General features: G+C 43.7%; 1 protein-coding gene across 1 annotated transcript; it reads right to left on the bottom strand.

The window, feature by feature from the left end:
- Nucleotides 1-44,322: 44,322 nt before the first annotated feature.
- LOC136626586 (fibroblast growth factor-binding protein 3-like) lies at nucleotides 44,323-54,907 on the bottom strand. The gene is given in 3 exon segments (XM_066601636.1): nucleotides 44,323-45,394; nucleotides 45,397-45,488; nucleotides 54,892-54,907. Coding segments are annotated over 3 exon segments (834 nt in total). The 3' UTR covers nucleotides 44,323-44,668.
- Between the last annotated feature and the right edge of the window lie 17,182 nt (nucleotides 54,908-72,089).

The following is a 72,089-nucleotide window of genomic DNA, read 5'->3' as shown; positions in this document are numbered from 1 at the left end:
ATGCAGAGCAGTAAATGGTGCCACAAGTAATAAATCTTGGTATAGCGCCAACTTATTCTGCAGCGCTTTCAGGTAATTATTACTTATTACCCCCCACCAAGCTGGGTTCTCATTTTACTGACCTTGGAAGGAAGGAAGGCTGAGTCAACCTTGAGCCGGCTACCTGAATCATGCAGGGATTGAATTTGCAACCTTCAGGTCGTAGGCGAGAGCTTACACTCTGCGCCAGACGAGGCTCATACTCAACAAATCACTGGGGAAACCCCTAAAACTTAACCTTTAATGATATAATGGGCTGATAAATCACTTATATTCTTATACACCAATACCTAACTACCCAAAAATATCCTGGATCCCTTACTCATCCAGGACCGTTCAGTTAACAAATTAAAGGAGATACTCGATGGTCGGGTAGACGTATCGGGTCAGTGGTTCAAAGATTAGGATTTAAAACCCTCATCCACATATGGATTTCCTACCATCACACCAAAGTAACCCCTCACGCCCCCAAAAAGGGCAATATGAATTAACCTTCAAAACTAATGTTTAGGGAAAAAAAATCTCCAAACCATACTGGATAGCATTTATACCAAGAGGTGCTTAATTAATAAACAGACAAGAACTATCTACACCCCACCCCCTAGTTAAAACAGAAGGTGGAGTTACAACTTACATCCTGTTCACCATTCAGGATGAGCAATAAAGACTCCGAATAAAGCCCCGATATGTAAATAAGGGTTTAAGAGACCCAGCGGAGCCTCTATCTGATTGACTTCCAACTGTCTAATAATTTTCGCCCAGATGACAAGGGTACAGTGGATGATAGTAAAAAGCTAAACCTAGCTATCTAGCACTCTTCCTAGCTAAAAGGATAATCAACGCGTTTCTCTACTCTGTAAACGGGCTAGATCATCAGGAACATATATCCTATCCATCTCCTCTACTATAAACCATATAAAAGCCCCTTCAAATGTATCTAGGACATAGGACAGAACGCCAAGTCCTGACGGTGGACTGGCAAGAGGTACAGAAGCTATGGAGAAAACAACAAACAGACCCATCCAGCCCTGATGGTGGACTGGCAGTAGGTAAGGGAGCAATAAGTGATCTGTTCAGACTGAAAGGTGTTTTCTGGGACCTTTCTATAGGCCATCAATGTCAGATCAGTGAAGGGTCTAGAACCCAGCACCTCCACTGATTAGCTGTTTGCCGAAACCGCTGTGCACCAGAACTGCATGCATTGTGCAGTGGCCTGGAGCTGCAATATGGCCATACAAATGGGGGTATTGTTAAGTAAAATAAATTCTGCATGTAGTTATGTATGGCAATAAAAGCTGAGATTAGTTTGTTTTTCAAATTCTGCATTTACGATTATAATTCAATGATGTTGTAGGATAATAACCAAAAGTTTTGTGTGCGATTTATGAAATTAATGACTGAAATTGAAGGGCCACTCTGGTGATTTTATTAATTCATTCATTATGTAGCTATCCCCGCAGTGATAAGTGACCTATTGTTCGCTTGCTTGGTTGGGCCATATTTACACGTCCAAGAATAACGCATTATTTTCAATGAGTTAATATACATGAGAGATTTTTTGCTCGCAGCATGTCCTATTTTTGTGCAGGTCTCAAGTGAGAATAGGACTTGCAATGTGTGGTCTCCTGCACATCGCACAGCACATGGACGTGTGCTGTGTGATACATGTTGTGCCTGGGAATCTTGGGTGCAACTCACTCTCGACCATGTCTGAAACTCCAGGTCTCTTTTTCCTCAGATGGTCATGTGTCTACTTGGGTTTATTCGTTCAGTTTCTAGTCATTTTCTCAGTCTGTGTAATGATATTACATAGATCCTACCACAGAAACTGCTTAGAGGGCAAAATAGGCACTCCTGTTACACTTACAGATGATGATTAGAGGGTCCTATCACACAGTTATAATAGAGGATTAAAACTAATTTGGATCGAACTGAAATTTTTGCAAAAGTTCAGCACACCGGCCAAACCGAACTTTTCAAAAGTTCACGTATCACTAATTGAAACATTAAAGTTTGCTACTTGAGCTCTCTATTCCTGACATATGGCTAACCTGACTTCTTCCAAAGGCGTACAATGTGTACTTTCTTATAATGCCATGTTTTTTCTGCTGGCTGGCTACAAGAGGCTGGTGGTACAGAGATGAAAGCTTACGCTCATTATGTGATCACAATGGCAGACTTTTTTTTCAGAGATCATAAAAGAAGTCCTCTTCTTGAGGTCCCTTGTAAATAGCATAGAGAGAACTCATCATTTTGCACCACTTTTATATTCTGTGAAACTTGTATCAAGTGATAGAAAATCTAAGGCCAGTTGTCTGTAGGCAAAGTCCTGTTTATTAGGGCATTTGTGAAATGTCCTAACAAATGCAAATTTGTGGGTTCCTCTGCACCCACCTAACAGGTGCAATGGTTACATGATAATTAAGAAGACTGGACCTCTTGGCCATTCTGAATATTCTAAAGGGCTCATGTAGGATTAACTTTTCCTACTTGCCACAATGTCATCCGATTAGTCAAGAGCACCCTTAATGCTTAACTGTTTTGTGCATTGTGTGTGCCCTCACCCACTAACAGTCTGGTCAGAACAGCCCAGGTGGCAGGAAATTTGTTGATACGACCATTTAGCTTTTCACCTCCCAATAATGTGCCCTTCTCATACTCTGTTAATTGGGTGAAATCTCTTCTCCGCATGGTAGAGCCGTCTAGTGGTCAACAAGCTCTACACAAGCGGTAAAAGAGGTCACTACACATAAGAGCCTTTTTATAGGCCAAGGGGGGTACCACTTTTAGGCCCTCAGGTGACAAGACCATTCATCTAATCACACCACAGCTCTAATCATTTACATATCTGCCTGGGATGTAACTGCATGCCGAGTTTTGCAGCAAAACGACAACTTCTTCCAGGTGCTTGAATTTTTTGACAATGAATGTATATCACTTGATGGAGCAAACCACCATCAAACTGCTAATGATCACTTGTCCGTGAGTATGTGTGTGGGTGCTTCTCATGCTCTGCCACTGATCACATAGCAGTGACATCATTGCAGTTTCTACAGCATATATAAAACACAGAGCCTGACCGACAGAAGAACTACACAGTTAGGGCTCTTGAAAGAGGAGGACAAATATAACAAAATGAGAACACATCTAAGCCATTATTATCTCAGACACAACTTAGCGGTCTTGACAGGAGACACTGACCTACCGCCACCACAGATATACAGCGGGCTGAGGGACCTGTGGTGATGTCACTTTCACATGACCAGTGCTGCTGTGGGAGGAGACATTCTGGAGTTTGGTAGAAAGTACTGTATACTGGATAAGTACCAAGCCAAAGAGCCGCCTACAGAGCCGGACAGCAGCTACCAGGACCTGTGATGATGTCCCCGTCATGTGATCAGCTGTGTGGGGGGAGTCAGGGATCACATGACCAGGGGCTGATCACTGTATCCAGGAGTCTGCTGGATGAGCTGAAGGGATCAGGATCAGGATGTAGCAGAGCTGTGTCTGTGATGTGTGGGAATCAGGATGGATGTGGATGTAGTACAGCTGTGTGTGTGATGTCTGTGAATCAGGATGAAAGTAGTAGAGCTGTGTATATGATGTGTGAGAATCAGGATGGCTGTAGTAAAGCTGTGTGTGTAATGTGTGGGAATCATGATGGATGTGGATGTAGTACAGCTGTGTGTGTGCTGTCTGGGAATCGGGATGGATGTAGTAGAGCTGTGTGTGGGATGTGTGGGAATCAGGATGGATGTGGATGTAGCACAGCTGTGTGTGTGATGTGTGGGAATCACGATGGATGTACTAGAGCTGTGTGTGTAATGTCTGGGCATCAGGATGGATGTAGCAGAGCTGTGTGTGTAATGTGTGGGAATCAGGATGGATGTAGTACAGCTATGTATGTGATGTCTGGAAATCGGGATGGATGTAGTACAGCTGTGTGTGTGATGTCTGGAAATCAGGATGGATGTAGTATGTAGCAGAGCTGGTGGTGCATTGCGCCACCAGAAACACTGGTACTATAATTTCCTAAAAATTACTAGTTTCTTTCTGTTGTTGTGGGGTACCTATGCATTTGAAATAGAAGATTTGTGACAGTTTTTTTACGAAACAAATCTGCAATATGGCCATGCAAATGAGGGATTCCCAAGTAAGATACATTCTACATGTGGTTGTAAAGAGTAGATGAGATCCATAGGTTAATAGAGTATGGTCACATTTCATTGCCATGTTCTGACATACTTTATTTTGTGTGCGCTTTGGTTTTCCAGGAGGAGTTTGTAGGAAAATGTTAACTTATGTATTTTCCCTGCCACTTAACAGGGACCCTGTTCTGTGGTAATATGATGTGTAGTGGCTCTCAAAGGTTAACTTAGACCATGCCCTAACCAATATGTAATTGCCCCACATGCCACAAGTTATAGGGAAACTGCTGGGGACTGACCATGACCATGTAGAACAAAAGGCTGTGAATGCACCACACTGCACACGTGGTGTGTGGCTAGGCTGTCAAGGGTGGTATATTGTGTAGGTTGCTGAAACGACTGTTTGAGAGACAGATATGAGGGTTCACTTTGCATAAGTGTGTGAATGAAGGCTCATGCTGTATGCAGAAGACAAGCGGGACTGCAATCTGGTATATAGCTGAGCGCCCTGAGCGTGGTATGCAGAACACAGCGCATGGAGTGCTGTCTTTTTCATACTCCTGCTGTGTTCACTGAGCACTGAGCTAGTATACAGCTGAGTGCTAAGAACGGGGTATGCAGAACACAGCTGCAGCACTGTCTTCTGCATACTTCTGCTGGTCCACGGAGCACTCAGCTGGTATACAGCTGAGCGCTCCGAGCGGGGTATGCAGAACACAGCTGGAGCACTGTCTTCTGCATACTCCTGCTGTGTTTTCCGAGCGGGATACCAGCTGAAACAATAGTATCAGCGGCATTCCACTGAGAACTCAGCGGCGGTCCTGATAGGACTCATCGCTGTCTTTCAGCTTGCTAAAAGACAATGATGAGTGAATCTTTAATGAAAACTGCATAATGTCCATGCGTTCAGAGCCAACAATTCATGCTCAAAAGACGGCTTTGAGCGAATTTTGAGCGAGAATCGTTGGGTCTAAATAGGCCTTACGTTGTTTTTATAGGTTCCGTCAGTAAAGTTGAAGGAAAGTTGTCTCCTGCCTCTCCACGACGGTCCTTGAGGGTGCCTACTCCGCCCATGGTTATGCATGCCAATAATTGGATTGATTTTCAAATTCTGCATTTAAATTTAGAATCCATTGACATTGTAGATAATGACAAAACATTTTGTGTGCAATTTGCGAAATTAATGACTAGAACTAAACACAGTTAATTGAACATTAAAGTTTGTTACTTGACATATGGTTAACCTGACATCTTCCACAGCGTACAATGTGTACTTTCTTATAATGCCATGTTTTCTGTGCTGGCTGGCTACAAGAGGCTGGTGGTACAGAGATGAAAGCTTACTCTCATTATGGGATCACAATTGCAGACTTCTTCACACAACATAAAAGAAGTCCTCCTCGTGAGGTCCCTTGGAAATAGCATAGAGAGAACTCATTTCATGCCACTTGTATATTGTGTAAAACTTGTATCAAGTAATAGAAGATCTAAGGGCACCTGTCTGTAGGCAGAGTCCTGTTTATTAGGGCACTTTTGAGATGGCCTAAACAAGTAAAAATTGTAGTTACATTATTTAAAGGGAGATTTTCTATCACATATCTTTCTATCTATCTATCTATCTCAGATCTATCTATCTCTTTTTATTTATTTATTTATTTATTTATCCATCTCATATCTATTTATCTATATCAGATCTCTCTATCTATTTATGTATCTCATATCTATCTATTTATCCATCTCATTTCTATCTATCTATCTATCTCACATCTATTTTTCTATCTCATATCTATCTATCTATATCTATCTCATATCTATTTATCCATCTTATATTTATCTGTCTATCTATCTCATATCTATCTATCTATCTATCTATCTATCTATCTATCTATCTATCTATCTATCATCTATCTATATATTTATCCATCTCATATCTATCTATATCTATCTCATATCTATTTCTCCTATCTATCTATCTATCTATCTATCTATCTATCTATCTATCTATCTATCTATCTATCTATCTATCTATCCATCTCATATCTATCTATCATCTATCTATCTATCTATCTATCTATCTATCTATCTATCTATCTATCTATCCATCTCATATCTATATATCTCATATCTATCTATCTATCTATCTATCTATCTATCTCATATCTATATATCTCATATCTATCTATCTATCTAATATCCATCTATCTATCTATCTATTTATCTATCTATCATCTATCTATCTATCCATCTCATATCTATCTATATCTATCTCATATCTATTTATCCATCTTATATCTATCTGTCTATCTATCTCATATCTATCTATCATCTATCTATCTATCCATCTCATATCTATATATCTCATATATATCTATCTCTCTATCTATCTCATACCTATATATCTCATATCTATCTATCTATCTATCTAATATCTATCTATCTATCTATCTATCTCCTATCTATTTATCTGTCTATCATCTATCTATCTATCCATCTCATATCTATCTATATCTATCTCATATCTATTTATCCATCTTATATCTATCTATATCTATCTCATATCTATTTCTCCTATCTATCTCATATCTATCGATCATCTATCTATCTATCCATCTCATATCTATATATCTCATATCTATCTATCTATCTATCTATCTATCTATCTATCTATCTATCTATCTCATATCTATATATCTCATATCTATCTATCTATCTATCTATCTAATATCCATCTATCTATCTCACATATCTATCTATTTATCTATCATCTATCTATCTATCCATCTCATATCTATCTATATCTATCTCATATCTATTTATCCATCTTATATCCATCTATCTATCTCACATATCTATCTATCTATTTATCTATCTATCATCTATCTATTTATCCATCTCATATCTATCTATATCCATCTCATATCTATTATCCATCTTATATCTATCTAGCTCTCTTTCTCATATCAATCTATATATCTATCTCATATCTATCTATCATGTATTTATCTCAAATCCATCTATCTCATATCCTGCTATCTATCGGATCTTTCTCTCTATATATTACCCTCCCACGTAATCTATTTTTTACCTCCAGATTTCTGCCGTTTCACAAACATTTGACTTGTAAAGAGCTGTGGAATATATTGAAGATATTTTACTAAAGATTATTGTTATTTCTTTAACTTGTCAGTGCACCGTGACATAACTGCACTCATGATTTTCACTTTCTTTGCACACCATGATGTATAGTCCTGTCATAGGACAGAGTGGCCGCTGGCATCCTATTCCTGACCATTCAGCCCCTTGGATGCTGCTATCTGTGGCAGCTGCAGCATATAAGAAGTTTAACAGAGGGGGAGGTCTCACTCTGTATATCATTGGTGCCAATGGCTTGTCATGGCAGCTGGGGGCCTAACAAGGGTCCTTCTGTCTTCCATGTGTACTTACCCATTAGACCATGCCTGTACCCAACACGGTCCCATTTCAAAATATAGGGTTATTACAAATGATCTTCCCAATGTGAACCCCCTCATAACTCACATATAATGAATGATACAGAAATCTGATATAAATGGAAACAGAAACTGCAAAATTTTCAGCAAAACTGTCATTTTTAAGATGGACTGTGTTGTCCCTAGTAACCAATCACAGCAAAGCTTTCATTTCTCAAGCTCTTGAGGTAAGATGAAAGCTGTGCAGGGATGGGTTATTATGGGCAACATAGACTGTCTTAATTTGCTAAGGTTAAGGCCCCAAATGCTTTCTATTGTTCCCTAGTTATCGTTAGGGGAATTTGAGACAAAATGGCTGCCAACAAAGACAGAAGAGTGTTTTGTGTCCTTGTTTTTCACGTCTACCTGTCTGTTATTAGTCTGCAATGTCATTGTCGAACAAATTTGGTGAATATCTATCCAGCAGGCTTACAAATCGTAAGCGGTACTCCAATTTTAAGGCAAAAAGTAAGCGAAAATCATCCAGCCGCCCACCAGTAAGCGTGGAAATAGTAGAACGTGTCTGTTCAAGTTTCACACAAAGTCTTCAGAAATCCACCGTCAGAGAATTGGACGTACCGCGTCCGACTGTGTGGGAGATTCTGCGCAAGGATTTGCTATGCTAGCCCTATGAACTATGATTGTTGCTGGCACTGAAACCCAACGACAAACTGCAGTGACGTTCTTTCTATGAGAGTATGCAAACTGTAATGGAGAGCGATGATTTCATAGAATCTTCAGTGTTTAGTGATGAAGCCACCTTTTGGGCAACAAACGTAATGTCAGAATCTGTGGAGGGAAAACCCACCTGACTGCGTGGAGCATATGGGCGACTTCGTCAATGTGAATGTCTTTTGCGCTATAACCTGTAGGAAAGTGTACGGCCACTTCTTTTTCCATGATGAAACAATCCCAGGGATTTCGTACCTGGACGCTACAGATATGGCTTCTTCTTCCAACAGGTTTCATCCTTCAACAGAATGGTCAATACCCATTTTCCATCAGCCCCCCATGTCCACCCTCCAAATGGTTAAACTTTGATTAACAAACTATATGTACACTAAAATGGAACAATATAACGTTTTCTGAAGAACCGAGGCAGGGTTCAGTTGGTATGGGCAGATGGGACCAAGAACCCACGGTAGATTGGCTCATGTGGACAGGGGAGCACCAGGCTATTCAGAGGTGGTGGGTAGGCCGAAACAGAGGTGTAGTTGCTCATGTTTCCCCCCAGATATGGAACATATAAACGAGTTGCAATGAAATAAGATGCTAAAATAAACTTTAATAACAAACTCTTACCATTTGCAGACAAGTCGAAGTACTCCCCACTAATGCAATGGGTATGACTGGACAAGGATGTGTGGGTCAACTATCAGCATCTCTACGCTGTAGCAGGAGATAAACTAGATCTTGTACTTGGGTTGAATTAGACCGTGAGTGGTGCTCCCTCAGAGAGGGTTCAGTCTGGACACAGTCCCATATGGAGTTGTAGCCAGATACTCGGATTCCCAAGTATGCAACTCCCGAGTCTGGCCTTAGGCCACTTTCGTCTCCCGCTACAGGAGTCAGTCCACCCCCAGTGTCACCGCACATCCTCCCCATTTAAAGAAACATTACATTTTTAGTTAGTATAAATAATTACAGCTTTGAACTAAACTTAATCATAAGAGGCACTCAACCCCCTACCCCCATGGGTCCACAAAAAAAATTCTTATATTGCTACATCAATGCAAATATAGCATACAAATAGAAAATGGAAAAGAAATGCTTTGCCCTTTAAGCCCAACATAGGTCGTTCCTGATGGGCATAGAAACTAGACAGTTGCAATTTAGATTCAATGTAATTTCAAGGCCAAAGCAGCAACATTTGCATACTATGAACATGCTAAGCAGATGTCTTTTTATGCCCTTGGGAGAAAAAGCAGATATTATTCCTTACTGATTGCAGGCACATATCATTATAGCTACGGCCAGCGGTCAGGGTTAGCCTCTGCTCACTATCTCATCCTATCTTATATTATACTATGGGGATGGGAAGGAATAGTACGGTGCGCCATTCTGCAATTACTGTAATGTGATGTAAATTATTTACTTTTACATTATACTGTGTGGGAGGTGAACTGAAAACAGCCCTATGAAGACTCATTTTCTTGAGGCCGGATACATGATATCAGCCATCTTTCCGATATTCTACATATTTCAGGACATGAAAACAGTTCATTCACTTGAAATGTTTCTTTTTGGCAAGGGAATGTTGTCCGTGACCCCTTGAGGACACGGACATTTTTGTTTTTTGATTTTTTTCCCTCCTCTCCACATTCAGAACATTTTCTTTTCCATCCACGTATGAGGGCTTGTTTTTTGTGGGGTGACCTGTGGTTTCAAATTGGTACCATTTTGGAGTGCATATAACTTTTTGACTGTTTTTTATTCAGTCACCTCTTAGAGACAGGGTGATAAAGTGGAATTCTAGCATTGTGTATTATTTTCTCATGACGTTTACTATGCAATATAAAAAATGGATTATTTTAATAAAAATAACTTTTTCGAAAGGGCGGCAATACCAATTTTTTTTTCCTTGCTTCTATTATTTTAATTTTTATCAGGGAAAAGAGTTTAACTACATTTTTTTTTAATAATTAAGAAAACGTATTTCACTTATTGTTAAGCTGCCTACATACGGGCGAGCGCAATCTCGAGCCGAGAAACTCGGCCTGAAATCACGCTCGCCAATCTGCGCTTTCACAGCGATGAAAGGCGTTAACTAGCCTTCAGTCGCATTAGAGGATCGACAAGTGTTTCCCATTGTTTTCTATGGTAAACCCTGTATTGCACTTGCCGTGTGAAACAGGCCTTATACTTTACTTATTGTCACTCTTTCCTTAAGTCCCCAAAAGGAACTTGAACCAGCAATCGTTTCATTGTTTATACAATATACTGCAATACCTCAGTATTGCATTTCTGCAGGAATTCTATTAAGATGTACCATAGGCAGCCCTTCAGAAAGTCCAAGCTGTTGTGACACCCAATCTCATTGGGACATTTAAATTCTGCTGTCAGAACTGACAGTGGCATTTAAATGGTTAACAGCAGCAATTGGACTTATGTACAATCTCTGCTACTGTGGCCACGTGTCAGCTGTCAAAGATAGCCGACAAGTGCCACATATCCAAGCTTGCTCTATAAAGTCCCCATGCAAATCCGCCATAGATGAACAGCAGATGTCGTCAAGGCTCTAAAGGGGATGTCCCACAAAAATATTGTTAATAGTTAAATCCAGAAAATAATTCTACGTTTTTATTGTTTTTTACACTTATTAAAAAAAGTTTCTATCCCCACATATTCCAGTAGTAACAATAGAATAGCGCCACCTGCTGTTTCTATTGAAGAGCCTCAGTAAATGTTCCAAGTTGGTCACATTTGCTCAGTTTTGCTTCCTATACGCAGTGCAGCAGAGAGAGACAAGACCGATCAGATGGAGCAATAATTAAGGTGGACGCAGAATAGAAACAGCAGATGGCGCTATTCTAACATAAGTACTGGAATATCTTTTTTTAACAAAGTGTAAATACAAAAAAAATGTTTATAATTATAGGCTGGATGTAAATAGGAATAGTAAGGCTACTCTCACACAAGCGTTGCTTTATTACGTATTATTTGCGTTTTTCGCGCACGTGTATTACGCAACACTAAAGCTCCGTGCATTTCATTGGGGCCGATCACACTAGCATATTTCACATTTGCAAAATCACATGCAGCATGTCCTATTTTCCTATTTTCAGAATTTCAGTGCGTTTTTTCAGCACTAAATTACACATTGAAATTAATGTGGTGCATGAGAAAACGCAGTAAATACGCAATTTCTCATGCAGGTTATCATGCCACTGGGAAGGGGGGAAAAAGTTGTGACATCATCAGTTTGCTTGCCTTACTGTGCAAAAAACGCATGCATACGTGCACAAAAATGCATAAAAACGCAGCTCTGCATGCAGTAAAACGGTGCGTGAAAAACATTGCGCATTTACATACGGTTCCGTGAGAGTACCCTTAGGCAGAAGCACCCGGGGGGCTGATTTGCAGAGGTATGTCCGCACCGCGAGTCAATATTGTGCAGATTATTTCCGCAGGCTATAGATGAGATTTTCAAAATCTCATCTACTTTGCTGCTACTGTAAATGCTGCAGAATTTCTGTGCGGAGGGTCTGGACAGAAATTCTGCGGCAAATCCCCCCGATCTTGACCCACCCTAATTTCTGGTGGGAAACCTCTTTAATAAATGCTACTTTTGTATTGTTCCATCAAGTTTATTTTCTGGAATGCAATCTCTGACGAATATGCAACTCAAGGAGAATCTGTGTTCCCGGCTCAAGGTCTGTTGTGTTGTAGGGAGGTGGAGTTTCCCCATCCAAGGGGTGGTCATTGATGAGTAAAATCACACCATACTAATCAGGCGATTTGGTCTATTCATGGAACCAGAGGGGTGGGTTGAGTTATGGAGCGTTCAGCCCCCATGCCCTTATCCCAGACGGCACATGCATTATTAACCATCGGCATGCCTGACAATAAAATTACATTTCCCACGGTCTTTTACAATTATTAAGAGAAAAGGAGCATCACACATATCGTATTTCAGCCTTTAATGGGCCTTTTAAACACAATCTCAGCATATAGAATTACGAGAATGAAGGTGGTTCGTAGAACTGAGTACATACCCTTCAGCTGTAGTAAGTCATGATTACGTACAACACAGATGTTTATTCATATTCCATATATACAGTTTAGCAGTCCTATAATTGCAAGAAAATATAGTCTTCTAACACCCGTATTTATTTGATTCATTTACATAGAGCCAACATATGCCGCAGCGCTGTACAGAAATTGTAATCGCTCACATTGCTGCCTGTTCTCTTTCGGGCTCACAGCCTAAGTTTAAATAATTGTGTACATGTAATAAAGTGTATTTATGCTCAATATGCAGGTAACACAGACAAACTAACCCCAAATTTAGCATTTTCTGTTACTCCCTCTTCATTCTACCGTCATGTAAATCCTTATCAACCTTGTGGCCAAGGCCTTATGTGATTGTTGTAAGGCCAGTGTTGCTATAGCTATAGCATTTCCAAAGGTCACAATTCTATAGAGGCCTCTGAGCCGAGGGAGCCCTGAGACAGAGACTGTCACTATCTTCTTGCAGCCCTCACTGAGAGCACCATTGGGTCACATTGATTACAGTGATATGTCTGCTGTGTGGATCTGTGCAGTAGTTTTGGAGAAACTTCTATTTTATTAGTAGCAGCTAGACACAAAACTAGTTCAATATTATCATGAGCTGTAGCCTAGTCACAGGCACCCCGCCTTCCTTTTGCAACTGTCTGTCTATGCACAGTAATAGGCAGACAGCAGTCAATCAATAGCTGGAGGGTGGAGTGGGTGTAGCTAGCCTGCAACTCATGAATATCAAGGACTACCTTAAGTAGTCCTCTATGCATGTCCTGCTATTGATAAAAGGCAAGTTTCTCCACAACTACTGCACAGATACACACAGCAGACATATCACTGTAATCAGTGTGACAGGTACTACCTTGTAGTGCTCGCCGAGAGAGTGCAAAAAGATGGTGACAGAGTCTCCTTAAGGACTGGGCAGAGCACTCCTGACTCAGTCTACTTGATCATAGAGTGACCAGCACAGTGCACTCTATCCCCTCCCTACACTCATTGTATGATTAGTGGAAGGAGGAAATAGTAAGTTACAGCCAGAGCCACGCTGGAGCCAGGAGAGACAAATAACCCCTGAACCTCAGATATGCAGTATTAACCCTTCCACTGTCGTCCATAAGGGATCTTACACTTACCTCTTCATTCCATTAGGGTATGTTCAGACAGGGAAATCCAATGTAGAATTTTCTGTTCAGATTCCATATGTACAACTGCAACAAAAATCCATGGCAAAATCACAGATTTCTGCTGCATATTTTGCCATATCTGCATGTGGAATGTCAATGGGCAAAATCCACATATGGATTTTCCTGACAATTCAGTTGGAATCCACATGAAGAAGTGACATGTTACTTCACATGGATCCATGCAGAGACGCATATGAATCCTGCACATTGATTTTGCCTATTGACAGGACTAAATCCATGTGCACATCCACAGCAAAATCTGCTGCAGATTAACTGCAGATTATTGCCATAGTTTTAGAAATGGAATACACATAGAAAACTTTGCATTGGATTTCACTATGGGAATTTACCCTTATACCAGCAGGAGTAATTACACTAACACTTTCACTGTCTTAGAGGAGCACAGATACTGGAATTAACACTCTGACTACCCTACATCAACAGGGGAACTGTCATTAATCCATTTACTAAATTAGAGCACCATGTAAACATAAATGACCCCTTTCACTGCCCTAGACCACCAAGGACTCTGATATTTAATCACTTTACAGCCCTAGACCACATTAACTCCCTCACTGTCTTAGATGAGCACAGATACAGGAATTAACCCCCTGACTGCCCTACATCAACAGGGGAACTGTCATTAATCCATTCACTAAAATAGAGCACCATATAAACATAAATGACCCCTTTCACTGCCCTAGACCACCAAGGACTCTGATATTTAATCACTTTACAGTCCTAGATCACATTAACTCCCACACTGTATACGTCCACTTGGTATGCTGAAATTTACTTCCTGATTGACTTAGACCACCAGGGATTATGGTATTAACTAGAGATGAGCAAGCATACTCAGTAAGGACAAATACTCGAGCGAGTATCGTCCTCTTTGAGTATTTCCCTGCTCATCCGCAAAGATTTGGGTGCCGGCCGGGGGCGGCCGGGGAGAGAGGGGGTAACGGAGGGGACTCCCGCAACCCACCGCTCACCCCTGCCGGCACCTGAATCTTTGCGGACTAGCAGGGAGATACTCGCTCGAGTATTTGTCCTTACCAAGTACGCTCGCTCATCTCTAGTATTAACCCCTTCACTGCCTTAAACCACCAGGGGTTTTGACCTTAACGCCTTCACTGCCTTAGACCACCAGGGATCCTCACATTAACCAATACTATGTGGCCTTGCATATCTGGCTGCTTCATAGCAAATTATTAGGACGCTGCATGTTAATATGCTTTTGAAGTGCTTCTTCTGGTCATGCCCTGTTAACTAGCTACAAAACCTAAAGGGAACATTGTTAGTGATGCAGCTGAAAGTTATGGGTGGGCTGCAGCTTGGCACAGTGAATAAGAGTTGCATGTTAGCCAATCTGAACTCTTTATTGGGGGCAGGGGCTGGCAAGCTGAGCTTTTGCACCAGCGCTCATGGACCTTTAGCTGCGGCCCTGTTGTGAGGTCCAATGTGTTCCAGCATCACTTTGTGAGGACTTATGTGATTTAATATTACTTTATATAGATGTGGATAGTTTTCATTTATTTGAAGACTGTGGAATGTTTAACCAACATGATAGATAGAAAAACATCTAGTAATGTGTTAGCTAATAGAACAAAATGTTATTGTCTCAGTAAAGGCCTGCTCAGACTGGGGTTGGCCTCCATTAACCATTTCCATTTCTCTATTCTGTTTGTAGAGCAAAAAAAAGTAAACCTTTCCATTTTTTCCCCATTGATTTCAGTGAGTTTTTTAAAGAAACATCTGACTACTATTTGATCCATTTAAAAATCAGAAATGAAACTAAACTGAAGCAAACACAAATGAATGGAAATATTTAACATTTTTTTGTAAACCCTTCTAAAATCAATGAGCAAAAAAATGTAATTCTATTTTATTTCCATTTTTCTGCTCCACAAATGGAACAGAGAAACGGAAATGGTTAACATGAGCTAATGCCAGGGTGAGCAAACCCTAATGCTGGGTTCCCACGGGACTGTTTTACCGCAGAAATCTCGCGGTTTTGCCGCAGCGAAAAAACGGGAGATTTTCACAGGATAAGCTGAGCTAATGCCGGCTTTGCCGCAACGGATTGTCTGCCCTGTGTGGACAAGATTTTTGACAAACCTCGTCCACATAGTTGGCTAACACCAGATTAGCGGCTGCAGGCAGATTTGCCACAGCTTAAGGGTGCATTCAGACGACCGTATATCGGCTGGGTTTTCACGCCCAGCCGATATACGGCGTCTCTCTCTCTGCCGGGGGAGAAGGCTAGAAGAGCTGGGAGCAGTGCTCTGAGCTCCCGCCCCCTCTATGCCTCCTCTCCACCCCCTGCACTATTTTCAATGAGGAGAGGTGGGACAGGGTGGAGCTAATTCCTAGAGCTTAGCCCCACCCCTGTCCTGCCTCCTCTCATTGCAAATAGTGCAGAGGGGCAGAGAGGAGACAGAGAGGGGGCGGGAGCTCAGTGCACTGCTCCCGGCTCTTCCAGCCTCCTCCCCCTGCAGAGAGAGATGTCGTATATCGGCCGGCGTGAATACACGGCCGATATACAGTCGTCTGAATTCGCCTTTAGAGAAACAAAATAATCTTATAGATATGATACCTTTTAATGGCTAACAAAAAGTAATCTTAAACTCTTGCTCTATTTAGGGGTTTTCAGAGATAAAATTTTTCTTTAAAATCCTTTTTCCTAGGTGTAAAAATAATAAACTAGCTTATACTCACCTGTCCCTGTTCCACATTTGTCCCCCACCATCAGCTCCAGGTCTCCTTACTGATGTACCGTTTACAGACTGCAGCAGCAATCAATCAGGCTGCAGCGACCTGTTTATGGGACACTGCATGAAACTGCAGTCTGTGAACAACCCCTTTAATATTTTAAAATCCAACATAGCGATTCTTGTTTCCCCCAGCACAGACATCGGCTGTCTTTATGCACATTAAATAGTTGTTAGACAACATAGACGTAAGCGCACCAAGTATTATATCCTACTGCGTTGTGGAGGGACCACCACCAAATTTTTGCCCAGGGTCCTCCACAAAAATTGATCAGTCCCTATTAGAGATGAGCGAGCACCAAAATGCTCGGGTGCTCGTTACTCGAGTCGAACTTCCCGCGATGCTCGAGGGTTCGTTTCGAGTAACGAACCCTATTGAATTCAATGGGCGACCCGAGCATTTTTGTATTTCGCCGATGCTCGCTCACATTTTCGTTTGTGAAAATCTGGGAAATTCAAGAAAGTGATGGGAACGACACAGAAACGGATAGGGCAGGCGAGGGGCTACATGTTGGGCTGCATCTCAAGTTCCCAGGTCCCACTATTAAGCCACAATAGCGGCAAGAGTGCCCCCCCCCCAACAATTTTTACTTCTGAAAAACCCTCATTAGCAAGGCATACTTTAGCTAAGCACCACACTACCTCCAACAAAGCACAATCACTGCCTGTATGACACTCCGCTGCCACTTCTCCTGGGTTACATGCTGCCCAACCGCCCATTTCAGTAATAGTAACAGTCAAGACAGGCCCCAGTAACAATTCCAAAGCAGCAGTATAGGGGGAGCACAGTATTAGTTCCATTTCAGTAGTAGTTGCAGTCTAAACAGGCCCCAGTAACATATCACTAGCAGCAGTATAGGGGGAGCACAGTATTAGTTCCATTTCAGTAGTAGTAGCAGTCTAGACAGGCCCCAATAACATATCACTAGCAGCAGTAGAGGAGGAGCACAGTATTAGTTCCATTTCAGTAGTAGTAGCAGTCTAGACAGGCCCCAGTAACATATCACTAGCAGCAGTATAGGGGGAGCACAGTATTAGTTCCATTTCAGTAGTAGTAGCAGTCTGGACAGGCCCCAGTAACATATCACTAGCAGCAGTATAGGGGGAGCACAGTATTAGTTCCATTTCAGTAGTAGTAGCAGTCTAGACAGGCCCCAGTAACAATTCCAAAGCAGCAGTATAGGGGGAGCACAGTATTAGTTCCATTTCAGTAGTAGTAGCAGTCTAGACAGGCCCCAGTAACATATCACTAGCAGCAGTATAGGAGGAGCACAGTATTAGTTCCATTTCAGTAGTAGTAGCAGTCTAGACAGGCCCCAGTAACATATCACTAGCAGCAGTATAGGGGGAGCACAGTATTAGTACCATTTCAGTAGTAGTAGCAGTCAAGACAGGCCCCAGTAACAATTCCAAAGCAGCAGTATAGGGGGAGCACAGTACTAGTTCCATTTCAGTAGTAGTAGCAGTCTAGGCAGGCCCCAGTAACATATCACTACCAGCAGTATAGGGGGAGCACAGTATTAGTTCCATTTCAGTAGTAGTAGTAGCAGTCAAGACAGGTCCCAGTAACAATTCCAAAGCAGCAGTATAGGGGGAGCACAGTATTAGTTCCATTTCAGTAGTAGTAGCAGTCTAGACAGGCCCTAGTAACAATTCCAAAGCAGCAGTATAGGGGGAGCACGGTATTAGTTCCATTTCAGTAATAGTAGCAGTCAAGACAGGCCCCAGTAACAATTCCAAAGCAGCAGTATAGGGGGAGCACAGTATTAGTTCCATTTCAGTAGTAGTAGCAGTCTAGACAGGCCCCAGTAACATATCACTAGCAGCAGTATAGGGGGAGCACAGTATTAGTTCCATTTCAGTAATAGTAGCAGTCAAGACAGGCCCCAGTAACAATTCCAAAGCAGCAGTATAGGGGGAGCACAGTATTAGTTCCATTTCAGTAGTAGTAGCAGTCTAGACAGGCCCCAGTAACATATCACTAGCAGCAGTATAGGAGGAGCACAGTATTAGTTCCATTTCAGTAGTAGTAGCAGTCTAGACAGGCCCCAGTAACATATCACTAGCAGCAGTATAGGGGGAGCACAGTATTAGTTCCATTTCAGTAGTAGTAGCAGTCAAGACAGGCCACAGTAACATTCCCGTTGCAGCAGTTTAGGGAGATAACAGTCTCTTTCACATTTCAGTAGTTGCAGTATAGACAAGGCCCCAGTTACATTTATGTTTATGTAGCAAAAGTGTAGGCCCACCTCACACACCTTGCTGTACCATGAGTGCAGGCGAAGCCCATAAAAATTACTAGGATTACACTGTAGGCGAGGGCCCAAAAAAATTGGTGTACCAACAGTACTAATGTACCTCAGAAAAATTGCCCATGCCCAGCCAAGATGGCAGATGAAACCCATTAATCGCTTTGGTTACTGTGGCTTAATTTGTAACTAGGCCTGGAGGCAGCCCAGTTAAAATAAAAATTGGTTCAGGTGCAAGTTTCAACACTTTAATGAGAATTGAAACGTATAAACATTGTTTACAAAAGTAATATGACTGAGCCTTGTGGGCCTAAGAAAAATTGCCTGTTCGGCGTGATTACGTGAGGTTTAAGGAGGAGGAGCAGGAGGAGGAGGATGAATATAATACACAGATTGATGAAGCTGAAAGGTCCCCGTTTTTGATGGTGATAGAGAACGATGCTTCCATCCGCGGGTGCAGCCTACGTATTGTTTAGGTACCGCTGCTGTCCGCTGGTGGAGAAGAGAAGTCTGGGGAAATCCAGGCTTTGTTCATCTTTATGAGTGTAAGCCTGTCGGCGCTGTCAGTTGACAGGCGGGTACGCTTGTCCGTGATGATTCCCCCAGCTGCACTAAACACCCTCTCTGACAAGACGCTAGCCGCAGGACACGCCAACACCTCCAGGGCATACAGCGCAAGTTCGGGCCACGTGTCCAGCTTTGACAACCAATAGTTGTACGGAGCAGAAGCGTCACGGAGGACGGTGGTACGATCGGCTACATACTCCCTCACCATCTTCCTACAGTGCTCCCTCCGACTCAGCCTGGACTGGGGAGGTGAGAGACAGTCTTGCTGGGGAGCCATAAAGCTGGCAAAGGCTTTGGAGAGTGTTGCCCTGCCTGCACTGTACATGCTGCCTGATCTCCGCGCCTTCCCTGCTACCTGGCCCTCGGAACTGCGCCTTCTGTCACTAGCGCTGTCGGATGGGAATTTTACCATCAGTTTGTCCACCAGGGTCCTGTGGTATAGCATCACTCTTGAACCCCTTTCCTCTTCGGGTATGAGAGTGGAAAGGTTCTCCTTATACCGTGGGTCGAGCAGTGTGTACACCCAGTAATCCGTAGTGGGCAGAATGCGTGTAACGCGAGGGTCACGAGAAAGGCATCCTAACATGAAGTCAGCCATGTGTGCCAGGGTACCTGTACGCAACACATGGCTGTCCTCACTAGGAAGATCACATTCAGGATCCTCCTCCTCAGGCCATACATGCTGAAAGGATGACAGGCAAGCAGCATGGGTACCCTCAGTAGTGGGCCAAGTTGTCTCTTCCCCCTCCTCCTCATGCTCGTAGAGTTCCACCGTGTGGGCACGTCGCACAGCAGTCGGTGCACTGGCAGATTAAACCGATGTTGCAGGATCCGCAGGGTGGCAGCGTCCGTGTTGGACTTGCGGAAATGTGCGCTGACCCAGCGCACCTTTCCGAGCAGGTCTGACAAGCGTGGGTAGCTTTTCAGAAACCGCTGAACCACCAAATTAAAGATGTGGGCCAGGCATGGCACGTGCTTGAGGCTGCCGAGCTGCAGAGCCGCCACCAGGTTACGGCCATTGTCACACACGACCATGCCCGGTTGGAGGCTCAGCGGCGCAAGCCAGCGGTCGGTCTGCTCTGTCAGACCCTGCAGCAGTTCGTGGGCCATGTGCCTCTTATCTCCTAAGCTGAGTAGTTTCAGCACGGCCTGCTGACGCTTGCCCACCGCTGTGCTGCCACGACGCGCGACACAGACTGCTGGCGACGCGCTGCTGCTGACACATCTTGATTGCGAGACAGAGGTTGCGTTGGAGGAGGAGGAGGAGGGTGCTTTAGTGGAGGAAGCATACACCGCCGCAGATACCACCACCGAGCTGGGGCCCGCAATTCTGGGGGTGGGTAGGACGTGAGCTGTCCCAGGCTCTGACTCTGTCCCAGCCTCCACTAAATTCACCCAATGTGCCGTCAGGGAGATGTAGTGGCCCTGCCCGCCTGTGCTTGTCCACGTGTCCGTTGTTAAGTGGACCTTGGCAGTAACCGCGTTGGTGAGGGCGCGTACAATGTTGCGGGAGACGTGGTCATGCAGGGCTGGGACGGCACATCGGGAAAAGTAGTGGCGACTGGGAACTGAGTAGCGCGGGGCCGCCGCCGCCATCATACTTTTGAAGGACTCCGTTTCCACAACCCTATACGGCAGCATCTCAAGGCTGATAAATTTGGCTATGTGGACGGTTAACGCTTGAGCGTGCGGGTGCGTGGCGGCGTACTTGCGCTTGCGCTCAAACACTTGCGCTAGCTACGGCTGGACGGTGCGGTGCGAGACATTGCTGGATTGGGCCGAGGACAGCGGAGGTGAGGGTGTGGGTGCAGGCCAGGAGACGGTAGTGCCTGTGTCCTCAGAGCGGGGTTGGATCTCAGTGGCAGGTTGGGGCACAGGGGGAGAGGCAGCGGTGCAAACCGGAGGCGTTGAACGGCCTTCGTCCCACCTTGTGGGGTGCTTGGTCATCATATGTCTGCGCATGCTGGTGGTGGTGAGGCTGGTGGTGGTGGCTCCCCGGCTGATCTTGGCACGACAAACCTTGCACACCACAGTTCGTCGGTCGTCTGCACTCTTAGTGAAAAACTGCCACACCTTTGAGCACCTCGGCCTCTGCAGGGTGGCATGGGAAACAGTTGGTAGATTATTCGGTCTGGCCCTGCCTCTACCCCTGGCCACCGCACTGCCTCTTCCAGCCTGCCCTGCGGCTGCACTTGCCTCCCCCTCTGAAGACCTGTCATCAGTAGGCTTTGCAAACCAGTTGGGGTCAGTCACCCCATCGTCCAGCTGCTCTTCCTCCGAATCCTCTGTGCGCTCCTCCCTCGGACTTACTGCCCTTACTACTACCTCACTGATAGACAACTGTGTCTCATCGTCATCGTCCTCCTCACCCACTGAAAGCTCTTGAGACAGTTGCTGGAAGTCCCCAGCCTCATCCCCCGTTCCCCGGGAACTTTCCAAAAGTTGGGCATCGATCACGACAAACTCCTCCGGTGGGAGAGCAACCATTGCTGCACAATCTGGGCAGGGGCCCGAGAACAGTTCCTGGGAGTCTGCCTGCTCCTCAGAATGTGTCATTTTCATGGAGTGAGGAGGCTGGGAGGAAGGAGGAGCAGCAGCCAGAGGATTCAGAGTTGCAGCAGTGGACGGCGTAGAAGACTGGGTGGTCGATAGATTGCTGGATGCACTTTCTGCCATCCACGACAGGACCTGCTCACACTGCTCATTTTCTAATAAAGGTCTACCGCGTGGACCCATTAATTGTGAGATGAATCTGGGGACCCCAGAAACTTGCCTCTTTCCAAATTCCGCAGCAGTCGGCTGCGATACACCTGGACCAGGAGCTCGGCCTGTGCCGACACCCTGACTTGCCTCCGCATCCTCGCCCGCGTCCACGTCCTCTAGGCCTACCCCTACTCCTCAGCATGGTCTGTTACCAGTAGAGCAGAAACAGAACGCTGTAATTAAATGTGCCGCTTATTGGCCTGTGGTTGGAGGCTGACTTCGCTTACGGAACGCACAGCAGAGCCAGGAAACAATTATGCGCAAGCCTGTAGTGAGACCTAGGTGTGTATGACTGAGCTACTGGAATTCACAGCGCAGAACCAGTCAAGTGGCCAAAGCCCAGTGGTAGGCCTTAAGTATTTTGCTTCAATTTTTTAAAATGGTGAGGTGAAAAACCAGACAGACACCGTATGCAGCGTATATATGTATACTGTTTCTCTCTGGCGGGATGACGGCGATCATGTAACGGACCCAGCAGAGCCAGGAAACTATTATGCACAAGCCTACTGTAACGCTTAGCTGGGTAATAATGAGCGACTACTACCCCCAGCAGACACGCAGTAAACTGAAGATGGTCACAGGCAGCCGAAATACAGTATTTTGTCCCAATTTTTGGGGAAAAGCCCACTGCCTATATAGCCTGTATATGGATTTCCCTGTTGGAGGATGACTGTGGTTATTGAAAGCACAGTGCAGCCAGAAAAAATTATGCGCAAGGCTGCAGTAACACCTAGCTGGGTATTAATGAGTGACTACTACCCCCAGCAGACACGCACTAAACTGAACACGGTCACAGGCAGCCCAAAGATTTTTTTTTCCAATTTTTTTGAAAAAGCCCACTGCCTATATAGCCAGTATATCTCTTTCCCTGTACCACTGTCTCTGCCTCACCAGTACTGCCCCTATACTCAGTAAAATGACTGCAGACTGAGGACGCTATGGTCTGCACGCCCGATATACAAAGAAAAATTTTTTGCAAAACTGCTAAAAGCAGCCTCAACAGTACTGCACACGGTCAGATGTGGCCCTAAGAAGGACCGTTGGGGTTCTTGAAGACGAAGATAATAGCCTAACACTCTCCCTATAGCAGCTACAGCAGGACGGCACTTTCCCTTATGTCTCTCAGCATGCATCTGTGGCGAGCCGCGGGCAGGGCAGATTTAAATACTCGGGTGTCACCTGATCTCCCCAGCCACTCACTGCAGGCGGGCGGGATAGTGCTGGAACTTCACAGGAGGAAGTTGTAATGCCTTCCCTCTGTATCTATTGGCCAGAAAACGGCGCAAAATTTTCTGGGAAGAAAATGGAAGTGACTCGAGTACCGCGTGGTGCTCGTCTCGAGTAACGAGCATCTCGAGTACCCTAATACTCGAACGAGCATCAAGCTCGGACGAGTACGCTCGCTCATCTCTGGTCCCTATCTACATTGCTATATGGGGGTGACACTTTTAACTTCTAGCTCACATGGCACTTGTGGCGTTTAGTAGGAAATAGAACTTTTAACAAGTGTGAAGGTTACTGTAAAAACATGAAAATAGACATTTGTTGCAACTCAAAGGATTTTATACTTTGTTACAAATTAAATCCAAAGTGCACAAGCAAAGCGGGTAGAGTTACTACTGTTTATTTGTAAATATTCAGAGGAAGAGTGTTAGATTTGTGACACACCTAGTCTAACATATAACATTACAACATTTGTGGCACGGTTGCCATGAGAAGCCTCTTGCGCTGGAATTTCAAGAAAAGAACTTACATATTTAAGCCGTTACAAAGAAACCAAGGCATCCAGTCCCGACATTCAGATCACCCCCCCTCCCTCCCCCTTCGTCAAGAATATTTTCCAAAGTACAAGCTCTTGTCTTGCCCTTGGAGAAGTAAACGTCTGTTATAGACATTGTTCAAATAACAAAAGAACTTATTGATCAAAGATACAGGGCCCACCAGCTAGAGGAATTCTCAGAGTGACCACCCAGCATACAGCTTGCAGGAGTCGGTCTACAGGGCAGATAGATGTCTCTTAAAGAGACTGAATGGAATAACAATTAAATAGACTTGGGATAATATCAATGTAAATTACTGTACAGTGTTTATGTCATGGTCAAAGCTCCTGTGTACCCTTAACCCCTTAATATCACAGGACGTAAGTTTACGTCCTGCCTGGGGGGGGGGGGGGAGGGCACTTAACACAACAGGATGTAAACTTATATCCTGTGGATGGTGTCGGCTCAGAAGTGAGCCCGCACCATCCCACAGAAGGAGCAGGCTGCAACTGATAGCTGGCCTCCTGCTGCAACAGTGGGGATTGATGAGAACAGCGATCCCTGCTGTTAAGATGCTGCAATCAATGTGACTTGCAGCATGAAAAGCGTTCAGTGCGTTCCCTCTGTGACGTCATCGGCCCTATTTCCCCTGTTTGTATAAAAAAATAAAATATGTTAGAAATTCCATATGTTTGGTATCATTATATCTGTAACGACCTGTACAATGAATTGAACACACTATTTATCTTTCATGGCAAAAACTGTAAAAAAAAATAAAGGCAAAACGTTAATTTTTAAATTTTGGCTCCCAAAAAAATGCAATAAAAGTGATTTAAAAAACAATTTGTACCCAGCAAAAACTACAGCTCATTAATTGTGCAAAAAACAGACACTCATAGAGCTCAGTCCATGAAAAAAATAAAAAAAGTCATGAAACTTTGCATGCAATGATGTAAAACAAAAAAAAAAATTAAAAAAGGGTTTTGTTTTCCGAAATTTGAAAAACCTAAAAAAGTAAAAAACCTAAAAAGATAAATAGGTAACCTTGGTATTGACATAAGCGTACCAGCCCACAGAAAAAATGTATAATGTCATTTATGATGCATGATGCTTTAAAAAAAAAAAAAAAAAAAAAAAAGGTCTCTTCCTGCTCTGCAAAACAAAATTAAAGAAGGTTTTGGAATATATTATATGTACCCCAAAATGGTACCAATAAAAACTATAGTTTGCCACGTAAAACAACACTCCCTCATATGGAAAAATAAAAAATTTATGGCTTTTGAAAAGCGGAGATGAAAATCCCCCCAAGAAATCATAGTGTCCTTATGGGCAAAATAGACCATGTCCTTAAGGGGTAAAGTCATAATTGTGTGTATTTGCCATATACCAGTAAGATGTTAGCATCACTCTACTTCTATAGTTATTCCTTGCAGATATCACCCGCTCCCTGCGGTGCCTGCCGCCGAAGATTGCGCACATCACTGAAAATCCGATTCTCTTCACAGTGTCATACATAGACTTGTATGGGAGAGCACACTCATGGCATTATCAAGAGTCAGATTTTCAGTGGCGTGTGCAATTTTCACCAGGTAACAGCGCTGGATCGCGGGTGAATATAAAAAATACATCAACTGGCTCCCTGTCATGTCCCGTAACAGCACCATAAATTAGTTTCCACTTACAATGACATCCTATCCTGTTTGTCACATTGTAGGTGTGGACCCACTCTGCCACCAACGGATCTGACTTTGTGCTACTGGTGAGGGATCTGGTCTTAGCTGCAGGGACTCTTAGGCCTCATATCCACGGGGAAAATAAGAATTAAAATCCGCAGCGTTTTTCCTGCACGTGGATCCGCGCCCCATGGGAATGCATTGACCACCCGCGGGTAGATAAATACCCACAGATGGTATTTAAAAGTGAATTAAAACATTTCTGGAGCATGAAAAAAATGGACATGCTCCATTTTAGTGCGGATCACGTGTGCGGGAGCTCATAGAGCACATAGCATAATTGAACTCCCGCATGAAAAATAAAAGACAATTACAGTGCATCCGCAGCCCAAATCCACGTTACAAATCTGCAGCCTCATGTCAACTTGAAAAATACAATCCGCGCAGAATCTGCCGCGGATTTCCACGCGGATTTGCTTTAAATGGTATTTTTTTTGCATGCAGATATCCGCACACATTGCTATCAATGTGATAGCAATGTTGCCGATCCGAGTGGAATCCGCGGCAGAATGAACCATGCCACGTTTTTTCTCCCGCAATTCTTTTAAAATGCCATCCGCGGGTGCAAAAATCAATTTAATGGACTCGCGGATGGCCACTGATTCCCTATGGGCAAAATCCGCTGCAGATTCCGCAATTCCATTTAGCTAGTGGACATGAGGCCTTAAGACCCAGAGTAGCCTCTGTGCAGTGGCTGCTGACATGGACAGGTTAGAGGCACTGCAGGACATTGCTGAAGAGACAGACAAATACATAATGGATACACAGGCCAAGGTCAGGACAAACTGAAAGCCTGGCAGAGGGTATGAGCAGACGGAAATCAGGCAAACGATAGTGACTGTAGACTTTACTGGAGCAGTCAATACCAGTTAGCTGCCATCACCATGTCCACAGCCAGAGAGTTCCACAGTCTCACTGCTCTTACAGTAAGGCTCCTTCCCACGGACGGATTTCCGCCGCGTAATACGCGGCGAAAATCCGCCGCATTGCCTGCAGCTGTTAGGTTCTACTGAACCTAATAGCTCAATGCTCACGGTGCGGATTTCCACCGTGAAATCACCCTCGGCATGCTCTATTTGCCGCGGGTGTACGTGCGGCCGGCTTCCATTGCAGTCAATGGAAGCTGTCCATCACGCTATCTTCCGCTGTGCTACACGTGAAACCACTTCCCCGCTCACCGCCAGCCGCGTCATATGATGCGGCCAGCACGTCATGTGACGCTGTGGGCGTGTCACATGACGCGGGCAGCGTGTCACGCGCTCTATTGCGCATGCGCGCCGAAGCGTCATGCGGGATGGAGGACGCTGGATCCGGAGGTAAGTATTGGGGTCTCTGGGGAGCACCGTGACGGGCTCCGCCGAGGAATTCCGCGGCGGAGCCCGTCACGGCTGTGAGAAGCCGGCCTAAAGAACCTTTTTCTGTGTTGGCGATGAAACCCTCTTTCCTCTAGACATAGCGGATGCCCTCTTGTTACCGTCTCAGCCCTGGGTATAAACAGATCATGGGAGAGATCCTTGTATCGTCCCCTCATGTATTTATACATACTTATTTGATCGCCCCTAGCAGTCTTTTTTCCAGGGTAAATAATCACAATTTTGATAGCCTCTTTGGGTATTCCAGTCCGTTCATTCTATGCATTAGTTTAGTTGCTTTTCTTTGAACCTCCTCAAGTCCAGAACTGTACGCAGTATTCCATATGGGGCCTGACAAGTGACAAGTGCCTTATATAATGGGAGGATAATGTTAAGGAACAAGCTGAGGTTATTATTGGAAAAGTAGAGAAAGCTGAGTGAATAGGCACAGGTCAAGACAAAAAGTCATAAAAGAAATAACTTTTATAATCTCATCCAACCGCACCTTCGAAAAAATGCTGGCAGTCCAAAATGGAATATTCAATCCCTTTATATCGAAATGGAGCATTTGGCTGACAAATCATCCCTTAATTAATTAGCATACAAATTCCTCCACATACCATCCTTCCAAATATCTCCATGTCTAAAACCCCCCTCCTTTCCCTAACAGATCCTTTTGCCATAAGATAAAAGTCTTCAAGTGGTACAATTAAGTTTCTAGTTTCTGGTTCATAGTTGATATCTAGTGTTCAAATGACGAACTGCATTAACCTGGCAACTATTTTCTTTTCTTTTGTAAGAAGGAACATTAAGCTTCCTGCAGACGGCCGGGTCGGATCCCGCTGCGAGAAGTGTAAATGCTACCATCATTTGCTTTTAAGCTGAACAATGATTTTATTTTGAGTTTAAAAGTCATGGATTGGCCAGACAGCTGTTTGCAGGGTGTGATTCTCCACGGAAGCACTGATAACATTGTATTCAGTTGCAGTTCCCCGGCAGAACAAATGGGCTGTATGCAGATAACAGACACCTGCTGTGCTTTGCATACAGCTCAGGGAGGCTCTTTTACATGCAAATGAAGCTAATAAGCTACTAATAGGCATCAATGCCCATTAGCAGCTTATGCAAAATGATCGCTCAAACTGTTATTCATCCTATCTTTTGAATGTATTTTGAGCGATCATCTTTGCGTGTAAATGGGACTTAAGACAGGTATTGGGCCTGCCTAAAGATGGCCCATAAGATATGTGATGATGAGAGGAGATGTGAGCACTATGGTCCCTCCACACACCAGGACAGTGCTAGGTACATTGGATTAGGTAAACAGATGAAGGTAAATGATGCCACATATATCTGTACATCAACTCCATTCATTTGACCCAACTGACAGGTAATAATAAGCTCCAAGAGTATCTATACTTCCACTCCCCTCAATGTTAGATGAATAAAAGCTAAAGTTATGTTAAGTTTCTCAAACATGTAAACTTTCAGTTATTGTTAAATGGAATCTGTCAGATGATGTTATGTATGGAGCAGGAGGAGCTGAGCAGACTGATATATAGTTTTATGGGGAAAGATTCTGTATAACTTGTATTGTATTGATCTAAACTTCTGCGCATTCTGAGCTAAACAGTCTAATGGACGACACTATCAGTGATTGACAGCTAACTGTTACGTCCAACCTGGAGGCACTGGATCTGTCACTCACAGATCTATTAGGAATACAAATAAGCGACAAAACAAGAATGGAACAAAAATGCAGGAAACAATGTCCCTATGCAAACAAACACTGGAAAGGGCCCTGCCTAAAAGCAGCACGATTGCCCTGATAAGGACGGCCCCTAGTTGACCCTACATGGGGAAAAGAAACAAAACCAGAAAACCAAAATAACAATTCAAAACAAATGCAGTACTTAGCTATAAGCTGCAGCAAGTACTAAATGATCCAGCAGGAACCTTCTGACTGCTAGCCCAGTCAGGGAGAGACTGAGAATCAACCACAGTTCAGCTCAGTCTCCAGCCAGGTTAAATAGCCCAAGTAATCATCCCCAGGTGCGACCAAGCACATCACACCAAATAGCACACCCTAGAAACATTTCCAAAACTAGCACTGGACTATCAGCGAAGCGGCAATCCCAGAACCGCCTCAACACTACCCCTACATATACAGTCATTCACAGATAGCTGTCAATCACTCATAGGACCACCTACTGGACTGTTCAGCTCAGAATGTGCAGAGATACAAATGAATAAAATGCAAGTTACATCGAATTCTTCCCCATAAAGCTATATTCGAGTATCAATTTGCGCAGCTCCTCCTGCTCTATGGCATCATATCAGCAGTTTGGACAGCATGGTTCAGCTGACAGATACCCATGAATGATATTTATAACAAAGATTGTTGAACTTGATTGTTATACCTGTGTTACTAAAAAAAAATCAGTTCCAACCAATGGAAGTTTGTTTGTTGGTGAAAAGTTATCTTTCCAAGAATCTTACAGCTTATGCCCATATTAAAGGGAACATGCCAGCTATTTCATGCTGCCATCTCTGAGATTAGCAGATCAGCTGATTGCTTGACTTCTACCTAAGCACAGTAATAGGGAGAAAGCTGTCAATTAGCAGTGGGAGGTCAGGAGAAGCCTATATAATGTCAGACTGTTCTTCCACAACGCTGGCTACTGGTTGCTCAGATTTAATAGTGAATTTGAAAAAACAACACCATAATCACATTTAACAGACTGTTGAAAACAGCATGCCTATCACTACTGCGAGCAGCGCTCAGAGAAGACACACTCTTTAATGACCACTGTCTGAACAGTAAAAGATTCGGGAATGTTGGTCGAATTTGTTCCATCTTTGGCCAACTGGGTAACCAATGCGTTACTGAGCATTTTGCCCAGAAACCTGTGGTTTATCAATAAACTTTCCAAGACTATCACTCAGTTTAATTCAATTATCCACTCAATTGAGATCAATTTGTGGTCATTCTCTGGATCATTATACTCCATACAGATCTATTGATTACTGCTTTCTTGAGTTCAACCAAGCTCATGTTGTTTCCAGATTTGACTATATCAAACCAATGAGTTCTTGGGTGGTCTTTCCTCCTACTTCCATTGACCATTTTCATTATAAGTGCTTTCTCAAGTGAATTGCTGCACATGGTATGGCTAAAGTAGGAAACTTTCAGCTTCGTGATCGTGGCTCTTAGTGTGGTCTTTGGCTTGATCCAAGACTTCTTTGTAGATCATTCTCGATGTTCATTAGATGCACATCAGTCTCCTCCAGAACCACAACTTGAAGATATCGATCTTTCATTTAGAGTTACATTCATTCAGAGTTTACATAAAACACAAAAAGATTGCATGGGGTGAAAAATTAATAACTTTTTGCTCGGCTCTTGTGTCGAATTACTGCTATAGTGGGATCATGATAACTACTCTGTCCAATAAAAATAGCCCATCATTGCAATCCACGTTACAAATCATGGTGGTGGGACGTTGCTTTGTTCTGCAAGTTAACTGGACTCTTGTTTGTATATTTCCTTCTTGTCCGATTAACTTCCAAATAGTCGATGGAAGATTGGAATGTGTGCACTTTCTTGTTCAGCATGCAAGTTAAATGAGGACAGGCATTATGCCAAGCAGCTAGAAACCTTTGAACTGGTGTGCCAGTCCTTAATTGGGTGGAAGCCTATTCTCGTGCTTCTAGTCTAAGTGAATCCCACACAAGTCAGTACCGGTAACCAAAAAAGTGTCACTTCTCCTCTGTTGTCTGTTACATGAAAGCATCCGCCAACGTGAATAGGAGCGATAATGAGCCTTAGAAAGTAGCTTTGTTACTGAAATAGTTCAGATGAGAAGACTTTGTTACATTCAGACTAGAGAAATACAACTTCATTCATACGTATTAATAGAAAGTGAAGGCTGTTTGTAATATTGAAGAAGAATACTGAGGTTTTTTTTGCTGTGATATTGAGTAGTATTGAGTCCCATTGAAAATACGTTGCATTACTTATCTTGTACTGATGATCTATTATATTCCACAGCTGTATTCACAATGCCTGCAGGCTTCAGAGCTGAATTCTCTCAGCACCCATTGCTGGCTTTACATTTGCATGTGGCCTGCTCTGTTGATTTGCATTTCTGGAAGCCCTCTCCCCCTTATCTGTAACTCTACCCATAACTAAATCACGCTGTGTAAAGCTGCAAAACATAGCCCCTTGGTATAAGCTTTCTAAACATGGCTAATTTCCTGCACTTCATGAACATTTGCCTGTAGACCCTTAGACAGTGTTCATGTTTTTTAGCACATTTTTGGATCACAATCAAACAAACACATCGTAAAACTGCATGCGGTATTTAAAAACCTCATGCATTTTTTTGAAACTGCATACACTATTAAAAACTGCATGTGGATTTAAACAACACATGCGGTTTAAAAAAATGCAACAACACAACACATGCAATTTGAGAAAACCTCATGCAGGTTTTTGATGCATTTTTAAATTGTGTGTTAAGTGGACAATCATGTATAGGAGATACTCAGGTTATACCGGCATGGTCCATATCACTATATACAGGGAGATATATATCTTATACCAGCTGTGCATATAGTAATTATATATAGAAGATGCCCAGATTATACCAGCATGCTTCATATCACTATATACAGGATGTATAACTTATACCAGCTGTACATATATAATTATATACAGAAGATACCCAGGTTACACTAGCATGATCCATATAATATATACAGTATGTATAACTTATACCAGCTGTACATATATAAGTATAAACAGAAGATTCCCAGGTTATACCGGCATGGTTCATATCACTACATACAGGCTGTATAACTTATACCAGCTGTACATATATAATTATAGACAAGAGATACACAGGTTATACCAGCATTGCTCATATCATTATATACAGGAGATGTATATCTTATACCAGCTGTACATATATGGTTATATACAGCAGATACCCGGGTTATACCAGTATGCTCCATATTACTATATACAGGGAAATGTATATACATGTGTGCAGCGCTTTTTTTTCCGGTAAAAAAAAGACAACTGAGCGGAACCTGAACGGACCCCATTATAACCAATGGGGACCATTTGGAGGTATTCCAAGTTCCTTAATAAGATGGATCTGCTCAGCCAGGGGATTTTCCAAATGGAGCAGGAAAACTGAACTCCTGCCGCAGATGTGAAAGCAGCCTTAGTTTATCTCTGGAACACATTGCACCTGATTTATGTATTCACATTACCCTGGCAATAAACGACTTCACTGCTCTCGTTGGCACTTGCCCTGTTTCCTGATATGTTTTTGAAGTGAACTTAAAACAAGGGGCTAGTGGGGAATTTTGTTCATCACTCTTCCTCAGAAGTAAGTTATTTCTTTCCTTCTGGGTATTATGCTGTAGAGGCCCAGAGTTAGGGTCCACACAGCACTCTATTAGCTACCTCAAGTAAAGTGTATGTGTGTATATGTATATGTCTGTTAAACAGTGTCTGGTTATGTGTATTGGCCTAGACAGGTCACCAAAAGATCAATGTCTGGTGTCTTTCTAGCTAACTTGTGAATGACTTTGCAAAATGTAACCTAACCGGCTCTGTGTCTTGTCAATCACCTCTATCTTGCCCTGGGATTGGATAGAGAGAATTTCCTCTAGCTCAGGATTGGTTAGTGGGGAGTTATAAAAGCTAGCACTTTGGTGTGTTTAGGAAGTCTAGTCCTGAAGCTTAGCCATGGAGGAAATCTAGTCTTGGAGATAGCTGAGAGAAGACAGCCAGAGATAAAGACCAGGGAGTTACAAGGTGAACATCTACACAAAGTCTTTTAAGAAGTAGTCTAGTTCTAGAGCCTAGTCATGGAGTTACAAGGAGAACATTTAAGTGTGAGTACCAAACAAGAAAAGTGGTGTTGGAGTTTTAGCAGAGGAGATAGAGAGAGAAGAAAGACAGAGACGAGGAGTACAGGGAACTAAAGGAACAAGTCAGCAAGTCAGTAATTTGTCTGCGAAACATTAGTCAAAGCCAGGGATGAAAGCTGGAAGTATGTTACTGCTATGTGATACCACAGCCCCCCTGAGAAAGTGTTTCAATGCAATGTCTACTAATGCAATGCCAAGTTGTCAAATATTTCAACTCAATGTGATTCAACAGTTATTGCTAGTGAATGTAAATGCAAAGTCGAGTACCCTCTCTCCCTGCAAATAAAAGGTTGAACTGTTCATCAGCTACAGTTTGTTTCCTGAAGTGTCTTCCCATCATCGACACACTGCACTGAGGTACTACACTTAACGCTTCAGGGACAAGGACTACTACCCCCATTATTGTTGAGTTCTCAACTTATATTTATTGTTTCTGAATGGAATGGATCCCTACTCATAGACAGGCTGATGGGACAACAAATCACCACCTTACCCTGTTCGACTCCGCGGGTAGCAGGTTATAAGAGCTGCCTGATTTTACCACTGTGTGCAGCAGAGCCAAGCCATGTTTTACCTTCAGAGAGGAACAGCAGAGCCAATGTTGACTACCATCTTGTTTCACTGCTGTTTTCCCCTCTAAGGTCGGCGCTTGGTCGCCACAATGCCATGTTGCATTATTTGAGGATTTGACCCAAGTGCTGGTTTCTTTTCCTTTTATAATTTCGTGCAAAGTGTATGACTGGATGACAATAGGATACCAGAAGAGAAAGCGTAAAAGGAGGATGAATCATTGTGCCCATTGGAGTCTATAAGAGCAGAAGGGAAAGGGAGAAGGTGGGAGAGAAGTAAAAACTGACACTGAGGTGAAGCTAGAGGTAATGGTAAGGGATGTACTGCTGTTTAATCTCTTCTATACTGCATTAGTACTGTTGTACACTGTTCTTCAAGATGATGTTATGTCTTGGTGCGTGTTACAGACAGTTAGGCAGCAGGATTTCAGTTTTCTTCAGTTATACACTGTGTGCAGTGTATAGAAGACATCATAGAAGCTAAAACTCCTCCAACCAATCCAGAGAGAACTGAGAATCAGATATACATCTTGCAGAGGAGGGGAAAGGCAGGATACACGTCATATAATGGTCAGAAATAGTGTTATTCATCATGTACACACAGATGAAAGCTTCTATGCCTGGTGCTGATGCCGATTAGAAGATACAATCTCGGAATGTTTTGGTGACAGGTATTATGATAATCACACCTTACATAATTTTGGAAGGAAGCCATTGCTTTTTTAAACTCTGTTTGGCAAAAGGATCTGGAATTTCATTTTATACTTTGCACTGATAAATTAACATAATTTCACAGTAATTCAGTTATTTAAGCTAAACTCTTCATTACTGGTGACCTCTTTTTGCTGAAACGATGAAATAATTATGTAACATTAACATTCAGTCTTTCAGGACTTGAAGTGACTACTTGGGGGATTTGACCTTTTCCATTATGAGAACTGCTAATGTTCTGAATAACAAATCTTTATTTATTAGGATTTTTCCCATGAGCAAAAATGTGAACAAGACAAGAACATCTTTCAAGTATTCAACTAATTGCTCACATGTTAAAGGGGTGGTCTCGCGAAAGCAAGTGGGTCTATACACTTCTGTATGGCCATATTAATGCACTTTGTAATATACATCGTGCATTAAATATGAGCCATACAGAAGTTATTCACTTACCTGCTCCGTTGCTAGCGTCCCCGTTGCCATGGTTCCGTCTAACTTCGGTGTCTTCTTGCTTTTTTAGACGCGCTTGCGCAGATGCATCTTCTCCCTTCGGCTGGTCTTGGAAGCATCGGAGTTTTGGCTCCGCCCCCTTTTCGCGTCATCGCGTAGCTCCGCCCCCGTCATGTGCCGATTCCAGCCAATCAGGAGGCTGGAACCGGCACACGTCATGGGGCGGAGCTACGCGATGATGCGTACAAGGGGGCGGAGCCAAAATGCCGATGCTGCCGAGCGGAGCCGAAGGGAGAAGACGGATCTGCGCAAGCGCGTCTAAAAAGGCAAGAAGACACCGAAATTAGACGGAACCATGGCGACGGGGACGCTAGCAACGGAGCAGGTAAGTGAATAACTTCTGTATGGCTCATATTTAATGCACGATGTATATTACAAAGTGCATTAATATGGCCTTACAGAAGTGTATAGACCCACTTGCTTTCGCGAGACCACCCCTTTAAGTGAATAGGCATCATATTTTTAGATGTAAAAATAGATTTTTTTGAGAAAAGAAGAAACTTTTATTCATGTAAATATTTATTGTACCCAAAAGAATCAGGACTCTTCTTCTGGTGGGCTTGGTGTTACTAGTACAGGCTGCTGTTGCTAGGTGAATGTCTACGGAACCCTTCTTAGGCGGTACGGCAGCCAACGTTGCTGGGGAAGGTTGCCATTGGCTCCGGTGACTTTTTTTCAACAGGATGTTCAGTTTTTTGTGATGACCGATTCATACGAAGAACATGCAGCCGTGAAATTTTCCTTTTCCACTGTTTTAAGCACTCGTAAAAAATAGTCACATGGCATGAGACCGGTTATTTATTAAGGGTGAGACGAGGGTGTCATGCCGTTTTTTGTCAAAGATTGATTACCTCTCAGTACTGTGTCGAACAAGACTAAAAGTTCGGTTTGCAACAAACCCACACTTCAGGTAGTTCATCATTGTGTTCCTGTGTCTCAGCAGTAAGCACTGTTGCAGTGTTGGGGTCCTACTTTCGAACATGACAACATCTGCATGGGTTTTATATGTTAACCCTACGTTTCATAATAATCACCTTTATTTATATAGCATATTTATTAAGCAGCGCTTTACATCACTTGATATTTTCGATCCCCATTGGGGCTCACAATCTATACCCATCTATTAGTATGTTTTTGTGATATCAAAGGAAACCTACGCAAACATAGGGAGGACATACAAACTCCATGCAGATATTGCCCTTGGACTGCAAGGCAACACTGCTAACCACTGAGCCACCGTGCTTCTTTTTTTCTCCTTCTCCTTAATGAATGTACGTACCATATAAATAAAGTTTATTATTATGAAAAAGAAACCCACACAAACACAGACAGAACATTCAAAGCCCAAGCAGATGTTGCTCTTGGTCAGTTTTGAACCTAGGATCCCAGGGCTGCAAGGCAACAGTGCCAACTACTGAGCCTCCTCCTCCTTCTCCTTCTGCTTCTCTTCCTCTTCTTCCTCCTTTTCTCCAAAATTAAGTGAACTGACCAAACCAAAGATTTCACAAGTTCACTCATCTTACACATAACCCACTTCATTGGTCTATAATATTTTTGGAGAGAGACAAGTCTAAAGTTCAAAAGAGAGAGACATGCACATTTATGGCCACCTCTGCACCTATACCTGGCTGGATATAATTATAGGACAGACCCCTATTTTCAGGAGAGGTGGGGCGCATGTAATGAGTGCATGTAATGACTATCAGAGAAAGTTTTGGGTGCGGTGGATCAAAATTGCTGGACTTGAGATAGAGCATGGGTGGCGGAGGCTCAGTAGATGCACAAAGTGATGGAGACCTAATGCCTCTTATGCCCTTCCTATAATTCCACCCTGGTTATGATTGTGATATTTTCATTTTAATTTAGTATATTGCAACCATTGTGCCTCATAATAAAGAATAACATAAAGGTTCAATTCTAAACTAGACCACGAAAAGGGAATTTGGATTTCAAATTGTCAGTAGCTATGTTGTGGTATTGGTGCGGGGTCTATAAGATGCCAGTATAGCGGCTATGGATACATGGGGATTTCACGGATTTCATCTAGAGATAGATTTCTGCGCTAAGCCCCTGGTAAGTAAAGGACACGATGTCACAGCTTGTTTTGGTGTGTCATTTGTCACTTAACATGACTTCAGAAGGTCACAGGCATTAGGCAGAAACCCATTATCTGATGGCATAAATTGAATTTTTTGCTTGTCGTAGCCGGAGGACATGTGTATATCAGTTTCCTTCTTGTAAAAGGTTCTGTTTTAGCCGGAGGCTTTCTATCAATCTGAAATTTCAGTTCCGTTACAGTATCTCTCATCTGCTTGTGCGACGTACTCCATGTGTGTCTCTCTGAGCATTTAATAAATCCACCCGCTATTATTCAAGAATGATCATGTAGCAAGTAGGTGATTGCCTGCTATTGGATTAAATCGTCTCATCAGCATTTGCACAGCGGGCATTGCGTATTTGTGCACACAAGTGTGTATTTACTGCACTTTTTGCATGCGCAAATCGTGAGCATTTTCATGTGCAAAAAACACACTCAACCACGCTCCCATTCATTGAAATGGACAAACAGTGCAATAAGTTCAACATGTGCTTTTCCCCTGCGCAGGAAGTAGAGCACAGGTTTGTATTTTTTTGTACGAACAAAACGTGTGCGCAAAATATGCTTTTGTGAACGAACCCACTGAAATAAATGTATCCTATTTTTTTTGTTCGGAGTATGCTGCACAAATACGCTTGTGTGACACAGGCCTTAGAACTCCTTCACAGAGGCGTATGTGTTATTGCATGCAACTCAGCGCAAAGTGTGTGTGCTGAGAACGAGTTTTTTTGCATGTGTATCAACACATTTTATTGTACTTTTTGCGTTCGCAGTACATGTTCATTTGCGTGTGGTACACGAACGCACCCCAAGTTAAATGTCTATTTAGCCTAATGAGTTCCAAATGGGTTCTCTCCCCCTCACGGAATTACACAGCGTATTGCACATCTTCTTGAGCATTTGCGCACCCCTCTCATAGACTTCTAAGGGGAAGTGCACAGAAAAATAAGGCATGTTCTATTTTTTTCTGTGTGTGTAAAATTTGGAATTTGTGTATAAGCCCATTGATATCAATGGGTTCTATTCTATGCAAATTTAGAGCTTAAACAGATGGACGTGATTTAGTCCTGTTATGCAGCTGTGATCACGGCCGCATAACGGGACAAAACAAAACCATTGATTTCAATGATTTCGTTTTCACTAGTGGTATTCTCACCCGTTAATAGTATGAGCGAGAAAAGTTAGGGCAGGACTTTGCTCAGGCCTCATGTCCATGGGCGGATCAGATTCCGCATGCGGGAGTAGGCAGCAGAATCCGACCTTGCCCATGGTCGAGGACACTGCGGGTCTTTTGCTTACCCATCAGGGTCTTCTATCTTCTCCACTGCGAATGTGTGCAGAAGCGCCGGCCGGTGTGCAAACCACATAGGCACAGTGGAGTTTCTTTTAAACTCCTGCTTTCCTGTGGAATCCGCGACCCTTACGCAATTCAATTGCAGATGAGCTGCGGATCAGACAGCTTCAATAGAAGCCGTCCGTGTGGGATCCGCACCGAAATGGAGCATGCTGCGATTTTTTTTTCCGGACCAAAAGGTCCACAAATCAAACTCACATGCTCTATTTCATTTGCAAATGCCCATGTTTCCCTATGAGCAGCTTGATTTGAGGACCTTCCGTGCGGGGGCCTCGTGTGGATTCTGCAAATCAAACCCGCCCGTGGACATTGGGCCTTAGGTGTATGTATCCGCCAGTTGCGGACAAGTATCTTCAGACTTTACTGAGTTGTTCAACTATTGTTGAAGCACCATTTACTCGTTGGTTACAATGCATTACTGATATTGTAATTACTCATCGTTAAACGGTTGAACGTATATAATTATAGTTGTCTTACTATTTAGTGATAGTCAGGGTGGTGAAACGGAATCCTAAAAGTCTTGTAGTCTTTACAACTGTTTACTAAAACTTGCATGATCATTTTCCTTTGTCATATAATAGCTGTAATAATATTTATAGTTTTTGTAAGTCCGGTATCTTGGTACCTGTGTCACCACCCAACTGCCATGACATCTCCTCATGTCTACTAGACAGTCTCCACAAGGAGAAACTGTACCCCTTCCAGTCTATGCTTCTCAAGTCGTGGTTTACAGTGCCAGTAAAAACTCTGCAGTGTATATAGAGCAGGCTCCCAGGTTGGGAATCACTGAGCCAACATTAAATGGGTTTTCCAGGCAGTACCCGCTGGGATGCACCAGGGTTTGCGCAGAAGCACTGCTCTGACCCCTGTGTAGTGGCCGGCGCTCTTAATAGCAGTATTCACGTGCTCTGCATCTCCTGCTCCAGTCACCTGGTGGTCTCTAGTGAGTGCAGTGTCGATCGTTAGGTGGTGCAGAATGGTCAGCAGCGCTGCACTCAGGAGCGGTCGCCGGATGCTCGGAATATCGGAAGTAAAATCATACGTAGTGATAATCCACTGCGCTAGCCACACCCCTTGACCACACACCCTTTTTTGTAGTGGTGCCCCACAGTAAAAAAGACTGAAAATGTTGCGAAATACTGGTATATAGGATAGCTGTACAGGGAAATATATGCTGATCTACAGTATAGTCAAATCAGACCTCCCCGTGACCGGTAATTTTTAGGGAGAAAGCTCATAACCCTAATTCCATTCAGGTTTGCCAACCGTACAGAGATTCCTGGGAGTCCATAAAAATAAGGCATTTTTCCAGCGTCCGTAAAAAATATGAGATGCGTCCATGATTTTTTTGAAGCTGATGGTACTTGAGCAGGTTATTATCACAGTAATTATCATCGTTTTTCCGCTCACTGTAAATGTTGGTAATGAGTTCAAATCAGTATCCTAGAGGAGTTTCCGGGCAAAAACTGGGTCATTAAAAGTTAATTGTCGGGAACACACCACACATGATCTCCGGCGATCACTTGATTTCCCTGTCCATTGTCAAGTCAGTGCAATGGGACGAAAATGCATCATAGGACACCCTAGCTGGCTTAACTCCCATTAAAATCAACAGGAGTTGAGGCAGCTATTACACTTCCGCATCTTTCCCAGGTGTCAGAGGCAGAAGTGCCGGAAATGTAATCGCTGGCTTCTTCTCTCGACCCCTATGACACACGTCCAGCCCACTGCACTGACAGCGGGCCAGGCTATCAGGTGATCGCCAAAGATCCCGTGTAGCGGATCCTTCGTGATTAATTATAGGATAGGTAATCAATAAAAAAATAAATGATGACTTGGGGATAGGACAACAAAAGTTTTTGTCTGGAAATCCCCTTTAACTATAGACGTACTACTAATCTGTATTATTCAGTATGGTTTTCTGCGATATCCGTAAAAAGTGTGAGCTGACTGTGATTTTGGGTAAATTGTCCAGGAAAACAAGAGCTTGTTCTTGTGATCTGCATTCTGAGAAGTATCTGGTTTACACCAAACAATGTGCACAATGATGTAAGTAAAGAGAACTAGGGCTATTATACAAGAGCTCAGTTAAGTAATTTTTGTAATTGTTACCTATTATTCCTTTTCATGTTTGAGAAAGAAAGTGTTATGCTAACCTCCAAAATGCGTCACAATGCTTCCAGTTGGTGGTCAATAAATACATTATATGATCCAGTGTGAGCTGTGGCAGTTCCTTATGCAACTACATGTGGGTCCTATTCGAACATCTGTATTTGATGATCTTTCCAGGAAGAGAGTAGATGGCAGGTCCCACTACCACCTCTACCAAGTAAGCTTGTTTCCAAGCTGTGTTGTCTTCTTGCTTTGTGAGTATTCTATGTACCAAGGCCATCCACTATTCTTTGAATTATCTAGAGAGGTGCTCAGATAGGGGTCTGGCTAGTGTGACTAGAAGGGGACCCAGAAAGTGGTCATCCAAAAATATCACAAGACTTACTTGCTGTTCGAACTTAACTTTATTCAAAACTGAGAATCGAATGCAGGTGTTCTGTTTGACCAATGGACGAGTGGGACCAGACAACCTTGATGGTGGAACCTCCGCTGGAACAGCTGACTATAGAGTAGGCACCATACTGTGCACTTGTAAGTGGCACCTTCACCAGACATGTAGGCTGTTTTCAAGACTGCCTTGAGGAGAGCATTCAACATGAATCCTCTCCATGCACCACCTAACCTCCTGTGGGTGAGGTGCACTCTAATCTTGATGTAGCCATGCTCATGTAGCCAATCAGCCTGCTCAAGACTTTAACAAGTAAATGTTACAATAAAACGAATGCAAATACTTGGCCATCAGGTGACACAATGTCCCCACTAATACATCCTTGCAGTGCCCTATTGGGTAGAGGGGCTACCCCTCTAAAATTACACTAGCTCACTCCTGATGGGATGTCCGTGTTGATGGGGGTCATTGAATACACATTGTTGTTCTAGAGCTTTTACTAGTTATTGGGTGTGATGTCATTACCAGCACATCAGGTGGGTTTATTACACCTATATATTTTTTGAAACTGCAACACTGATTTATTTATAGGAGCACTGGCCTTTTTTTTAAATTGTTGCTGGCAGATACAGGTGTCATCCTGCTTTCTCCATAACATGAACTGCTGCACACTTCTTGCCAGCACATGAAGGATAACCTTCCTCAGTACTCCCAGTTCAGCTGTAGAGCATGGGCAATTACCTTCTTATTTAGCTGAGTTGGGAATCCTCCCTCATTGCCTCAGTGTTGGTGTGTGTTTGTCTCAGACACACACAATAGGTCCTTTCACCCATTACTTTGTCTGCACTTACTCCGGATTCATATCTGTATTTGTTTGTTCGCTGCCTCACAGTCTTTGTTCGGATCCTGTCTCTGTCCTTGTTGTCTGTCCCTCTGTCTCTTGCCCTTGTCTGCGTGCACTTGTGTATTGCCCTCCTGTCCATGCACCATTCCAGTCTCTGTGATTTGGATTGTCTTGTCCCGTGTCCTATCAGGGATAGTCAGGCAGAGGAAGACTGTGGGGCCATCCTTGTTAGGTCGCCTACCCCACTTTTAGGCAGGGGTACCCCCGCCTTCCCGACTAGCAAAGGGTGAGATTTCACCTCTGACCACCGATAGTCAGCTGCCAAGCCTAACTGGTAGGTTCGCACGGTGGTTCCACACTCGCAGTCCATAACAGCTACCTGTATGCAATTGATTGCACTATTATTGCCACTGTGTTTTTATACACAAGCATATTAACCCTTTCCAATCCACTGTCTGACCTCTGAAGACATTATGATTTAAGGCTGTACAGCTCTCATGCTGGAAGACATCCGTCGGGGTTCTCTTACTGTATACTGCCAGCCTCTCTTCTGTCGGAGCCTATCCAACGTATCACCTCATGCAGTACTGGGTTTAGCCAGCATATAGCGCTGTTGTATGAAGGCAGAAAAAAAGCAAGCCCCCTAGGAAGACAGGATACAAATTGGATTGGAAAGGGTTAAGATAGCAATGTGGAACTGGCAGTGAAGTTGGCACCTATAAAATGATGCCAACATTTGCATATAGGATGCAAAAATAACCAGAGCATTAAAAGGGTATTTCCAACTTAAGCATTTATGACATAACCGCCTTTAGGACCCTCACCGAGCAGATGAACAGAGGTCACATTGGAGAAGGCATGCTGGCTTCTCCAATGACTGCCTGCAATGAGAATATCCAATTTAGCTTGTATGTTAAATGAGAGTACCAGCTCAAGTCCCAGAGCTTCAAGCTGCACGATTACTCGATGTTGTGCATCAGTGACAGGTTCTTCTTACGTTGCTATGAGTGTGGCTGTTGACAAGTTTAAAGGGATTTTCTGGGACTTTGATATTGATAACATGTCCTTACGATGGGTTACCAATATCAGATTGTCACCCCTACTGGTCAGATGTTTGAATTGACCATGGCTCTCAGGCAAACCCTGCAGCCTCTTTATTGTACACCAGGATCAGCACCACACATTGTATAGTGGCAGTGTCTGGTAATGCAGCTCAATACCATTCAATTGAATGGGACTGAGCTGCAGAAAGATCATGTGACCAGTGGATGTGACATCACCGACCATTAAAGAGGTCACAGCGCAGCTGATCAGCGAAGGCGCTGGCTGTCGGATCCCCAACAATCTAATATTGGTGAACTATCCTAAGAGAAAACACAGTTTTTTTATCCTTGCTCCTCACCTGATTATCTATCATACTCTGGAGGTTTCCTTTGTATAGTCCAGTTGCTTCCATGTAGTGCAGCCTCCTGTTTGATGCTTAACAGGCACCATCTTGATGCTGAGATTTTTTGCTTTTACGTTCACATCAATCCCATGATACATCAGCACAGCATTACATGAGCAGCTACAGACTGTACCATCTCTGCAGCAGAGAAAACACTGACATTCACCTAAATAAGCTAGACACCATAATTATAGAGTCAAGCCGTATTAACATAGCCGAGAATAACGTGTGAGGTCTGCGTTGTAATAACCCATTATTTTCAATGGGTTAATGCACATGAGGGATTTTTTGCTTACACTGATAGAGGGGATCAAAAAATTGCAGCAGGACCTATTTCCATGTGAGTCTTGAACAAGACTTGTAATGGGCTGTTCTCCGCACATCACACAGCACATGGTGGTGGTGTCTGTGCACTGTGTGATGCATGTTGTGGCCAAGAATCTTCGGTGCAACTCATTCTCGGCCAAGTAAATACAGCCTCAGGAGGATGAGCTATGATTTCCTCTATTATAACTGTGCGACAGGAGCTGTATGAGCATCATCTGTAACTCTCATACTGTGTTTCCCCCGAAAATGAGCCCTAGCAAGATGGGGGTGTGAAATATTAGTCTTTACCCTGAAAATAAACCCTCGTTACAGTTCATAAAATAAGTCAATAGGAATGCTTTAGGTGCATGAAAAGGGCCATAAAAATGCAATTGCTGCATATTTACAGCACTTTTCACACAGGTCAGTCTAGTCACTTACCCAGCAGGCTCAGTCCAGGTCCTTCCCGCTGTTCTCCAGAGCCCTGGCGCAGTTCCCACAGTTCTCGTCCGCCCACACAGGATAATTTACTGGTTAGGGGATACATAAATCCTGCCTCCACAAAGCGATGGCTGTGATTGGTTCTTTCAGTACTGCAATAATTGGCTGAGCCAAGGGATTTATGAATTGGCTGAGACATGGCTCAGCCAATCAATGCAGTGCTCAGATAAATCACAGCCATCACTTTGTTGAGGTGGGATTTATGAATCCCATAACCAGGGAGTGTTCCTGGGGCTTTGTCGGCATTTTTACTGCTCAGAATAAGACATCCCCTGAAAATAAGCCCTAGCACATCTTTTGGGGGGAAAATTAATACATGACCCTACCTTATTTTCAGAGAAGCACGGTAGGAGTGTTTGTGTCCAGCCAAAAAACAGTTTCAGTGGTAGGGTCCATGTAATAGCATCACACAGACTGAGAAACTGACTAGAAACTGAACACATAACTTCAAGTAAATCTCAGGTGATCGAATTGAGATCCCATGACCACTTGAGTAGAAAGATGCCAGGATCTTCAGATGGAAAATAATAACTAACCAAAGTAACACTAGCTCACTTAGATATACTGGGGGACTAGCTACATAATGAAAGGGGATAAAATGATCACCGAGTGGCCGCTTAATGGTTTCCAATGAAAAACAGAAGATATAATTCAGGATCGGTGCAGGATAAGTCAGGTATCTACAAAGTAACTGCACTCTTTATGTATATTGTGCAGATTGCTGTAAAATGGTACATAAAGAAATGCACTTTATACCAAAAATCGCTTTATTGTTCTATGAACAGACTATAGGATGCATCAAAGAGATTTTGAAGACAATTCATTTGTACGGACATGCTAGTATTCATAAGATAATAATGGAAGTAGTTATGCGTTCAGTTAGCTGTTCATTAACTGTAAATCCAAGTGTAAATTACTCTACACAAAACATTCTGGGATCATATTGTGAATGCTGACAAGTATACACTTGCTTATATTTAGTATTGGGGATTTGTCAGTCTTGTTAGGTATCACGCCGTCCAAAGGAATTAGGCAGGAATTCTTGCATTAGAGAATTGTGTTAAATAACTCTACTCTAACATTTCTACCACACGGAGAGCTTTGATTTAGCCATTCCAGAAATTAACAAAGAAAGAACACACTGAATGCCACTTTTCAGCACAGTAGGTTTCAGCCAGATTCTCATTCAGCTCTAGTACATCATCATTAACTACTCGGACTGTGGTGAGTTCTGGCCCAGATGCTGAAGGCATAAGATGTGGGTTCAGGTTGGATTTACTATCAGGCTTCTTTTTTGATTTTTTCTCAGCACCCACATTTTCGTTCCCTTCTGGATTCCTTGCTCTTCCTTCTGTCTCCTTTCCAGATTCTTTAGGGGTACTCTTCCCTTTGGCTTTGTCAGCCACCGCTCCACCTAGTTTCACAAGTTGGGACTCTACAGCTTCGGTTTTCTTGCAGATACGTGACTTCAATGTCTTATCCTCACACACATTTTTCATTTTCTTAAATTTGCCAAAGATCTGTTTCCAGTACTGCTTGGCCTTTGTGGCATATAGAGGGCATTTCTGCGGCTCCCCTTCGTACGTACAATTGTAGCTGTTGCTACCTGGCACGTTGCAGGTCATCGACAGGCTTACGGCTGCATCTCCAATGATTTCCCAATTGCAGTCGTGTTTGTGTTTGGTTGAAAACTGCCCTTCCCGCTGGAAGGATTGCACCTCTCCCCTCTTGCTGGCTGCTTTGTCATTTTTGCCGTACGCTAGTTGTAAAACGCTCAAGCAGTGCAGCAAAAAAATGAATGAAATAACACTGGAGAGCCTCATCTCATTAGGTCAGTGTTGATGGATGGTTTGTAATTCAGGGGCGTCCAAGCATTAGTAATCTGTACGAGTTCTGGAAGAGAAACTATTCCGCATTCCAAAATTCCTGAAAGTGAGGGGCAAAAAATAAATTAAATGAGGATGAGTCAAAACATAGATAATTACTGAGGCACTGGCTGTGAACCACGGACTCACAAAGAAGGGAATATTAGAATATGCCAAGAGTTGTGCAGCTCACGTACAATCTAAACCATGAGCGAATACTTGCAGGAGCTGAATGAAAGAGCTTAAAGAGAACCTAAAAAGTCATTAAAGATTCACGAGCACATGCAAATGACTCACACAAGTATAAGTGAAACTGTATTCACTTGCAAATCACAGCATTATTGAACATGCAGAGCATGTAAAGGAGCCACAAAGCTGGAGATCTCACTTGGGGAATACAGAAAGGAACGTTTGCTGGCATAATAAATACAAAACAATCTAAAATCTGAAAAAGTACAACTAACAAAGTCATACTAACACTAGAACTGAATGCAAATGTGTAGTAGAAAGGATGCAATGTATACATCTACACTAATGTTACAATGTATACTCCTCTACTAATATGTAAGAAGACATTTAACTTATATATGTATCAATATATTAGTATTATTTATGTTCTACACTAACATTAGAAAACGAGTACAAAGGACAACACACCAAGCAGCAGCAGGCTTATCATAAAGTGTTAAAATACATCAGTAATATAAGACTTAGTAAGCAATACAAGGAGCCTTACCAGACAAGTTGGAAAGCACCAGTGGAGGACTGTATAGAAAGGGGCATTAAGAATGTGAGTTTTCAATGGGACAGGAGGGGCCGTAGTCACTCTGCCCCTCCCTGTAATTCTCCATGCACCAACATACTTTCCCCTAAGGAGGACACAGAATACAAAGTGAGATGTACAGTAATGAAATATGTGCACTATGTAGACACTGATAACCTATATATTTTGCATCGCAATATGGAGAGATCTTATTTGCTGCTGCATCATTTGGTTTTATAGACGTGCATTTAATATAAAGTACATGAAGCGCTGTTGCAGTTTAATGGCAAAATTCATTTGGTTTTGGAAGTCCTGTTGTTGAATACCCCTTTAAAGTAATTGACAGAAAAACTATCGCAGAAGTTCATTTTATCTTTTTCATAATCAGAGAGCTTTTGAGCCTTCCCTATAGAGAAGTGTCATATTTAGGAGTTCTGTATTCTAATGCAGTTTTTTCTTATTACCCAAATATTTTTTTCTTCAGTTTTGCAAGACAAATAGGGCTTGTGATTGGCAGAATTGGAATTTTGCTTCTTTTTTCTAACCAGTTCTAAGAAACAATAAGCAGAGTGTTAAAAAATGTGGTCAGAGCCATATGTGTAACAGAAAACATCACTGCCATTGATTTCAATAGGAGTGAAGCTGGCTATTACACATCCAGGTCTGAGCATCGATTAAAACTTCTGTCTCTGCTGCACTGACATCTGATTGGTAGGGATCCCGATAGGAAAACCCCCACTGATCAACTATTGATAACCTATCTATCCTGATGATAAAATACCCCTTAAGGCCTCATGTCCACAGGGTAAATCAGGTCCGCTGCGGATAGGTAACGTGGATTTCTGCTGCGGATGTAGTGCGGATGAGCTTAAATTCCTTTTTTTCATGCAGGGGATCAATTTAGCTATGAGCTCTATGAGCTCCCGCACGCGTGATCCGCACTTGAATGGAGCATGTTGCGTTTTTTTCACCCGCATGAAATTTTTAAATCACTTTAAAATACCATCCGTGCTTATTTATCCACCCGCGGGTGGTCAATGCATTCCCATGGGAAATTTTAGGTGCGGATCAGGTATTGTTCAGGCAACCATGCCATGCACTCTCTTACTCAGCGCATGTGCTTTCTTAAATGCATCTATTCATAGGCGTACCATCAGGGGTCACAGGGGGCACAATGGAGACCGGGCCCCTGAGCTGAGGGGCCCAGAGGCCGCCCTCTGCCATATACAAATGCACATTCAGTGCCTTACCGGCTGTTCGCACTGCTGCTAAGTGATTGGTGCAGAAGGGTCGACAATGTGATCTAGAGAGGAAGCCGAAGCACAGGAGAAGGGAGGCAGATGCACCGCACGGAGTGGAGCAGAGCAGTAAGATGATGTCATCATCCTGCTGCTTCTGCTGACTCAGTCTACGGCAGCCGCAACTGGATGCCCTGCTGCTCTCCTCACACAGAAGTGGTTCGGGGTATCTGTCGGTCTATCTATCTATCTATCTATCTATCTATCTATCTATCTATCTATCTATCTATCTATCTATCTATTTCTCTGTCTAGCTATCTGTCTATCTCCTGTGTATCTGTGTAAGGCTGGTATAAGTTATACATATCCCTGTATATACTGTATATAATTGCACACTTTACACACAATAAAAAATGCATCAAAAACACATGCAGTTTCTTATACACGTATGTAGTCTTTGAATACTGCATGCAGTTTTTAATGTGTTTTTCTTAATTGTGGTTCAAACGTACAACAAAAACATGACCCCCCTAAGGCCGCTCTCGCATATGCGTTCAGAAAATGCAGCTTGAAATCGTGACATTTTTACCACAATTCTGAGCGCCATTTTTAAAAGGATGGTAGAGCATTTGACAGTACACCATCATTGTGATAGGTGAGGAGGTGCATTAAAAAATGTGAAAAACGTAAAAATAGACAAGACAGCACTCGAAAATTGCGGCGCTAGAAACACCGCTTTCGAATGCAGGTCTGAGTAACCCTATTAAAATCAATAGGAGTGTTGTACCGCGGTTAGTATGGCACTTGGAACGCCGCACTAATAGCAGTAAAAAGCAGTGTATGTGTGAGAGTGGCCTGCGGGGCTACAAACAAATTTTCAAGTAGTGCAGGAAATAAGTTATGTTTGGAAAGATTATGCCAAGGGGCCAGATCATATACAGAAATTTGTTTTGCAGCTGTATGCAGGCGAGATGCGATTGAACACTGGAAGCTCTCTGCTTTCTGCATTTGGTTTCCAATATCCAGTCACCTTTATCACGTCCAACAAAACATGAAAGTTTAATTTTTACATTTTAAGGTTTTTACATTTTTTCCCTCACATAGTTGAATTATTTTTCCAGAGCTCTACCAGTTACGTAACACCTGTCAACTATGCGACATCTGAACATTTGCGATCTTCATTCACTGTTTACTTGCTCTTTGCTACCCTCTTGTGTTACATTATGCAAATTACATCTACAGGAACTTGAATGTATAAAGCGATTATCTGGGAAGTCACAAAACTAAGGCCAGATTCACATGACATATGCGTTTTTGCACATGCATGAGTACAGCATTTTTGCAGAACGAACGTTGCTTTTTTGCATACACATTGTTATATTAGGGCTTCTTCCCACGGGTGTATGCATAACTTCGCTCACTTTGTTTTTTCTTCATTTTTCCACACTATACAAACTTTGCGCTATTGTGCATGAGTTTGAAAGAGAAGCGGGAAGATAGGTCCTGCCCTATCTTTCTCGCATTTAGGAAAACTACATGCAAGAAAGATAGTGCATGTCCTATCTTTTCTCGCACGTTCTATTAACGGGTGAAAATCCTGATAGTGGAAACAAAACCATTGAAATCAATGGTTTAGTTTCGTCCTGTTTTGGATAACAGACAAAATCTGTTTGGTGTGCAAATACGCAGAAAAATACAACATGTTCTATTTTCTTTTGCGTGACCGAAATGCACACACAGAATACGAAAATGTGAATGAACCTATTAAAATCAATGGGTTTTATCCTCTGTGTACTGCGCTCACAAATTTTGTGCACGCAAATAGGTGCGTGTGAAGCTAGCCAAGCATCTGTAGAGTAGCTTAAAGCATGCGGATGGGATTTCTTCCCGGCGTGTTGGTTGCACGTACTGGAAGAAATTGCAGCATGCTCCACTTTCCTGCGGATCTTCCGCACAGACGGCTCCCGTGGCTTCCATTGAAGTCAATGGAAGCTGTCCGTACCCAAGGCACACGCGCACCTGTTTTTGTGCTGTGCGCGGATACACAGGAGAGCAGGAGATTTAAAAAAAAAAAAAAGGCACATCCACCGGGCAAAACAAAAGAAGATCCGTCCGTGACAGAGGGGAGACCCGCGGTGTCTGAAGAGGTGAGAAAATGTCTTTTCCTTCTCCATGGCCGGGCCTCATGTCCACTAGAAAAATAGAATTAGCAAATCCGTGCGTTTTTCCGCAGGTGAGATCAACAGTAAAATTTGCCCATAGGGAATCATTGGCCATCCGCAGTCAATTAAATTGAACTTAAAGGGGTTGTCCCGCGAAAGCAAGTGGGGTTCAGCACTTCTGTATGGCCATATTAATGCACTTTGTAATGTACATCGTGCATTAATTATGAGCCATACAGAAGTTATTCACTTACCTGTTCCGTTGCTAGCATCCCCGTCTCCATGGAGCTGTCTAATTTCAGCGTCTAATCGCCCGATTAGACGCGCTTGCGCAGTCCGGTCTTCTCCCTTCTGAATAGGGCCGCTCGTGCCGGAGAGCTGGTCCTCGTAGCTCCGCCCCGTCACGTGTGCCGATTCCAGGCAATCAGGAGGCTGGAATCGGCAATGGAATGCACAGAGCCCACAGTGCACCATGGGAGAAGACCTGCGGTCCACCGAGGGTGAAGATCCCGGCGGCCATCTTCGCAAGGTAAGTAAGAAGTCACCGGAGCGCAGGGATTTGGGTAAGTACTATCCCGTTTTTTTTCTTAAACCCCTGCATCGGGTTTGTCTCGCGCCGAACGGGGGGGCTATTGAAAAAAAAAAAAAACCATTTCGGCGCGGGACAACCCCTTTAACACCCACGGATGTGATTAAATTTGATTTGCCGATTTTGCGTGTGGAAAAAAAAATGCAGTGTGCTCCATTTTACTGCGGATCACGCGCAGATGGACTCTATTCAACTCATTGCTTATGATCTCCCGCAAGCAATAAAAAATCAAATTAATGGTGACCCGCAGTGCATCCGTTGCGGAAATCCGCAGCAGAAATCTGCTCGGATCGTATTTTTCTGGTGGACATGAGGACTTAGACCCCCTGTCCATGGGTGTTGCAGTACCCCGCGGCGGATCTCTGCCGCGGGAGCCGCCGCCCGGGAGCAGGAGCCATAGACAGATCTCCGCAGTCAGCCTAATCTCACAGATAGGCTGACCACTGAGAATCGCGGCATTTCACAGCATTCTGCGATCGGCCGCCCGCAAGTGGAGAATCGCAATGATTCTCTGCTCGTGGACATGGGGCCGGCGCTTTCCATAGCAATGCTATGGAAAGCTTCAGACGGCGTGATTTGGCGTGATTTACCACCGGTGGAATCACTCCCATGGACAGGGGGCCTTACTGTTTATGCCTGTTAGCGCTTTGACAGATGAACGTATGCGCAAATATGCTCGCTGAAACGGTGCGTACTTACACATGCATGAGGGTTGTACGCAGGGTCACACCCTTCACCTTGATGTTTTTAACCCGCTAAAAACTTCTATGGCAGCTTTCTGCAGAAACACGCTCATGAAAATAAACCCAATGAAATCAATTGGTTCGATTTGTCACGTTTTGTGGACAATGTTTCACGTGTGCAAAAAATGTGCGCAAACACGTTCTTCTGTGTAAGCCCTCAACAAACCTTTTCTATTGGGTCCTATGTGTATAGTGACATCTGGAATGAATTGATGTTTTGATTAAGTCTTAAATGCAGAGATGGAAAAATGTTTTAGCAGTATTCTTTTTGAATACATGAAAGGCTCCTAATGTAAGGACATGGTGAATGCAGCAGGTCTGGAACTACACAAAGTCTTTGCTATAATGGAATGTAATGTGTTAGTATTAGTAATTTAGCAACCTGTTATGTTCAAGGACAAAATACAAAAACCTGATTAAAAAACACTACACTACACTACAAATCTAACCCTTAAATGTCATACACTGGAACAACTTTCTCACATTAGCTCTGAGCCATATCATCCCACCAGATTTGAGACATGACAGATTAACCCCCTCCCGCCCACAGAGCCACAGAGCTCCAGAGTGTCTAGAGATTTGCCAAGTGGGAGACATCGGGAGGACGCTGCTCGGGTGCTTGCGTCCCCGCAACCCCCCTGTGGGGGCGTGACCGCCCGCGCGCAGGCGACTTAACCTGAAAAACACCTCAGGGACCTAAGAGATATGGGGAAGTAACATTGTTACCCACAAAAGAATCAAAGTAGGTGACGCGTGGGAGGCACTGGTGTATGCACCACGACCACCTAAGTGGCGTCAAGCGCAGAACCAAAGCCTGAAGTCTGAATACGGAGATTTGAGACCGCCCCCCCTTCCCCCTCCCCCTCTCCTCTCCCCGCCCCCCGTCTCCCCCCCTCCCCCTTCGTTCCCCCCCTCCTTAGCCTTCAAGTCTTACCTTACTGATAAGTTGTAAAGTTTTTATAAGTATAGGTACTTGAATGTGATGACCTATGCCCACTCTGGCCAGATAATTAAAGCTTCAGAGCCGGGTGTCTGACCAGGCTGGGCAGCTCAGATACATGTCCGTTTGATAAGGGTACACAGTCATGATGGTTATACTCGCACACAAATTCTGTTAAAAACTCTTTGTACTTCATGTTATTGAATTTTGGACAAACAGTTAGTACTTATGTAAGGTTGAATACCCTGTATGAAAAACTTTTTCAATAAAAAGTGAATTAATAAAAAAAAAAAACACTACATAGTTCATATTTTACAGATATGAAGTTTTTTGGAGCAAAAAAGCACACTGAGTGGAAGACTTATTCACTAGGTGAACAAAGCTGATGCTTCCATTCAAACAGTGCAGTTATTGAGTTCTGATTAACATGCATAGAGTTTGGGTGCTTAAACACCGGCGCAAATACAGCCATGTGACGCCACTAGAGATGAGCGAACGTACTCAGATAAGCACTACTCGTCCGAGTAATGTGCTTTATCCGAGTATCGCTGTACTCGTCTTGAAAGATTCGGGGAGCGCCGCTGCTGACAGGTGAGTTGCGGCGGGGAGCAGGGGAGAGCGGGCGGGAGAGAAGGAGAGAAAGATCTCCCCTCCGTTCCTCCCGGCTCTCCCCTGCAGCTCCCCGCTCCGCAGCGGCGCTCCCCGAATCTTTCAAGACGAGTACAGCAATACTCGGATAAAGCACATTACTCGGACGAGTAGTGCTTATCCGAGTACGTTCGCTCATCTCTAGACGCCACCCTTAGGGCTTAAACAGATTGACATGACTTCATCCGTTATGCAGCCGTGATAACCACAGCCACACAACGGGATCAAACAAAACCATTGACTTCAAAGGTTTCATTTTCACTAATGGTATTCTCACCCGTTAATACTACGTGCGAGAAAGATAGGGCAGGATCTATCTTCCCGCTTTTTTTTTTTCAAACTCGTGTAGAATAGTGCAGAGTTTGAAAGGTAAAAAAATATATATATTTTTACCTTGTTCATGTGCAACTACAATCCATAGCGGCGAGTGTAGTTGCGCTTATGTGAAGAAGCCCTCCATGTGCCAAAAAAACTGATGTGGAAAACTTTATGCAAGCAATTCTTTGGTAAACAGTATAGCCTGTGGGCCACAATTGTGTCTTACTTAAAGGGGTTGTCCCGCGGCAGCAAGTGGGTCTATACACTTCTGTATGACCATATTAATGCACTTTGTAATGTACATTGTGCATTAATTATGAGCCATACAGAAGTTATAAGAAGTTTTTCACTTACCTGCTCCGTTGCTAGCGTCCTCGTTTCCATGGAGCCGACTCATTTTCGCCATCTAATGGCCAAATTAGCCGCGCTTGCGCAGTCCGGGTCTTCTTCTTTTCTCAATGGGGCCGCTCGTGCAGGATGCCGTCTCCGTGTAGCTCCGCCCCGTCACGTGCCGATTCCAGCCAATCAGGAGGCTGGAATCGGCAATGGACCGCACAGAAGCCCTGCGGTCCACCGAGGGAGAAGATCCCGGCGGCCATCTTCAGCAGGTAAGTAAGAAGTCACCGGAGCGCGGAGATTCAGGTAAGCACACTCCGGTGTTCTTTTTTAACCCCTGCATCAGGGTTGTCTCGCGCCGAACGGGGGGGGGGAGGGGGGTTGAGAAAAAAAAAAAACGGATCGGCGCGGGACAACCCCTTTAAGCAAAAAAATGGGACTTTTTAGCTCATGCAGGCCTCAGCACCTTTTTAAAAGTGGGAGGGGCTTCCTTAGAGGGACGTGTTCATCCATGGCTCAACAGATTTACTATAATTTACTCCAGAAACTGGTGTAAAATATAGCTGAAATCTACACCAGTTCCTACCCAACGTAGATGTTAAATTGTGTTGCATCAGATGGGCTGAAGATGTACTGAATGTATTTAAAGGTTATCACCTCTAAGTACGTTTCCAAAACACAGGAAATGCCAGCACTATGGTAAAAAATGGCTTCTTCTATAGTAAATGGTATGAAATAGTAAAAATATGAGACCAACAACAAAGACAACACAGCAAAGCCTTGTAATTGTGTCAGGACATGTAGAAACACTGACGCGTTTCAGACCAAAAACATTTCTGTAATATCCCTGTGCACTCCAGTGCACTCTTTACTAAGACCGGTTTATAAAACATCAGTCTAAGTAAATTTCCCATGTGTCTATTAGTCACTTCTTGTAGTTACTAGATTACTTCAGAAGGTGCGGTGGTCAAGGAATTTTTTCTGACTGCCAGATTTAGAGTCAGGAAGGAATTTTTTTCCCCTAAAATGAGGAAGATTTTGTGCAAAGAGGGTTGCATTCTCATAAAGCAAGGAATACCACAAAATTCATTTTCTCCATTCTTTTAAGTAATTTAAGGGAGTGGAGGGGAAAACAAACATCAGACTGTTCTGTCCTGGGTGTCAAACTCCAACATCTTAATAAAGGGGTCTATCTTGATCTTTGCTATGGCACCCTCTCTTTTATGTATGCCACTGAAGAACCTGTATGCCACATTTACTGTTTATTTAATGTATATTTTACTGTATATTCAGATAGGAATGCTCCCCAAATGTTTCTGGTTCCTTGATCCTGATCTAGTTCCTGCCTCTCTGTCCTGGACTCCCTATAAAGCCTGGCCCTTCCACCCACTCCTTGCGTGATTATTCTGCTCAATAGCTTTGATCAGCTCCCTTTCTGCCTGCTCCTCTACTATTATGACAAGACCTCCTGATACTGACTTCTGGCTTTCTATCCGACTAAGTTACCTGTCTCATTCCTCAGTACTGCAAACCGAGATTTCCTGTTGCTGACTCTTGGCTTACCATCTGACTACGATACCCGCCTCATCCATCTGTACTGCAAACCGAGACCACCCATTGCTGGCTTCTGGCTCATCCCTGATTACTCTCCAAACCTGCGGCTACTACACCTGAGGCTCCACCCGAGTGCAGAACCGCTACGTCTATTGAGTCAAACATTTGCTTACCTGTTGATCCTGCCATTGTTGTCATCAAATACATGTGCCAAGTAAAGATTGCAATTCAAGCAAAGAAACATCAACCTTTCAATTTCTACTACTTACAGAGCACTGCATGCCATAGTGAGGAAGGTAGTTTAAATTCTACCCAATTATAGTTCATTCCGACAGACGTAGGCAGAAAGAAGTAAAACTGAATGATGTGCTTTAGATTTCCCGCTGCTCTGATTTCCTAGCAATTCGGTCAAAAGATAGAGTGCCAAATATATGACATTAGCTAGTAACAGAAAGCATATTACCTTCCTTTACAGCTAGATGTCACACAGAGCAGTTTACTGATTCTGCTTCAAAATGTTATAGTAAAGGAAAACTTCATCTTCTCCACATAATTCTGCAATTTAATACATCTGGTCTTATCTGGTGAAATCCACAAATTTTCTGAACTATTCAAGTTGTTACTACTTAGTGTTGTGGGAATGAATGACCGACCACTCCAGAAGATACAGGTAAATAGGACAGTGTCTACAGGGGCATGCCAAAAATACTGAGTCTTGATTTAGAAAAGCCTTGGAAGTAGCCTTGAGTGGTGAAACTTGAACTGTTGCACTGCACATGTACACTGCTAAATCTTTCAATACACTCCTGCATTATGTCTGTGTGTAGCAAAAAAAAAAGTTTAGTACGGTGTTAGCCAATAGAGCAAAATGTGATTGTTCCCAGCAAGAGAAACCAAGTAATCTTGTAGATAAGATACATTTTATGGCTAACAAAAAAACATGATGTTATAATCAGTGTAATAATACGGTTGTGGATCCACTGTGTTGTCCTGCCGAGTGAAACCACCCAGCAGGATGGAAAGCTGACTCCGAGGTGGAGGCTGTGCAAAAGCTAGGATTCGGTAGAAGAGACGAGAACGGACTTGACCCTGAACTGAGAAGGACCAAGTGTCCCTTACCTGGAGGTACGGTACAGGCCGCCTCTCCTATCCCTAACTCCTAATCCTCCCTACCTGCCTGGTTATGACAGGAAGCCAGAGGGAGTTGTACTGAGCCAAGCAGGTATGGAAGAATGAACATAAGGAAAGGACAGGACACGGGCCTAGACAGAAGTAAGAGACACAGGGGAGAAATAGCAAACAAGCTGCAGGAACCAGCAGCAGAACACAGAGAACGCTGGGTTCACACAGGAGCAGAATATTATCCAGCATAAACACACACAAGGAGCTGGATGCAGACAGAATAGCTGCAGCAGCTAGCATGCTGTCATGAAAGGAAGTACACAACACTAAAGCACCCTGGCAAAGGTCAGTGGGGTTTAAATAAGAGGCTGATTGCAAATCACCTCCAGCTGGATAAAGAAGTAACACACAGTAACCCTGCGAATGCTGGAACAAAGTGAAACTGACTTAGGAAGCAGGACGATGCCCATGTCCGCCAGACCTGACAGCGAGTTTTTAAACCTACTCAGGAATCTTCCTCAGGCTAAATTAAATAAATCTGAAGAGGTATATCTGTGTGTGTGTGTATATATATATATATATATATATATATATATATATATATACACACACACACATATACCTCTTCAGATCTATATATATCAGTGGAGAATATGAGAAATCTGGAGCAGAGATAACACCCTGATCTGGTGACCCCCTAACACCAATTTAGAGACCATAAAACTTTCACATCCCATATCAGTGGACTAATTAAGTATTTACCCTTTTACTCATCCTGTTCTGGTATTTTTTTAAGTGCAAGTTAATCACACCATGTCTGTGCTTTTTCATATGTATATATATATATATATATACACCTCTTTGGATCTTTTTCATTTAGCCTGGGGAAGATTCCTAAGCAGGTTAGAGAGCTAGCTATAACATCATGTAGACATTAAAAGGTATCATATCTACAAGATTACTTGGTTTCTTTTACTGAAAACAATCGCATTGTGTCTGTGCGTGTAACACACAGAAAGCAAAATCTATGCAGTTCTCTGTGTACAGTCTTTAGAGCACAACACAGAGCAAAGCAGCAGACTCCTCCCACCAGTCCTGAAAGAATGGAAAATCAGATTTACAGCCTGCAGAGGGAAAATACAACATGCAAGTCATTTAATGGCTAGGAAAAGTGCCTCTATCAGGCAATCCACTGCCCTCTTGCCACCCCCCTACCAAATTTTGATAGCTCTCAATACCGCTGTCCTGGATGTTGCACTCTGTGCAGTGCACACACTAACTCCTCCCGCCTCTATCACTTATTATTCTAAGAAAAGGAAACAGGTGAAGAGTTTGGCACTGCATTGTACATAGCACAGCATTGGAACCTGTAATGGGGTTGTTCTGTGAACTATCAAGATAGTCCAGTGGCTGCCGGCCAGACTTTAAGGGGAATTAAAGGCCTGTAAGGGCCACAGAGAGTGCATTATAATTTTGTGGGCGGGCTCTAAAATTATATGGAGCCACAAAGGGAGAGCTATTACTTTGCATGGCCACAGAGGTGGCATTAAAACTTTGTGGGGCCACAGAGAGGGCATTTTTACTTTTTGGGGTCAGAAATAGGGCACTATAACTTTGTGGTGCCACAAAAGGGGGACTAGTACTATTGCAAGGCTACTTAAAGGGGCACTGTAAGTAGCATCATGTTCGGGAAAGGGTGCAGGAAAGAGCTGTCGCTGGAAAAAGTCTTTATGGTGGTCTGGGTCCAGATAGGGAAAAAAAGAAAAGTGAATGACTCCAATCAGGAAAAATGTTAACTGTGATCACTGGAGGTAACTGCACTGTAATCATTATCACTGTGTAGAGCCACTATCTGACTACATTTTTTGGTGACTGCATTATTTAGACACATGTTAGAGCTGACCCTATAATGTTATAAAAGCTGGCTGTTTGCTGTCTCGTGGTACTCAAGAAAGACATGTCAGAGCTTGAGCGTGTAAAAAGGTGAACACCTAAAGTAATAAATGGAAAGAGCGGACTGCAATACCCAAAGAAGTAATCAAAATTGGGATTATTTAGTTTAGAAAAAAGACGGCTGAGGGGGGATCTGATAACTATGTATAAATATATCAGCAGACCATACAGAGATATCTCCCATCATCTATTTCTACCCAGGTCTGCGACTGTAACAAGGGGGCGCCCTCTACATCTAGAGGAAAGAAGGCTTTTACACTGACATAGAAGGGGGCTCTTTACTGTAAGAGCAGTGAGACTGTGGAACTCTTTGCCTGAGGACGTGGTGATGGCAAATTTGATTAGAGTTGAAGAGGAGTCTGGACGCCTTTCTTGGTCGATACAATATTATATGTTCTAATCATTAATAACTTCAAAAGGGTTGTTGATCTAGCTATTAGTGCGATTACCAGATTGGAGTCAGGAACATTTTTTTCCCCTTAAATGGGGAAAATTGGCTTGTACCTCATTGGGTTTTTTGTTTCTTTTGCCTTCCCTGGATCAATATTTGACGGGTGAAACTCCAGTGAAAAAAGATATTTAAAAATAGCCCCATATGTCACGGGAAAAAAATGCAACATAAATAATTTTGGTAGCTGAAGAAAAAAAAGTAGGGTCATAAAACAACCACATGGGTAAAATCCCTAAAAAGTGTCTGGTCGTTTTGGACCAAAACACCTTGCTCCTTAAGAGGTGTCTGCATCTACCATCTACATGCCCCTGCTAAGTGTCCTGGTTGAAAATCATCATTAAGCAACTGAGAGAGCACAAGAGACCAGTGACAACCAATTAAAATTGAGATGACATGTTTGAGGGGGCGGGGCTGTGTTCCCGCTGGACTTTGGTGCCCAACTACAAAGACAACAATTCTTATAGTCATGTGCCACTGTTAGCAGACTTGTGAATGCCTACAGCGTTTGGCTCAGAGATAGCAAAGAGCTTTCTTACTCATGTCTGTTATCCTAGCATACAAAATTGGATTGAGTCTGCATGCAGTAATTTTTGGAGTGGATCAATGATATTGGCAACAGTCTTTATTTTCACGGCATGAATGTTCATATTTCTGTAGCTAGTACCAGAATAAAAAGAAGCTTTGCCTTATGGGTGTAAGAGATACCAGCAAAGAGATGTCAATCACAGCATTTAAACAAAAGTCAAAATTGAATTGTAAGCTATGGATTATACATGTAGTGAAATGTGCCTCAGCGCCAATTACATTGAGTTTTATAGTCGCATTAGTGCGTGTATTGGACACTTGAGATAAGATGTAGTAATGATCTGAGCAAAAGCTAAACCTAAAGAATAAAAAAACTATTTCAAATCTGCACATAGCTTCAGAATGCTCTGCAGGAATAACAGGAATGAAAGACAAATTATGGATTAATCCAATTAATAGTAACCCTCTAAAGACTTAACGCTTGTCAGGTTTTTGTTTTCTAATCCTCACCTTTCTGGAACATAATGTTTTTATTTCTTCGTCAACGTAGCCATATGAGAGGTTTTTTATTTGCGGGATGGATTGTATTTTTTGTAGTACCATTTAATCTACCATATAATGCATTGAAACAAACTTTAAGTGGGGTGAAAGAAAAAAAACCCTCCAATTGCGGCATTGTTTTTTGGGTTTTGTTTTTACGGCCTGTATGGTGTAGTAACAATGATATGTGCATATGTGCGTTTTATTCTGCAGGTCAGTATGATTATGGTGATACCAAATTCATAGATTTTTTTTTTTTTGTTTTACTGCTTTAGGCCTCGGTCAGACAAGCGTTTTTTTCCGCGGAAAAAGATTGCCTCTTGCATGTGGAAAAACAAAATCAGATGACCGCGTGAATTCCAGCTATTGGAAGTAGCCCGTTCACACGATCGGAGGTGTATGATGTGTGTTTTCCAGCTCCCATAGGAGTCTAGTGAAAGCACGCTCCAAAGATAGGTCAGGTCCTAACTTTGCGTGCACCACGGACCTTAGATGCGAGTTGCACCAGAATGTCCTATCTTTTGCAGGTGCGAGTATTTAGCGCCTCTAAAAAAACGCACATGTGAATACTTTCATAGGAGAGCATTGGCTCTAATAGACGCAATCTTTTTGAGCACCTATTCGTGCACGGAAAAAACGCTTGTCTGACTATGGCCTTAATAAATAAATAAACAGTTTAAAAAAAAAAACTGTTTTCTGTTATGATATTCTGAAACCAATAAGTAACTTTTCTCTCCATGCCCTGTGTGATGGCTTGTTTTTTGTGTGGGGGCATCTGTATATTTTGTTGCTACCACTTGGGGTACATATGAGTTATCCCATTTTATTACATTTTTTTTTCAAGGAAATGACCAAAAAAAATGCAATTATGGGGTTAATGCTTATTTCCAAATTACATAGAGTAGTGAAGGAATGTCTAAGACTCTGCCCTACTCTACCTTAAACCAGTCCTGATATACATATAGTATAGAAGATATTTACCGTATTTTTCAGAGTAAAAGACGCACTTTTTAGGAAGAAAAAATTTTTGCTAAAAAGTGTTTGGGTCTTTTGGTCCATAGTCAGAAGGGTCCGGCGTTGCCAGACCACTCTGACTTCTTTCGTAATGATTAGTTACAACACAAGAGCACTGTAACTGATTATTAAGACCAGCAACCCCACCAGGAATAAAGTTATGTACCCTGCGTAGCTCTGGTCCTGGTGCTGCTGAGTATCACTGATCTCTGACCCTTCCCCCTGGCATCTGCACTGTGTTTACAGGAAGTGCAGTACCACAGACGTTGGGAGATCAGAGCTTGTGATACTCAGTGGCGCCTAGACCAAAGCCACGCAGAGAAGCTGGGGTTGCTGCCTCATCGGAGATACAGGGGCACTGTTACCACTGGGGGTCACTATTACTACTGGGGGCATTACTACTACTAGAGGCCTCTATCACTACTTAGACCAATGGGGGGCAAAATTACTACTGGGGACACTATTACTACTGGGGGCCACTATTACTATTGTGGGCACTGCCAGGGGCCATGATTACTATAGGGTCATTGAGAGGGGGCATAATTACTATTGGAGCCAATGTGGCTATCCATGTCCATTAAAAACTAAACCCTCTACTTCTTTGGACCACCAAGAAAGTTTTAATTAGTATGAAATATTTTTATTCTATTTTCTATTGTCTAAATCGGGTATGTCTTCTAGTCCGAAAAAAATGGTATACTACACTAAACACATACAGTATACTATATCTTTATTGTGACATATAGAAGAGAACAACACAATGGTAAGTGTTGCTATGAGTTTTAGCATTTCTCCCTCTCTCCAGGGATCTTTTCATACTTCACACTTATAGTGGTCCAGCGCTGGTTCCGTCCTTCATGGAAAAATGGCATGGGAACGGAATCTGGTCAGCAACATAGAAGAGAATGTGAGAGATGGAGACCTCTTTTGTCTCCATCTCACATAGTTTCCGTCCCTGTTAGGCTTTTACATTGGACAGAACCAAGCACAGCCCCTAGAAGCGTAGTGTGAAAAGAATCTGAGAAGGAAAAGTTTCCAAATTCTCTTACACACAGAAGCAATTAACTTCATAAGACTTGACAAGCTATAAAGCAAAACATTTTTGAGAAAATTTGAGCAATATATTTTGCTGTCAAATCCCTTTGGCATCTTTCCATAAACCAGTTGGCATTGCCATGTGAAGTAATTACCAGATTCCAGATGTACATCAGTATATCAAAGCAGGCTGCGTCAAATTAGCATTAGCCTGACAGACATAAAATAGAGTTTAGAGTCGCCGAAGCAGATATTTAAAGTAATAAGATCTGCTTCCACTGCAACAAGCAAGAGAGATAGCCCACTTTAGACAGATTATGAGGCACTTAATCACCATTGTATGCTATTGTGGTATGCTTACAGCTAAAATAAATATAACCGCCATATGTTGCTGCCTAGTAGCACACTCTTGAGTATTATTTCCTGGCACTATTGGAATGAAGGATACATTTAATTGCACAAACAATCACTCATCTGTATATTAAACATAAAGGGGCAGACACTCACATGCATATAAAATATGTAGTTCTTAGCAAACTACATGTAGCACTCTGCTTATGGGCTAACAGGGTTAATGTATATTTACTAAAAATAATTTCACGAATTTTGAAAGTTCTGCCAAAGTTCTTTTTTTTTTGCTTGGTTTACGTGAATTTCTGTCTTTCTTTATTTTATGGCTAGGATTTAGGGGAAATTTTCACTGAAAAAACATGATGCTCCAAAAATATTGTTTCTTTTACCACATTTATTCCTCTAGGAAGTCAACGCATATATTATTATACATATCAAGTTCAAGCTGTAAATAGTTTTTTCTGGGATTTCAGTAATAATGATGACCTATGCTCAATAGCTGAGAGCTGCCCCTGATTGGTCCTTCCGCTGAGCCAATCAGAGGCAGCACTCACTCACCCATTCATGAATTCATGAATGGGTGAGTGAGAGCTGCCTCTGATTGGTGAGGGCTGTGACCAATCAGAGGCAGCCCATTCAGCAGGCGGGGATTTTAAATCCCCGCCTGCTGAATACTACACAGAGCAGTTCAGGAGAACTGCCGGCCGGCCGCGGCTGAACTCCGGCTGCAGGGACAAGGTGAATATATATATATATATTTTTTTTTTTACACATTTTAGGATGATTTTCAGGGAAGGGCTTATATTTTTAAGCCCTTCCCGAAAATTCATCCCGCGCTTGCCGGCAGCCCATTGCTTTCAATGGAGCCGGCTGTATTGCCGGCTCCATTGAATTCAATGGGCGACATCGTTCTTCTCTGCCACAGCTGTTACAGCTGTGGCAGAGGAGAATGATCTTTGTAGTATATGTTCTCAATGGAGTCGCCGCTGCTGCCGCCGGCCCCATTGAGCGCATATATAGAACACAAGGAATCGCAGAACGCAGATAGGTGCGATCTGCGATTCCTCGTGTCCTATAATTTATCGGACATCCGCATAAAAAGCGGCCATGCGACTGATCCCATTGCGAAGCAATGGTTCTATATATGCGCAGATCGCATGCGCAAATCGTACGAAAAAACGCCTGTCTGACCGAGGCCTTAGGGCTACCTGTGACCATGTGCATTACTGTTGTAGGGGCTCACTATTAGCCAGCTAGGCCTTTCTGCAGCCCAGCGTATAATTTTTTCGGCCTACAGTCTGCGTTACATAACCGCTGTGACCCTCCAAGTACAGGCCAATAATTGCCTAATTTTTTACACCACTCTATGCGTCCCGTCAACTTCACTTACAGTGTACGGCTACAGCCACTGATAGCGGAAAAGACATATACACGCTCTATTCGTAATAGACCATGCTAAGGGGTAGGGGTAAGCCTAGAGGTTGTGGCTGTGGACGTGGGCGAGGACGCGGAGGTCCAAGTGAGGGTGTGGGCACAGGCCGAGTTCCTGGTCCAGGTGAATCGCAGCCAGCTGATGCGGGATTAGGAGAGAGGCAAGTTTCTGGGGTCCCCAGCTTCATATCACAATTTTTGGGTCCACGTGGTAGAGCTTTATTACAAAATGAGCAGTGTGAGCTGGTCCTGTCGTGGATGGCAGAAAATGCATCCAGCAATGTATCGACCACCCAGTCTTCTACGCCGTCCACTGCTGCAACTCTGAATCCTCTTGCTGCTGCTCCTCCTTCCTCCCAGCCTCCTCACTCTATGAAAATGACACATTCTAATGAGCAGACAGACTCCCAGGAACTGTTCTCGGGCCCCTACCTTGATTGGGAAAAAATGGTTCCTCTCCCACCTGAGGAGTTTGTCGTGACCGATGCCCAACCTTTGGAAAATTCCCGAGGTCCGGGTGATGAGGCTGGGGTCTTCCGGCAACTGTCTCAAGAGCTTTCATTGGGTGAGGAGGTCGATGATGATGAGACACAATTGTCTATCTGTGAGGTAGTAGTAAGGGCAGTAAGTCCGAGGGAGGAGTGCACAGAGGATTCGGAGGAAGAGCCGCTGGACGATGAGGTGACTGACCCCACCTGGTTCGCTAAGCCAACTGAGGAGAGGTCTTCAGAGTGGGAGGCAAGTGCAGCAGCAGGACAGGTTGGAAGCGGCAGTGGGGTGGCCATGGGTAGAGGCAGGGCCAGAGCGAAGGCTCCCCCAACTGTTTCCCAAAGCACCCCCTCGCGCCAAGCCACAGTGCAGAGGCCTAGGTGCTCAAAGGTGTGGATGTTTTTCAGTGAGAGCGCGGACGACCGACGACCAGTGGTGTGCAACCTGTGTCGCGCAAAGATCAGCCGGGGAGCCACCAGTACCAGCCTCACCACGACCAGCATGCGCAGGCATATGATGGCCAAGCACCCCACAAGGTAGGACGAAGGCCGCTCACCGCCTCCGGGTCGCACCATTGCCTCTCCTCCTGTGCCCCAACCTGCCACTCAGATCCAACCCCACTCTCAGGACACAGGCACAAATGCCTCGCGGCCTGCACCCACACCCTCACCTCCGCTGTCCTCGGCCCCATCCAGCAATGTCTCTCAGCGCAGCTTTCAAAAAACATGATGGCGGCGGCGGTCCCTCGCTACTCGGTCCCCAGTCCCCACTATTTTTCCCGGTGTGCCGTCCCAGCCCTACACCAGCACGTCTCCCGCAACATCAATCGAGCCCTCACCAACGCGGTTACTGGGAAGGTCCACTTAACCACAGACACGTGGACAAGTACTGGTAGGCAGGGCCATTATATCTCCCTGATGGCACATTAGGTGAATTTGGTGGAGGCTGGGACCGCACACGTCCTACCCACACCCAGAATAGCGGGTCCTTCCTCGGTTCTGGTATCTGCGGCGGTCTATGCCACCTCCTCTAAACCCTCCCCCTCCTCCTCCTCCAACAATGAAAACATTCTTGGCAAATCCTTTCGCTTTGGTCCGTCTTGCGCCGGTCCAAGAATTTCACCTCTAGCGGTACAATACGAATGCCCCCGGCCATCCTTCTTAATCATGGCCCCAGTTCCGAAAACCAACAAAATAGAACCGAGGTCCTATTCCATTATTCCTAGCTGAAGCATTCAGACGACCCCGGGTATAAGGAGAACCTTTCCACTCTCATTCCTGAAGAGGAAAGGGGTTAGAGAGTGATGCAATACCACAGGGCCCTGGTGGAAAAACTGATGGTAAACTTCCCATCTGACAGCGCTAGCGGCAGAAGGCGCGGTTCCGAGGGCCAAGTAGCAGGGGAGGTGCGGAGATCAGGCAGCATGTTCAGTGCAGGCAGGGGAACACTCTCCAAGGCCTTTGCCAGCTTTATGGCTCCCCAACAAGACTGCGTCACCACTCTCAGTCAAGGCTGAGTCAGAGGGAGCACTGTAAAAAGATGGTGAGGGAGTACGTAGCCGATCGTACCACCATCCACCGTCCACCGTGATGCCTCAACTCCATACAACTATTGGGAGTCAAAGCTGGACACGTGGCACGAACTGGACAAAGCTGGACATGTGGCTGTATGCCCTGGAGGTGCTGGCTTGCAGTGAGCTGTATCTTTCAAAAAATATTTATGGATTTTACCTGCCCTCTCGGTTGATAAATTTTTCAGAGGTACACTTGTACTCTTGGTACACTTATTTTTCGGGCCCACGCCTACACTCTTATCCAACTAATTTTTCCGGCCTTCGCCTACGCTCATGGTACCCCAATGGTTCAGAGATTGGCCTATACTATTATTACAGAAATTTTACTGGGGTCTGCCTGCCTGCCTATACTTCTGCTACGAGAAAGTTACAGGGGTCTGCCTATACTGCTGCCACTTACATGTTACAGGGGTCTGCCTATACTGCTGCCACTTGAATGTTACAGGGGTCTGCCTATACTTCTGCTACAGAAATGTTACTGGGATCTGTCTATAGTGTTACTACTGAAATGATACCGTCTGTGTGTTCCTGCTAGCTACCCATGCTGCGGGTGCACACAGACTTGCCATAGCGGAGTTTTACCTGTCTGTCCCCAAAACACTGACAGACTTGGGTAGGGTGCAGAGTGCAGATGGTTTACCCCTTGCGTTGTCGATGAGGTATCCGACACTCAAACAGAATGAGTAGTGTGTGGACACATGGAGTCCCCATTGCTATGTCACTCGCAGCACCTTGGGCCACACAAGGTGTTTGCTGGGACAGAGGCTGACCCAGGGCTCGCTCACATACTTCCCACACCGAGTATTGCTGCATTGTGGAGATGTGTAGAAGTGCTGGGCTGGCAGCGGACTCCCCTTTATGCCCACGTTTGCAGCTCCTGATGGAGGTGGCAAAGGATTGGAATGAAGATGGAATGTCAATCTATTATCAATTCTCAACAGCATTGTGGGCTATCGCTCACACTTTCAAAGAGGGTCGCTGCCTGGCCCTGCCAACCCTCTGCAGTGTGTGCCTCCGGTTCCTCCTCATGGCAGACGCACTTATAAATAGACATGATGGTGGTGTGGCTATGCGGCCAGCGTGTGGCATGAGGGCAGCTTAGGGCTGCGCAGGGGCACTTTTGTGTGCGTTGCGGACGCAGGGTGGTGCGGGGGGGGGGGGGGGTTGGGCAGTATGTAACCCAGGAGAAGAGGCGGTGTGTCCCGCAGGCAGTGATTGTGCTTGGTTGGAGGTAGTGTGGTGCCTAGCTAAGGTGTGCCTTGCTAATGAGGGTTTGTCCTTAGTAAAAATTGTTAGTGGGGGGGGGGGGGGGCTCACTCTTGCCGCTATTGTGGCTTAAAGGGGTTGTCCCGCGAAAGCAAGTGGGGGTATACACTTCTGTATGGCCATATTAATGCACTTTGTAATGTACATTGTGCATTAATTATGAGCCATACAGAAGTTATTCACTTACCTGTTCCGTTGCTAGCGTCCTCGTCTCCATGGTGCCGTCTAATCTTCAGCGTCTAATCGCCCGATTAGACGCGCTTGCGCAGTCCGGTCTTCTTCTTTTCTGAATGGGGCCGCTCGTGCCGGAGAGCGGCTCCTTGTAGCTCCGCCCCGTCACGTGCCGATTCCAGCCAATCAGGAGGCTGGAATCGGTAATGGACCGCACAGAAGCCCTGCGGTCCACCGAGGGTGAAGATCCCGGCGGCCATCTTCACCAGGTAAGTAAGAAGTCACCGGAGCGCGGGGATTCAGGTAAGCACTCTCCGGTTTTCTTTTTTAACCCCTGCATCGGGTTTGTCTCGTGCCGAACGGGGGGGCTATTGAAAAAAAAAAAAAACCCGTTCGGCGCGGGACAACCCCTTTAATAGTGAGACCTGGGAACCTGAGATGCAGCCCTGCTTGTTGCCCCTCGCCTGCCCTATCCATTTTTGTGTCCTTTCCATCACTTTCGTAGGTTTTGCAGATTTGCACAAATGAAAACCTTAGCGAGCATCGGTGATATACAAAAATGCTCGAGTCGCCCATTGACTTCAATGGGGTTCGTTACTCGAAACGAACCCTCGAGCATCGCAGAAAGCTCAACTCAAGCAACGAACACCCGAGCATTTTGGTGCTCGCTCATCTCTATTCATAATCTACAAAATTCTCCTTTTTATTAATGCTTTTTTTCCAAAAATATACATACAAAAAAGGACAAAAAAGTCCAAATAAAAAAGAGAACTAGCAAATACAAGTGAAGCAAAATTGGAAGTTGAAAACACAAAAACAAGACATTATAATAAAAATAGGTCAGTGTGAGAGAAAAGGCACACTATATCTTGCCATATCCACATAAACATGCAGTAAATTGTTTCCCTTCCATTAGAATCCTGTCCTAAAACAGGAAAGATACAAAATACATCTATAGTAATAAGAAGCATACAATGAAGTAAGAATCAAAACCCTGATGCTGAACTGAGGCGCCATATGCAACTTTCAAACAGAGAGGACAGAACAAGCAAAAAGCAGAGACAGATGCCCAGGTAGGGACTAGGGGAGCAAAGGGGAGGAAATGGTTATTCAGATGTTTGCATATCAGTGGGACTGGCACCTTTTTTATAACTTATCTATGTGCAAGTATAATACTAAGCAGCCCCCCAACCTCTTATGTGTGGTAAGCATGTGAGTGGTTGTTCAGTAGTATTTTGCACATGTCCATGCTATTGGGAACTGGTGACTATACCTGTCCTTCTATCTTTGAATCAGTATATCAGCTAGCAGTGATATTTTGAATTAATATGTACTTTTTTGTGACTACATTAAGGGTGCCTATCCACTAGCGATATTTTTTCTAGCGATGCGAGATTGAGTGCCTCGCATCGCAGAGAAAACGCTGCAATATCGCTCATTGTTCTCAATGGGGCAAGCAGGAGCAGCGCCAGCCCCATTGAAAACATAAGGAGCACATCGCAGACTTTTGCCACAGCTGTGACAGCTGTGGCAGAAGTCCGTGACCTATCCCATTGATTTCAATGAGGTCAGCAGTGCTGTAGCCCCATTGAAAGCAGTGGGTTGCAGGCAACCCCCCCGCAGTGATGATTTTCAGGGAAGGGCCTGAAATATAAGCCCTTCCCTGAAAATCATCCCTAGCTGTAAAGAAAAAATTATACTCACCTATAAGAGCCGTCCAGCTCTTCTCTTCGGCATGGCAATCTTCTTCTGTGTTCTGGAGGCCCGGGATTGAAAAATCCCCGCCCCCAGAAAGCACTGGTCTCATTAGCTGAGTGTTATTGAATGACAGCTGAGAGCTTCCTCTCATTGGTCTCAGTGGTCAGCCAATCAGAAGCAGAATTTTAAATCCCCGCCTGCTGAATACTACTGAAAGCGGTTCAGGAGAAGAGCCGGCTGGACGCGGCTGAGCCCCAGCAGCTGCAGAGAGGTGAGTATTGATTTTTAAAAAAATTTTTTACAGTTTTTTAGGATGTTTTTCAGGGAAGGGCTTATATTTCAAGCCTTCCCCGAAAATTAATACAGCGCTTGCCGGCAGCCCATTGCTTTCAATAAATGTATTGCCAGCTCCATTGAATTCCAAGGGAGAACATTGTTCTCCTCTGCCACAGCTGTGGCAGAGGATAGCGGGCAGTGCTCTTTTTGAGTGTACAAACACCCATGTGACCGAGCCTTTTGGGTGGATAAATGCTGCTAGCAGCGTTTTTTTCCTCCGTGATGCTGGCTTCAGTCACGCAATTTTTTGAGTGCATCAGTTATGCGCACAAAAATTGTGTGAAAAAACGCCCGTGTGACTAAGCTCTAAAGACAAAACTGAATAAGGTAAAGTTCAAGTTTTTATTTCTGTTTAGCTGTTCTGTTGTGAGAGCAGCGGAACGGAAATGAAAAACTGAAGCCAATGGATAGTTTTCAGTTTTCTTCGGTTTTCCATTTGAAAGCAATGTTTAGAGAAACGAAAATACTGCAATTTGTTTTGGTTTCGTTTCTTGAACTGGAAACAAAAGCGCAGCAGTCTGCGCAACAACTTCTTCAGTAGGCACTTACTTACAGTACCTTCTTCCTCCCTTCTTCCTCTTGCAGGTACAGGCTGTGGCCAGAACTTACCTCTTTACTGGCTTATCTTGCACCGGGACTGGAAGGCGGTTTATATTTTGCCACCACTACTCCTTTCCTGTGATGGCTCAGTCACATGAGAGTGTTTTACACGCTGCTGTAGCAGCGTGTAAGACCACGCTTCTATAGCAACCAATTGGTTGTTATGGAAGCACTCACATATACCCTTTTAAGAAGCGTAGAATCTGTTTCAAAAAAAGAATGGACAGCAAGTGCCGACTCGCCTGTCAGCTCCGTGGTGAGTGTCCAGGGTGCTTACCATAGGTACCTATGGGAGCCTTGAAAGCAGTCTGCTTGCACCACGGACATGCGAACAGGCTGCTCTATGGCACTAGGGGCAGCCCGTTCTCGCACGGAATTCCCTGCATCTCAAGAGCGTGGTTTACTCCTTGCTTAGCAACGTGTAAACTATGCTCGTCTGAATGAGCCCTGAATGTGTGAATTAAAACAGAGGAAGGAAGGTTATTCCAACCCTAGCCAGCTTGCAGGAAGCAGGAGGGGAACTCAACAGCATGGTTGGCCAGGTGGCATGTCCTTCATCATCGGAGAGTGCAGTGGCCTCTGCAGCTGCACAGGTTGTACACCCCTTGCCGAACATCTCAATGAATGGATTTGGTGGTAAACAGAACAGTGCATCCAGTGGAAGAGTCCAACGCACTTAGATAATACATAGATGTTCTCAAAGACATTTGAAAGTAAAGGAGTCAGACCCTTGTGGGGACATGCATTAAATAAGGTTGAGTTGGATACAGGGCTTAAGGGAAACCTGTCTAGACCTTTGAACATCATAAACTATTTAATAGGGTACAAAGCTCAGGAAACGGGGAGTCTGTGGAGCTGCGTTTGATACTCAGCGGGTGCTACATTCCTGTGCTGTTTCCTCACAAAGTTCGCCCGCACACACAGCATGACTCTTATCAATTTGCACGTGAGAGACGAATGTGAGAGCGGCTCAGAAGAGTCATGCTGTGTGCACATGCAAACTGTATCATGACACAGTGCAGGAATGGGCCACCCAGTTTATTGATCTCTATAGGAAAGCCCCTGCATATTGCCTTCTAAAGAGTCACTCTGTGTGTGTGCTGATTTCTCAGGGCCGCAGTGTTTGAACAATAGGACCTGGTGCAGCATCCCGTACGGTGACCCCGGACACATGGCATACATTGAGGGGCTGAGAGGGCAAGATGCTGGCTTGTCACAGCGGCACTTACCACGCTCCATTCCGAGGGAACGCCCGCTGCCTGGGCCTCTTCCGGACACCTCTAGGATATGGATACCCAATAGATGATAAAACCGGAAAAGAGTTTGTCACGGGTGACGCCACTTTACCGGTACACACCAGAATGAACTCCGGCGGAGAATAAAATGGGCCGCAGACAGATATAAAGTACCTCAGGTTCCTGGGAACGGTCAATGCCTGGAATAAAGCAGCCCCCTGAACTCCTGTCCCCTCATCTTTGAGCCCCATAGCATAGTTTATGGGCCTCAAACATGCTGACAGATACTCTTTAAAGAAAGTTTGTCAACAGCATTTACTAGAGCAAAGTTTATTAGTTAGCAGGACTTGAAACATAGGTGTAGCGTCAGTGGTTGCTGGGGTCGCCATGGTGACCCAGCCCCTGCTCTCAGGGGGCCCCGAGGCCGCCCTCTGCAATACCCACATGCACATTCAGTGCATTAATGGCTGGCCGTTCCGTCTGCAGCAAGATTCCCATCATGCGTCAGCCAGAATGGCCAGCCTGAGAGGAAGAGCAGGGAGAAACTCACATGGGCCGGCAGGGGAGGAGGGAGGAAGTCACATGGGAGGGCAGGGCACAGTGATCCTGTGATCATGTGCTCCCCCCTCCTGCTTCCTGCTGAACGGGAAGCTTCTGAGTTTGCCTCTCCTCTCCTGCTGCTGTCACATGGAGAAGAAGTGGACTGGGCCCTGGGGTAAGTGTATATATATGTGTGTGTGTGTATCTATCTGTCTGTCTCCCTCCTTCATCTATCTATCTATCTATCTATCTATCTATCTATCTATCTATCTATCCATCCATCTATCTACTATCTATATACTATCTATCTATCTATATACTATCTATATATCTACTATTTATCTCATATCTATCTATCTGCTATCTATATACTATCTATCTATATACTATCTATCTACTATCTATCTATATACTATCTATCTATCTCATATCTATCTATATACTATCTATCTATCCCATATCTATCAATATACTATCTATCTATCTATCTATCTATCTCAGATGAGATATATATGTAGTATATAGATAGATATGAGATAGATAGTATATAGATAGATATGAGATAGATAGTATATAGATAGATATGAGATAGATAGTATATAGATAGATATGAGATAGATAGATAGATAGCATTTAGATAGATATCTATCTATATACTATCTATCTATCTATCTCATATTTATCTATATCTTTCTCATATCTATATATGTTGTATATATTTCTCTATCTCTGTAGCTCTCTAGCTCTTTAGCTCTCTAGCTCTCTCTAGTTCTCTCTCTAGCTCTCTCTGGTATAAGTTATACATCTCCCTGGATTTACTGTATTTATTTGCACACTTTACACACAATTTAAAAAACGCATCTAAACCGCATGCAGTTTTTAATAGTGTCTGCAGCTCCTTAATAACGTACGCGGTCTTTAAATACGACATGCAGGTTTTTAATGTGTTTTTCTTTATTGTGGTTCTAAAGTGCAACACAAACATGAACCACCCTAAAGCCATTCTCACACACGTGTTCAGAAAACGCAGCTTGAAATCGT

Source organism: Eleutherodactylus coqui, chromosome 4 (assembly GCF_035609145.1).
Source record: "Eleutherodactylus coqui strain aEleCoq1 chromosome 4, aEleCoq1.hap1, whole genome shotgun sequence".
Taxonomy (NCBI): domain Eukaryota; kingdom Metazoa; phylum Chordata; class Amphibia; order Anura; family Eleutherodactylidae; genus Eleutherodactylus; species Eleutherodactylus coqui.
Note: the sequence above shows the minus strand (reverse complement) of the source record. Positions and strands in the feature narration are given on the sequence as shown.